The 72,089-nt window shown below is 37.5% G+C and overlaps 1 protein-coding gene and 1 non-coding gene across 18 annotated transcripts; one reads left to right on the plus strand and one right to left on the minus strand.

The window, feature by feature from the left end:
- Positions 1 to 12,788: 12,788 nt before the first annotated feature.
- Positions 12,789 to 57,580, plus strand: LOC18423321 (signal transducer, putative (DUF3550/UPF0682)). Of its 17 annotated transcripts, none has more exons than XR_016053285.1 (10): positions 12,816 to 13,688; positions 19,882 to 20,085; positions 20,316 to 20,555; positions 38,176 to 38,242; positions 38,332 to 38,565; positions 38,827 to 38,922; positions 50,735 to 52,294; positions 53,196 to 53,378; positions 53,510 to 53,649; positions 56,947 to 57,580. XR_016053285.1 is itself a non-coding variant. In XM_088863787.1 (10 exons), the coding sequence occupies exons 2-10, from the start codon at positions 15,925 to 15,927 to the stop codon at positions 57,203 to 57,205; spliced, it is 1,443 nt and encodes a 480-aa protein (XP_088719913.1). In that variant the 5' UTR covers positions 13,523 to 13,688; positions 15,810 to 15,924; the 3' UTR covers positions 57,206 to 57,580. The 17 variants fall into 17 exon arrangements, 10 of the variants coding, with proteins under 10 accessions (XP_020528592.1, XP_020528588.1, XP_088719919.1 ...); XR_016053284.1 differs by having other exon boundaries at positions 53,513 to 53,649; XR_016053291.1 differs by lacking the exon at positions 50,735 to 52,294 and adding an exon at positions 15,810 to 15,948 and having other exon boundaries at positions 13,523 to 13,688; positions 53,513 to 53,649.
- An 8,596-nt stretch (positions 57,581 to 66,176) lies between these two features.
- Positions 66,177 to 66,258, minus strand: LOC148782327 (small nucleolar RNA R38). The gene has a single exon (XR_016055188.1). It is a non-coding gene; the product is annotated as a small nucleolar RNA R38 (small nucleolar RNA).
- Between the last annotated feature and the right edge of the window lie 5,831 nt (positions 66,259 to 72,089).

The following is a 72,089-nucleotide window of genomic DNA, read 5'->3' on the forward strand; positions in this document are numbered from 1 at the left end:
GACCTTGACTCGTCTTTAGGGGAGGATCTGTAATCTACAAACTGATATTGCGACCCTTTGGCTTATCGGCTAGACTTTGGTGACCCGCTAATGAGTCCTTGCTTAGACTGTAGTCAATAATTGAAGGCGGAGTACCCCGTGATTGTTGATAGAATTCCTAAACCATATGGATTCACTTCCCATTATATTAATTTAATTGTGCTCATTTTATTATTAAATTATTTTAGATTTATAAGTCATTTGATATTTTATTTCCTATTTTTGGACTTATAAAAATGAAGTTATTAATTTACAAAGTTATAATGTTTAAAATTCATTTTGCTTAATTTTAAAATATTTATTAAAAAAATACATGGGGGCCCATAGTACACATGGGCCCACCATGAGGGTATTAAGTGGGGGCCCACATACCATACATGGGTGGCACGCCCCACCCTTGGATACCTTCTCTTGTTGCTTTGTCTTCAAGTTTATTAAATATGGTAATTATATCTTGTAGCACATGGTCAAATATTGATTAGAAAATATTGACCATATCTTATCTTGATTATTGAAGGAATATCTTGACTTGATATTTTTGAAATATTCTTATGGAAAATATGAGATGGAATATGCAATTTATGGTATGCAATATATCTTTAATGGATTTAATTTATTTAAATATATTGATGGGAAAATAGTTTAAAGAAAGGGGGATAATGGTTTATACACCTTCCATAATGTTGATGGCCCATCTGTGGAATGGATGTCTCAGATCTCTCTCCCGACAAATCACCTTGATCAACGGTCCATATTCAATCTCTAGAAAGAGGCAAACTATGGGAAACCCAAAGAAACCCTAGCTTAAATTTCACTATAAATAGGGGTGCTCTCCCCCATCTCTATATACCTCTCTCTCTCACACATAAACTCTCTCTCTCTCTCTTCCCTAAGGGCCACGCCCCTCTCTCTCTATTATATGATTTTCTCTCTTTACTCTCTCTCCTAAAAAGACCCTAGGGGCACGCCCCAATATAGAGACTCTCTCTCTCTCTCATGATTTAATCTAAAGGTCTATCTCATGATTTAATCTAAAGGAAGGGAAAATTAAGGCTTGAGCCTAATCATTTTGAAGTTTGTAGAGATTTAAGGGTGGTTACCTAGTTTGGCCAAAATTTACTTTCTCGGTTTGAGATTGAAGCTAGACTGCTGTTCCCGCGCCATTGGATGTGGTGGCTTGATGTGGAGTGTAAAAACCCCGGTTGAGGTAATCTCTGGTATCTTTTCCTTTATTTGTTTGTTCTTTTATTTTATATTCTCAAACACAGTACTAGGTTGTATGAATGATATCAAGTAGTAGAAATTTATTTTATTGATATGATATTTATTTTTAAAATTTTTATTGTTTGTGATAAGGCCATCTGTGAGTGATCTTGTTGCCAAAATTATAAGGGGTGATTATTATTAAAAAAGTATATATTTCCCTAACAAAAGATCACATAGGTCTTTCTTTCATGACATACAAATTTTTCCCTTCACCAATCACATTTTTATCTTTTTGGCCAAATTTTTCCCTTCATTAGTCACATTTTTATCTTTTTGGCCACAAACTTTGAAGTTTCTCGGAGCGTGGGTTAATAAGCTAGGGAAATAAAAGGTCGCAAGGTTCTCGAAGCGGAGAAACTTTTTATTTTTTTTGTTGATGGGTCCCCAAGAGAGGAAGCTTTGAGGACAAAAGCATCCAAAATATCACTTCTAGTCAACACTAACAGTTTCCTTTAAAAAAAAAAAAAGAAAAAATATCCTTTATGAAATTAGGGGTCCTTCCTACATTATCGATTTGAATTCCTTATCTTTTCCTTTTGACTCAAAACTAAGTGTCCTTCCTACATTATCGATTTGAATTCCTTATCTTTTCCTTTTGACTCAAAACTAAGTGTCCTTCCTACATTATCGATTTGAATTCCTTATCTTTTCCTTTTGACTCAAAACTAGGAGCCTTACAATATTCCTCTATTTTTGCTTTTTGGAAAGCGTTTATATAAGGGTGATGCTCTAAACAATCAAATTAAGGCGCATCTCAAAAATTCATTAAAACAAAGTGTTTCGATGCTAAAAAATCTTCAAATTGTTCATCTCAACCTCAAGATGTATAGACATGAGAAAAAATAGATTATTATTTTTAAAGCTTTAAATTTTATAATTAGAGATGAAAATTATTGGCAAGCCATCAGACTTCTAATATTGAAACAACATCTTTCAACATTATTTGAAAGTGCGTCCTATTTTGATTATTTACGGCCTTAGCTTTATACAAACCATACCCTTAAACTTTTAGTTTTTACACCGCCGAAAATCACAGGTTTTTTAAAATTAGTAGCAATAATTAGTATGGCCAATTTTATTATATTATTTAATACATTGCAGATTATATCAAATCGAGTTGATTTTGACGGTTGAGTTAATTCATTGTTTTTTCCTTTCTTCTTCTTCTTTTTTTTTTTTTTTTTTTTTTTTTTTTTTTTTTTGGTGCTTGCCCAAAGCCAAAAACAGGTCAAAAGTGTTTGTGGTTGAAAATTAGAGAACCAAAAAGCAGTCAGGTAAGCATGCTTTTTTTTCTTTTTCTCATTATATTCCAATTCCCATTCATGAGAAAATGACAACTACTATTTTAAAATCATGCACTTCTACATACGACATAATAATGCTTCTTCCTTTTAGAATTGCGAAACTTACGGCCCATACCTAGCAAGCGTTGAATTATTCGACATGCATTGCGTGTCCAAATATTGAATTTAGGTGGAAATTTGCATAGATTTTTGCTTTTGTAAGAGGGATAAATTAGTTAGGAAATTTTGAAAATATATATGATATTTATTAGTGATTTTGTGGTTTGTCTACACAAAAAGGGTTTTGGCTGAATTTCACACGAAATAAGACCAAAATGTGAGTCAACATAAAAAATCACATATTTGTACTTTGTTAAAAGTACAAATTTTGTTAGAAAATGGAAGTTTGGATTCGTTTACTTATTTTGTGGTTTCTTTATCAATGACATGATTTTAATTTAATTTCACTGGAATTTAACCGGATTTGATTTAAAAAAAAATTACAACCATTGTTTTTGGTACATGTGAAAATACTTCCTCGTGCAATTAGATGTACGAGTTTTTTCACACAAATTGGTCCCAACGCATTTTTCACATCATTTGGCCACACCTAATCACATGGGGAGATTTTTCATATCAAAACACTTTCACATAAATTTTTCATGCATACCAAACATGCCATAACTTTTGGTAATTCCACTAAAAATCATCATCATTATCGTCAAAAGGTTTTTCCCAACTAATTGGGATCTGCTATACCAATCATGTTTCGCCATTTTACTCTATTAAGGGCCATATCATCAGTGAAGCCATAAGTCCCCATTATTTTTTCACTACTTCCAACTGTACCTTTTTGGGCCTATTCCTTGTTCTTTTTTAGCCTTCCACTTGAACTAACTTGTACCTCCTAACAGGTATTGCACAGGGTCTGTGCCACAAATTCTCAGCCTATCTCAGTCAACTGTCTCTCTCACCATATCGCCTATTAGTGTCATACCTAAATTTTTTCGAATATATTCATTTTGAATTTAGGATGCTTTTTTTTACAAGGTACAACTAGAAATCCTTATTGATTGATCCGCTACAGAATCGACTATCGATCAATTTTTCTTTCATTTGGAAGTGTTGAATAGACCTAGAATTCTGAGCTTCATGTTACTTCTCTAAAGAGACATGTCAGAGCTGAAGGCATCCCAATTGGATTGAACGGGATGACAGTTTTTCAGCAGCACATGTGGGTTCCTCGGCATGAGCGTAAGAGAGACGTCGTGACGAACGGATGACTAGGACCCAGACTTGGGAAAACACGTAATCATGTGTAGAAGTACAAAAGAGTATCGAGGGGAAATCCGCTTTACTAAGAAAAAGAAAACCAACATCAATGAAACCAAATACAATACCAAATAATTTCTTTTTAACAATAAGAAATGGACTCGCATAACGCCATCGAGATCATGATAGCCCCCACCATTGTAGCCATAGAGACCACCCAACATGAGTGGATACTCAAAGGATCGAATGGGAAAGATGATCACTTCTTGTCTTGCCACTCATCCATCTCAACATCATTATCTCCGCTACACTCATTTTACGGGTATATTGTTTTTTGACTGCCCAATATTTCACCCTATAAAGCAAAGCTAGTCTCACAGCTGTCCTATAGAACTTGCCCTTCAACTGCATTGATATGCAGCAATCACATAAAATTCCAATTACACATCTCTGCTTCATCCATCCAACTTTAATTTTATGTGCAACATCTTTCTCAATCACTCAATTTTTATAAAATTCCACCAAAAACTACATTTGGTAAAAACAAAAAATTGTTGTGGCCTACTCTTTTATTCTATGAAAGAAAGAAAGAAAGACAAGTATGAAGAAGAAATGGGAACACTCCAAACAGGCAAACGAGTACTTTAACTAATAAAGCAAAAAAGGGAAAGGACTCCTTGGAAACCACCAAAGAGACAAGGGGTCAGCTAAAGGTGTACTTTACTTGCTTCCTTTCTTTAAAATTGATGGCCCAACTACTCCCATGCTGTCTCTATTCAAGTGCGTGAAATGCCCAAACGCGTGGACGTTTACGAAGAAGATGTGCACTCTAACGTCTTTAGCAAAGTCAGCTTGAGTGCACAAACATGATTTTGATAGGGAAGTGTGGTGCCTTCTTAACCATTATGCTTATGCCATTCATAATTTAATTTGCTTTGTGAATGTTTTCAATTTGCTTTTTGAATTAAATCAAATCAAAATCCATAACATACGTGTTAAATAAAGATTGCACAAATGAAATTAAATATTTGAATTAAAGCAGATCAATGTTTTTAATTTGCTGTTTGCATTATGTGCATGTTATGCTGATGCGGGAGCATTTTGTACCATTACTCCCTTGGGTGAATAAACTACTTAGGAGGATTTTTTCAATTTAAGATTTTGAGATCGGCCTGAGAATCTCTATGATTATTATTTTTAGGAAAAACAAAAGGGATATTGAATTCTTCAACACTTAGATATGACCCTCTAAATTTTGGATAGTCTATTCAATCTTGGAGTGCTATTTTTCTCAGGCATATATATATATATATATATATATATATATTAGTTTGCTAGGTTAGAGAGGTTAGAAAGCCCAAATTTTTCGGTCCTAAATTGGGGTGTACCCAATGGAGTAGATGCACAATATACTCCAGAGGGAGCATGTTGGCAAAGTAAAAAAATTGTGCAACACAATTTACACTTATGGTCTGTTTGGATATGTGGAAATCTATTAGGTGACAATAGATTATAAGGAAATATGACATTTATATTGTTTGAGTATACTTTAATAGTAAGGAAATGGAAAGAGATTACCTTAGATTTTCCTAAAAGTCATGAAATCCATTACGCGTAGTGAGTTAAAAATCTATTACGAAATTGATGGGTAATCTTGGAAAATACTAATTAATTATTTTATTGCTTATTATTCCATCACTAAGATCCATATAATCGAAATAACTAATAACTCTGAATTGAAATGATGATATTACTGTCATATGGAAATCCATTTGGTTCTAGTTCTTCTATTTCTTTGTTATGTTCCCGAACCGTTTTTTCAATTCTTCGCTCTTTCTCCTTTATATGCATATGATTTGATTGATTTTATCTGATCTGTTCATTCATTCAATCCACAGTTACAGGAAGAGCTTATATCGGAATCTATCTAATTTGGTTTGATGGGAAGTGGGAAATAGAAAATTACACTATATGGATAGTCTATAACAAATAGTCCATATATAACTAAAGACCAATGAGTATCTAATATCACATATACATGTGTCTCTTCCATAATGTAAACCATCCACATTTTAGTCTTATATAGAATTGGATTGGATTTTATAGAATTGGATTGTATTCGCGTGCGTCTCTCTGCCCTATCCCCACTTAAAAAACATTTCCGTTTCTCAAATACGTTGTATTATATAATTATTAAGATATATAGAACGTTAAAGTACGGGATATGAAAAGGGGAATCTAAATTGATTTGAATAGGTGTACAATGACAAATTTCTACTGCAATCATAATAAAAAATTTTTACATCCCTCTATCCCCAATTTGGGTTGTAGCCCTCATCTGACTTTCATATAAAAACAATTTTTTTAATAATTGGTAGGTGAAAGTAAGGGGAAATCTAAATTGATTTGAACAGTTGTAGAACTTGATGAGGGGCAATCATAATAAAAAATTTCTACATCACTCTATCCCTAATTTGGGTTGTAGTCTACAGTTGTAGAACTTGATGAGGGACAATTTTCTACTGCAATCATAATAAAAATTTTCTATATCACTCTATCCCTAATTTGGGTTGTAGTCTGGCATAAAATAAAAATAATAATTGGTAATTAATGAGAAATTACACAACACAATCATAATAAAAAATTTCACACAACATAATCCTCATAAGAGATTAGTAAAAGCTCAATTGAAATAAGACACCTAGTCTCTTCCAATGCTTCAAAATTTTCTACTGCAATTACCAAACCTTCTAGTTTACTAATCAATTTTCTTTCCATATTTTAACTTGTACCATAAATATTTTGATTTTGGTATCATAAATTTATTGCTTATTTGAAATTATATATGGAGAGATATTTGAAAGAATTCTATAAAAAATAAATAAAAATAAAGCTTATCACAATAAAATCATGTTATTCCAATCATATTATTTCAATGACTTATAATGTTGAAACCAAAGTCTAGTCATGTTAGCCAAACATAGCCATACTTTTCATATTTGTATGGCAATGCATTTATCATATTTCTTCCGGACATAGCCAAACAATAACAATGTATTTCTCAAGTTGCATCTAAATACTATCCAAACAGTGACAATCCATTTGCAGGTAATGTATTACGCCCATAATATATTTCACAGACAATATATTTTCAGGTATCCAAACGGCCCATTATTCTTTTGGGAAAAAAAGCTGCATAGGAGGATTTTTCTTTTTCACTTGAAATTTTGAAATCCACTTTCGGAACACAAAATATTACAAAAAAAAATAAAAATCTCGATTCCATCTCAACTGCAAATGAACTTCTATTTTTTTGAGGTTGGCAGCAAATTTGAGGTCTCATACCAAAATTTGAGGTCCTAAGACTAGGTTTACCAAAAGAGTCCACATCATTTAATATTTTGGTAAAAGAAAGAATACATGCTCTATTAATTAAGAAAGTGATTGGTGTGGGAGAAACAGCAAGTCAAATAAAGTACGGGCCCTACAGCTTGGCGACGCCCACTCATGACCACAAATAAATTCGACAACAAATCCTATCTTGCACTCTCTTACTGTAAAGGAAAAGGGCACAAGAGTATAGTGCTTGGAGAATCTTGATCGTCCATTTGTTTTACGCCAAAAGATTTTCTTCTTACGTGGGAGAGTATACTATGCATTCACTCAAATGTGCATAACACATGTTAGGAATATTTTTTTAGATTTCAAATTTTGGGATGTGATCTCTAGAACCTATAGAAAAAGCCATTTTAAAGTTGAATAGAGATCGTCGAATAGAGATCGTCCAATTTTTGAAGGGTTAGATCTAATAAGTGTCACAAAACTCAGAATTCAATTTTTTTACTTTGAAAATAATCATATTTTATATGGTTCTTAAAATTTTAGATTAAAATAATCTTCCTAAATCTCATAACTGTAATTTTTACCATATACTATACATAGGTTGTGTATGATATATGTTCTCATAAATAAATTTGCCCAAAGCACATTAAGCTAAGGGCCTCGCATGAGCCTCGCGTCTCCGATGCGAGTACATATCTGCACTTCGGAGGTCTGACTAATTGGTAGGCATTTATGGTTTGAAGAAATTGGAATCGCCTTTTACTTTCTCTATTTCTTTCTTTCTGTTTTGATATATTAAGAGTGAGAATAGAGGGTGAGACGATATGTTGAGGCATCAGCTTCCAACCACTGATGCCCCAGTCTAGGAATTATCTTTATTCTCTCAGTTTTTCTAAGTTATTTTTAGCTTTCATTTGTATCCATGCAATGATCCAATTTGAGAATCACCTAATCCGAATCAAGACAATTTAAAATGACTTAGCAATTTAAGGCAATCCTGTTTTAAATCACTGATTAGAAATTAAACATCAGGTAGAACTTAGAAGTCCTACAAAATTTTGTAAAAAGGAATTGACCTAAAGCTGATTGAATTTCATAAAGACCTCTAGGAGTCCAAATTCATCTCCATTGAGGAAACTGACGGGGTGAGGGGTGGTTTGGTTCTGTAGGGTTCGGGTCTAGCTGGAGTGCAATTAGAGGAAACTTACAGACTCTCGTTTGTTTGGTTTGAAAATGCTCTACAAGGTTTTGACAAATGTTTTAAATAAATGCTATTTTAGCCACTATCTATATTCTATTGACTGCTCATATGAGATAATATAGAGGAGTCTCTTTCGTGTGAGGTGATGGCAATAGACAGCGGGTCTATTGGCATTCACATGAGTCCAATGCAGCGTGGTCCCTTGTAACCAACCGTACTTCCAGGTTGGTCCAGCACAACCGATGCAAGTATGCTTATAGAGAGAAGAAAATTAAATAGTATTCTATAAAGAAAACTGTTTTATAGGAAACACCCCATCGTCATTTTCAAGGTTGAATAATACTGTACTATATTTCATTGGACCCGGTTTCTATACAACCAAACCCGCATATGTAGAAATGCAGGTCTCTTAATAAATCTATTCTTGAGATGGATTTTTAGGCTTAATTTTTAAGAATATGTAATCTCTAACATGGAGATCATGAAAAAATAAGTCAATTTTAAAAATTAGAAATAATAATTCTAATAAGAAAACATTTAGACCATTAGTTTCTATTATTTTTAGATGGAACACCCACTTGCATCCATCTTTAAGATGGATGCTTTACACCTTTTGGACTGCATATGTAGCCATGCGGTCCAGCCCTCATGAGTTAATTTTCCTATGTCATTTGGATAGTAAAAAAAAGTTCATTTGGTTATCGCAACTAGGGGTGGCAATGGACCCAAACCCAACTTAGGACCTGTCGGGTACACCCAAAACAGGTCCAGGTATAGGTCCAACATTTGGACCTGGCGGGTTGGATCCGGGTCTAGGTCTGGTTGGACCAAACCTGTACCTATAAAATGTTGGAGATAAAATTCTTCGAGCCCTATTCGTTTGGGTGTTTTACGAATCGTATACAATAAGAACTCATAGTCATATTTAGCTATTAAACGATAAATCAGATGGCTTGAAATCTAATAACGGGTATTTGTGACCTTGTTGCCAATAATATGGGTATATGCCGTTAAAAAGAGGGCAAAAAAAAAGCAGAAACTCATAGTGACGGGGCCAATAGACCCAACCAGACCCGGGACCCGATGGGTGCAGGTATGGGTCCAACTTTTGGACCCAACAGGTCGGGTCCGGGTCCAAAACTTGGACCCAAATATTATTCAAGTCTAGGTCCGGGTCCAACCGGATCCCACTCGTACTTGACCAATTGCCACACCTAATCGCAACCACTAAAAAGTCATCTTATGGTAAACTAATAGATGTGTGCTCCTCAAAAGTCATAATATCAAGCAAATAAAAAGGATAAGCTTTTTATATTTTTTCTATATACTTCCCCCCATCCAACCGTCCAATTTGAATGGACAGTTGGGATGGATCCAATCACCATGTCATGCCTCTATATTGTTTTATTTTTCATTTTTTTACAAAATATTTTGACACCAAATTTTGGACATCCACTCCTAAATATTTGAGAGGTATTTTGGTTAAAAACTTATTCCTAATAAAATAAAATGACCAAACTACCCTAAATATTTGAGAGGTATTTTGGTTATTTTAGTATATCAAAAATATTTTTTAAAATCTTTTTAGGTGCATCCCATTGACGTGATGGCACATACCAAATTTCACATTCATATGATTTGTAGAAAAACAATTAAAAATAAAATAGTTTGAGGCATTAGATATAGATTAGATGATCAATGGCTCACTTGATTGGATGGTTGGATTGGGCGGGGGCAGGGGGGGTATAACTTCCATTCCATAGGAGAAGTATAGAAAACTTTTCCAAATAAAAAAGATTGAGTTGAAAAAAAAAAAAGATTTATTATCAACAAGTCCTCCTAAATCTTGAAAGGAAAAATTTATATAAGGGTGATGCTCTAAACAACCAATTTTGGGTGCACCTAAAAAATCCACTAAAATTAGGGTGCACCTAAAAAATTCACTAAAATTAGGGTGCACTTCAAAAATTCACTAAAAGAGGTTGTTTTAAAGCCTAAAATTCCTCAAATTGATCATCTCGACCTCAAGATGATTGACATTAGAAAAGATGGATTCCAAGGCTCATAAATAGTGCATCTTGTAATATTTTTTCAGACCGTCAATTTTCAATATTTTCAAGTATTAAAAAATCAGCTCGATTAATACTACTTTTGAAGTTTTAAACTTTATAATTAGATATGAAAATAAATTTTCGGGCCATCACCAAGATTTTCAGCATTGAAACTAGCATCTTTCAACACTATTTGTTTAGAGCCTCGGTCATATACAAGCTACACCCAATGTTAAATGCCTACCAAACAAATATAGATCCAGTAAAGTTATGAACACCGAAATAGCTTGTGTAGTTGCAAACTGCAAAGCAAACTTTACTTGCAAAATGAGAAAATAAGTTTGAGTGAATGGTACAACTTTGCTTTAAAAAAATACATTAAAAAAGAAGGTTCATACTCCATTAAAGAGACTATCCGTTCAAAGAATTTCACCGTTTATATATCAATTCTTACTGCATTAGTAAGTAAAAATTAAGGAGTAGACACTACGAGAATAAAAAGTTTCATGCAACCGTCGTATAGTAATATCAATTCTTACTGCATTAGTAAGTAAAAATTAAGGAGTAGACACTGCGAGAATAAAAACTTTCATGCAACCGTTGTATAATAATATGATGCAACAATATTAAAAAACCATCTTATTGCCATTTGTTTGATTCAAATTTTGAAATATACATTCCTTTCATTCTAATGAACAATCACAGAAAAAATAAAAAATTGAAAACACAACCTAGAAAGTATTTTTTTATCCCAATTAACGTAGGCCGTTCATTTTGGTGAGATGCTTAAATCTAGGCCTTGGAAGGATTTTTTCATTTCCAATTTTTTTGGACAGCTTAATTATCATTAGATGAACAATGTTAAAAAAGGAAAAATTGATTTTGAGTTTATAAAGGCTAAGATCTTGAAATTCACAAAATGAATGGTCTAGATTCGTTTTTTGAGGGGACTCATTTTGATCATATCTAGGGTTCAAATTAAACTTTTTTTTTTTTGGAGGATTGATTATTAAGATGAAGAGAGTGTGTGTGAAAAGTTTGGGGTCACACAAAAACCGCAAACATGGTTTTCTAGAAGTGTCGTTCCATTATATTATAATATAACCTTTGCATTGGATCATTGCTCAAAAGAGACCATATCTTTAGATATAGAGTAACGATCCTATAAGACCCTCTCTCATCCATGTGTATAGGACCTTAAAGGATCATCATTAAAGTTGGTACGGATATCTTAAAACATTATTACATTTGTGTGAGATTTGACTTTTCTATAGATTTGTGCCAAGTTTAATGGTGATCCTTTAGAGGTCTTACACACATGGGTAGGAAAGGGTCCTATAGAATCATTTCTCTTAGATATATTATAAGGTTGATGAAGTGACTATTGGATGTTATTGTAGTTAATGGCGGTTAACTAGTTAAACCGTTCGAGCTACCCAACGAAGTGTTATTATACATCCTTGCTAATGTTCAATAGTTACTTCTCCACTTTATAAATAAAACACATTGATCTCAATTTAAAAATAAAATTTTTATTTAAACTTTTAGTAATAATTATATATTTTTAAAAATAATTTTTCAGCAATAACTACTGAATCTCTCTAGAAGTAAAAAGTAACTATGGTACATTGAATGCTTGCTATTTAGCACATTAAATATACGAGACCTATAATTTTTTAATGGAAAAGTATAGAATGAGATCATTTACCTTTTATATAAGGTAGTCACAATAATCTTTGACTATTAGATGTAAAGTTGGGTGGCTACAATTATTCCATTGACCAAGCTCAAACTTCAAAAGAAATTATTTTGAACTTTATGACACATCTAAATTATCAAATTTCACATCAAATGGTTGTAAGGACCTGTGACCACTTTATATAAAAAGTAAATCAATCTCTTTTTTAATTTAGATATTTAAAAAAATTGATTGAAGTCTAATTAAGAATTTGGAAAATTATTTCATGCGGGCTTGACCGTATTTCTACATATATGGTCCAGAAAGTGTAAAACATCCTGGATGTAAGTAGGTGTTCCATCTAAAAATAAAAGAAACTAACGGTCCAAATACTTTTTTTACTAACATTATTATTTTTATTTTTTAAAATTTATTTATTTTTTTATATTCATGATTTCCATGTTAGAGTTTACATGTCCTTAAAAATTAAAGCTTACCATTTATCTCAAAAATAGATTTATTAGGATGCCCGCATTTAGCTTAGCCGCACAAACCGGTCCAAGAATTTTTACCGTGGTAATATCTTTATTATTATCTTTTTATATTTGGAGGATGTGACATCATAGCACGAGCTTTTTTGTCTCTTTTAATTGAATTTGAATGGAGTTATAATATTAGTGCTCGCGCCTTTCTTTTTGTTCCTGTAAATAGCAGACGGCTTTAATTGCCAGCTTCTCGAAATGAACCGCCTTTAATTGCGAGCTGCTTATGAAAAACCCCACTTTTTTCGCCCTTGAAATTGACTACTTTTTAATTCTCACAAACTGCCCCTTGACACATACTCAACCACCACCGCCTGAAAGAAAAGACAGCCGCATTCGATTTCCACTTGGCCGTTTCCGGCGACAATTACTATTTCCGGCCAATAGAGAAGAGAAAGCTCCGCCTTGCGTCCCGATTTCCGGCTGCTGTAACTGAACCTCGCACCAACGCAGGAGCTAAGCCCTATTCTGCTTCTTTCTATGATCTCTGCAGCCTCTGTATTCCGGTGACTTGGCCGGAATTAGGGAGAAATGGAGGAGAGAGTGAGCGAGAAGTTCAGATCTCTTGTTGAGAGTGCAGAGAAGAAGTTTGCTAGGGTTAGGGACCTTCCGTATCATGGTAGGGACAGGTGTGGCCCTTATTTTCAGAAGGTTTTCAAGGCTTATATGAAGCTGTGGAAGTTTCAGCAGGAGAACAGACAGAAGCTTGTTGAGGCGGGGCTTAGAAGAGCCGAGATAGGTGAGATCGCTTCAAGAATTGGTCAGCTTTACTATACACAGTATCTGAGGACCAGTGAAATTAGGTTCTTGGTGGAGGCTTGTGTGTTCTATGAGGCAATTCTAGAGAGATATTACTTCAAGGGGAGCTCTCAGGACCTTGGGCTTGCATACAAGGAGCTTCGCTTCTTGGCTAGGTTCATGGTGGTTTGCTTGCTCTTGAACAGAGAGGAGATGGTGCAGAAGCTTGTTGAAAGACATAAGTCACTCCTGGATGAGTGCAAACGAACCTTGCAGGTGTGATTTCATTTCTCCCCCTGGTTCTTTTCATGTTTCTGATTTCTTTTATGGACCAGGGGATTTTAGAGAGGGAGTGTGTGTTAGTTGGTTGGTTAGTTAGTTTAGCCTCAATTTTGTTTGCAGTGAGTTTGAATGCTTAAGTGTTTCAATTGCTGGCGTTTTGTAATCGACTTTGTTAATTGAGTGGAAGTCATATGTGTGATAGATGCTTGAGAGAGTGTCAGTGGTCTGGGTGGCTTTGTTCAGTGGGTTGTTTCTCGCATTCTATTGAATTTGTTTAGTTGTTAGAAATACATATGAAACTGTAGATATCATTTAATTGTGCAGAAGAACAACCGTATGGAATCCTTTAATGCATCAAAGGATGACACATCTGTACTGCGCTGGGCAGAGTTATGTCGATAGTTGGTGGCAGGTACATAGGGCACAATCCTATGTTTCATGCCATTCCATGTGATGGTCTGAGCATTTTTGACTTAGCAACGTTTACTTCATCTTGAGGTATTAAAAGCATGCAATCTCTAACAGAAGGCTTGACCCCTACTTCTTTAGGTCCTCGTAATAGTGACTCTTAAACTAAGCGTTCAGCTATTTTCTTGTATTATTGGTCGTTGTGTGCCAATTGTTATGTTATGCCATCAGAGATGGTGACCAATTAACCCAATCTCTGTCCTCCCTTAAACTTTGGAAAAGATCAAACAATCAGAAAACATATTCTTTTGGGTGTTCCTCTTTTCTCTTATTCTCCCACCCTTTGGATCCTTCCAATTTTCATACTCAAAACATATTAGTATCTATTTTTGGCTGCAATGTAGGTAAACAAAGAACTGTTATGGAAAGTCGTCCATTTTGTCAGTCTGGAAAGCTTGCTAAGCCAACATTAAACTTTTTTCCACTTCTCCAAATTTAGAAAATGGTTCATACCATCTTGGGGTTTTGATACGTTGCTTGAACCCACATCAGTGAACTTTCATGGCAGTTTGAGGCTTCTTGAATGTACCGTATTAGGGGATTCACTTTCATGGGATTTCAATCTTAATAAATATATGGGATTATGGGAATAACTCCTCCCAGGAATGGTGGAGCTTTCCTTGGATGATTCGAGATATAGGTGAGCTCCACCATTCTTGGTTTTTAGGTTCTACTCAGTGTTTCGTGACTCGGCCATGTTACTGGGATTTGGTCCCTTGGCGAGCTGAGTTACCCCCAGTTACTCCGTACAACTCGGGGTATATCAAGAAAGAGAAAAAATCCTAAATAATCTAGAAAATATGGGATTGATGTATAAAATTTTTATATATATTTGAGTTGTTATTGGCATAGACTGGTGAGTTTTTTGTCTTATGCCCTTTTCTTATATTTTCTTTTTTTATTGGTTTTTTAGAAATGTCCCTAACTCTAAATCGTTTTTTTTATTATCCATCTTTTATATAATTTGTTGATACTTATTTGGACTTTTAACGTTGTTTTTGGTATTATTTTGACATATATCTTTATCTTATTTTAATATTTTCTTTTTTTTTTATATTTTTTTCTTGGGCTTTTGGCGTTATACATTACATGGGTGAGTGTACTTGGACTCACCCGAGTAATTCTCCTCGGGCTAGGGCTAGGTACCTGGTTTGAGGTGAGTTTCGAAACATTAGTCCTACATGTGCATGAAGCTGTTTTTCAAGTGGATGTCCATTTTTGCTTTGATTGTGCTATTTGTGGCCTCTGGTCCCTGTCCATATTTGCTATCTAAAAGCCGTATTGTGCAACATGGATGACTCCCCAATGGCCCTTGCTTTTCAGCCTTTTGCCCACGAAACTCTCTATATCTGTTTCTTTATTTTTTCTCTTTGAGTCTAATTGCCTATTTGGGTTTTTACCATCTTTGCACAAACTAAGTGGAACATATATTCATGGTATCTTAGAGTTTCAACTTGTTGTCCAATTATATCTATGGGACATGCTTGTCAAGGGGTGGCCTTTTTTTCTGAAGGATTGTAGGCACACATCCTCCTCTCATTTGTTTGCTTTGTTTATATCTTATAGCATGTTTTAAATTTTATGCAATTTGTGATTTTCTTGATCCAGCTACCATTTGTGATCCAAAATGTGCCATGATATGGATAGGTTGCCTCAGAATTTCTCAATGGATGGGCATTTCAATGATTTTGTCTGACTGATGTGAGGGATGAAGGGATGAACTGCTCTTTTCGCGTGAGAATTGGTTTTGTCTAATTTAAACATGGAGCACTTTGAATTAACCAAGGTAAACCCTCAGTATAGACTTCAATCCTAGACTATCAAATTTGACATGTGTAGTAAAAACATGTAAACTCTTAGTGCTTTTGTTGGTGGCGATCTTGTGAAAAGCAGGTTGTACTTGTGAGATACTGTAAAATTTTAGTACCTGGACAATTGATTGGCTTTATGGGTTGCTTGACCAAGTAACTTTTGGGGGAATCAGCATTGGCCGCCATCTCCTGAGCTCTTGCCACAAGGATGTGCAACTGGAAGAGCTAAGTGTATTTCCTTGTATTAAGGACGCCACATAATACAAGATTGTCAATATATTAATTTGTTTTATTCAATGAAACCTATTTTTTCTTCACAACCTTCACTCCACTAGAGTACTTTTGCCTTTTGCAGTAGTTTGTTTATCTCTACTAGGAGTAGAGATGTTCTCTTGGTGTCGTTTTCTGAAGCCAAATATCAAGATCTGTTAGACATGTCTAGGGCAGTGGTTTAGCAGCCTACTCTTATGACAATTTTAAGTTTTTAACAACATTCAGTTGCTCCAGTGCAATATAACCTGATAATATGAAGCATATTGAGGAGGAATGGAGGTGGTGCTAAGAGTGTATTAGTTACATGTTGATTAAATTATTCATTGTATAGTTTGCCTTAAAGGCAGTATGTCTCATGTTCTTACTATTTGTACAGTAAGCAGTTTTTTTTAGCAAATAAAATCCTAAAAGATTATGGAAATTAAGTTTTCTAGTTAGGGATATTCTGGCGATTTTTAGGTACAGATTAATGCCCTTATTCAATGTTTACAGTAGATGTTATTAATTGCTCTGCCTATGGGGAAATCAAATGTCAGTTAGTATGATACTGTGACCATTTTTGAAAGGACGGGATTTCACTGGCATGATATTCAATACTTGTCTAGATGGTGGAGGTCGAGCCCTTGCAATTTCACAATTCCTAATTGTTCTTGCTCAAAATCATCCATGCCTAGCTGTAATTTTGCAGAAATATTGTGATTAAACAAAGGTACAGTGTTTTAACTAGCTTTAGCAGATATTGGGCTTTTAACAGTGGAAAAGTATCCCGTCCACATCATGTAGACGCCCTTCCAATGGTTGAGATTTTATAAGGCCCGAGGTGACCAACTAATGGGTGGAAGGGTGCGCAAGCATACAAATAGTATGTGATAGAGGCTGAAGTAACCAACTCATGGGCGCCAAAAGGGGTCTAATGGTGACTGAGAATGTGGCCAAAGAATAGCTAGATTCAGTCACTATGGGTGGCGCTCTTACTATGGACTATGGTAGTACGAATCACTACTCTTTACTTGTTTCTATATGATACGATGCACCTTGGTTGCTGTGCTCACTGCAGGAAATAGCAAGAGAGTGAACAACAAACAATCCTTTACTTCGGAAAGAGTGATCGAGTCCGCAACAAGATTGAAGCAGAAGGCAAACCGAAGGCAGGAGTTCTTTTTTTTCAAGAGACAAACCTTGTAGAAGTGCCTGAGTCTGGGCTGGGCTTTGCAATAACCAGCAGCTTTGTAGATGGCTAGGCGAGAACTGTAACTATGATTATGATCTGCATTAGGTGTGCCAAAGAACTGTAAACAGAACCGAACTTGATGAGGGCCATGAAGTTTAGAGTTCGCTGTGTCTCAACTAGCTTGCATGTGTTTAAATCTCTTGGTGACACAAGTAATCAAGATTTCACTTCTCATGTTCAAAAGATCTTGTGACATGTCTCTTCCTTTGAACCCATTTAGAATTATGCCCAAACCCATTATTATAATTATACCCATTTCAAACTTCAACAATTTCAAACAAAGGAAAATTAACATATGAGAGGAGAGAGAAAATGGGGCCCTAATGACATAAAGTGTAGGGCCTGTGCTTGGAGCGTGGGTCCAAGATGGGCCACTGGGCCTCACATCTGCCTTGGATACACATGCTGTCTTTTTTGGTATTTTCTCAATTTGTTGATTTTCCCTATTTTTTTATAGGATTTAAAAAAAACCCAATAATATTCCAAAATCATTTTTTAATCCCGCTTAACATTATGAAGTGGTTTGGGCTCATTTAATACCATTAAAGGAGAATAGGAACTAAGGCAGTCCACCCAGTCTACCCTCCCAACCCATAGGCCATGCTCTCAAACCGTCCCAAATCCATGACTCACAGTCATATAAGCCTGGGTTCTTGCTTGGTTCATCAAAACCAACCAAAAGATGGTGGGATTACGGGGATAACCCTGTAGACTATAGGTTCTCACCCAAGTACAAAATTGTGCCCTTGGTCCTATGCACGATAACGTGGAGGTGCGGGGGATCTCTCTTCAGCACGTGCGCATATTCTCCTCGGGTCCTCCCTGAGGAGGAAGCTTCCCAAAATGCGGCTATCATATGAATATATGCCGTGTTGCGATAATGTTGAGGTTTTAGGCTCTCGTCCTCATGGGCTGCTAACCCCACACAAGTGTTTGTCTTCCTCTCGGCATTCCACATGCATATCTCCAACCTCAACTAAGGATGACCTAAAAAAAAAGTCCATTGCCTTGATGCCCGTGATAAAATATTTGTGTGTCTCTAGACACTATTCTAGGCCCTAGACTGCGCAGGCACAGTGAGCCACAATGGGTGAGCCTAACTAGCCCATGTCAAATGGGTCCAAGCCTCATCCCCGCGCCCCTCCTCAAGGACCATGCCCCACTAGAGCCAAAAAACCATTATCCAATAAGGCTCAAACTTCTTCATATGCGGAAAACATGGACCTCTAGTTTGGACGGTGATGTTCTTTTGCATTTTGTAGAGGTTCCTAGGAATTATATGTTATTGATTTCTGCTTGTCAAACTACATCTTGCTTTACTTGCAACATGAACCTTTGATTGTCTGGGAATCATGCTCTAATGTTTAAGAAATCTCTTCAGAAAATGTATTTTGCTTTTGTCATCTTCGCCTCTTGCAGTCTTCAAGTTTGCAATTTGGGCATGTAGATTTTCCGATGAAAGGGATTTTCCTTCTCATTGTTTTTACTTGTCTGAAACCAGTTTGTGGATGACTTGAGCTGTTTAACTTGCCTAAAAATTGCAAAAGCGTAGCTTGCCTATAACCCACGAGCCAGAATGTTGAAATAGTGGCCAATAAATATTAAGGTGTGATAGTATATGTAACTGTACTTTGTGAAGAATTGATGGTTTGTACAATTACATTTAAAATGACATTTATTTATTTGCCATTTTTCAATGTTCTAACTCATGGGTCACATGCAAGCTACTTTTCATAATTTTTAAGACAACTCAAGTTACCCTTGCACTGGTTTCAGATAGCACAACAATGAAAATGCAAATCCCTGTTTGGTAACAATTGCTTTGTGAAGATTTTATTTCTTAACATCTCAAGAACGTTTACTTCGTGAAGAATTCGTGGTTTATAATTTGTATTCAATAAATGTTCGTGAACATGTTATTTGACGAATAATTTGTGGTTTCTACCTGGGTTTTAAAACTTGACTTGGCCCTAGAACCAGGCAGGGCCCGCGCCCGGGTCCATGTCAGCAGTCAGACATTGCTGAGTCGTGCCCAAGTCGGTCACGGCAGAATCTCCAACTTAAAAAAAAAAAAAAAAAAAAAAAAAAAACCTTGGTAACAGGGGAGACTCGGTGAGTTGCCAAGGCCTTTCACTTGGACAAGATACCATGCCAAGTCTGAGTGGCTTGCCCTTGCCCAAGTCCAAGTTGTGGACTTGGTAATTAAACATTACTTTGTACTCAACATGGAAATCGTTGATGCTTAAATTGAGTTAGTGTCTTTTGCAAGCAGTTGCTTTTGTTTATTATGTTATACTTAATGGATGAAAACTGTGTCCTGGCTCATTGAAACTGTAACTTTGTGTTGAACATTTAGCAATCTTGCTCATATAATTGAACAATCTTTGGCCGCGTCCCTCACCAGGATGCAAGCTTTAAAGATTGGAAGCATGTGGTGCAAGAAATTGTCAGATTCGTAAAAGCAGATACAGAACTTGTGACTGTCAGGCCTTTGCGATATTGTGTTCCCTATGATTCTCATCCTGTTCTTCTGAATGTGGCCAATCTCAAGGCATGGAGGCCTTTAAAGCTACAAGATGCATTGCTGACCAGCTATCATCATAATGAGGTTAATTCTTTCATTGCTTTTTCTGAGCAATTTCTTTCATCACAGAGTTCTTATGTTATTCTTCATCTGGATTGCAATTTCCAATATTCGTGGAAATATCATTTTAGTTTGTTTTGATGCATTATGGAACATGGACACTTACTGAGTCTCTCTCTCTCTCTCTCTCTCTATCTTTCTGTCTCTGTATCTATCTATCTACCTGTCTACATATATATACATTATATTGGCAGGTCAAGTTTTCAGATATAACACTGGACACATTCAGAATGTTGCAATGTTTGGAGTGGGAGCCCAGTGGATCCTTCCACCAAATCCAATTGACTGATTCAAGTGCTGATGGTGTATGCAATCGGCCTGATGGCTTTGGAATTAATCATCTCAAAATTGCTGAGGCTATGGATGATGCAATGTTGCCTCCAAATCCAAGGAAGGCTATTCTTTATCGGCCATCTGTTACCCATTTGATTGCGGTGAGTCATAGCTACTAATATGATTGTTCTAGTTCTGAACATCAGATATCTCTTCAGTTTGGCATTAAATATAACTTGGACCTATTGAGGACATAGATTGGGCACATATTGTGTTATTCTTTCTCTACCCTCTGCTTTAGCGTCTCTTCAATAATTTAGGGACGCGGTATCTTTTGTGTTCGTCTTAACAGAGTTTTCTGTGTTGCAGATATAGAGAAATCTTAAATGACAGTTTGCTGTGTTTCAGATATAAAACAATCTTAAATGCCTTTCTGAAATTTTAAAAAAAGGTCCTTATTTTGATGTGAAGTTGCGTAAAGTAGTACCTAATTGAAATTACATAAACTTATAAATGCAATATCTGAAAATGCTCATAACATTGTCTGGTTCACCTGAATCTCTGTACCTCGACATACTGCTCACATGTTTACACAACTCTAGAAATTATTTCAATATATTAAAAATCTCTTGAACAGGTGATCTTATGGTGTGTCTTGACAGATATATGCTACATGTTCCATTCTTATATCTTGGGACTAAGATATACCTTGGAGGATCAACTTTCTCAGAACTGTAATAACTATCTTCTTCCTTGCAAACCTGTGAATAGCTAGTTGTCTGGCGTCATTTGATACTATATTTGCCTTGTTTTACAAATTGCCTGCTTATATTCTTGTTTATCATAATGGTTTTCTATTCTTCTAACAGGATAATGGCATTCTCACCCATATTCTACCAATCATTGTCCTTGCCTTTTCATCCTTTTGTAATTCAGATTGTTGCACTAGAGAGGGGGATTACTTAGCTAATCTTAGAACTGAGTTCCATCTTGAGTTCTTAACTAGTTCAGAGATGCAGACGTTGTTTCCTTCTGTATTCCATTGAATGATTTCTCACGTCAGAATATTTTTTAATTATTTTTGAAAAATAATGTATTCTTGGAACATCGTCACCTGTATTGTCTTGCCGGTTCCCTTGTTGCTTAATGGAGCTCAAACCAATTTATTTCAGATCTTCTCCTGAACTATATATTAAAGGAAGCAATGCAAGGATTTCCAGCTTGTAAGTTAAACAAAATCTCTTAACAATGGGAACTGTGATTATATCTGAATTCAAGGCCTACTAGGATGCAAATAAGTTTGATACTCTCAACCTTCAACTAGATGTTCTTTGGGCTACTTTTCAGTCTATCAAAATCAGAAAATGTTAAATAAAGAAAGGAGCAACAGGTTGATATACCTGGCTGATTATCACCATTACTTTCTTTTCTTTTCTTTTTTTCCCTTTTTTTTTTTCATTTGAAGACTAAACATAAATAGTATAGGGAAACAATCAAACAACCATTTTTATGCACATAATCTTCAAATCCAATGGTCAATTACTCGAGACTTTCTCTGGGACTCGCCTAGGGCGGGAGTGAGTCAACTTGACAAGTTCCGAGTGGACTTGCTGATTTTTGTCGAAGCTGGGTGGGTCGCTGTAAAGAATTCCCAAAAAATACAAAAATAGAAAAAGAGAAATTGCATTAAATCCATATACAAAATGGAAAATAAATTTTAAAAAAATCACATTAGGAAACATAAATATTACCTTTCTATACATGGAACTAAAACATCTCTCTGTATACATGAAAGTGAAAAGAAAAATTGAATCTTACTGATTTTTTGAGAGAATACAACAAAGATACGATGTTAACTAGAATATTACTAGACCTAATATATTAGTAAAAAAAAAAAGGTCAAATTGTGTTTCGAGTATGATCGTGGGTTCGAGTTTAGATCTAGTTGATCCCATCTCTTGAAAGTTTTTGTCAAATAGTGGTTCGGTGTTCAAAATCTTGCAAATTCCAGTTTCTGAGTGGTTTGTGTGAGAAATAGGTATATGATTGATAAAGATCTCAAAAATAGGCTTAGCTAACAAATTTCGACCAAGGTTTGCTTAGAGTTGCAAAGAAATCACAAGTTATTGAACTTCGGTCAAACCCTAAATAAAAAATGCTAGTATCTCAACTCTGAGATATTTGATGTGCTTCTTTCAAATCTAATTTATTCAATAGATAGAGGTTGTAAAATGATCCTAGAACTAGACTATAAAATTTCAATTTGATTGAATTCTTGATTGGAGAGAAATGAACAAAAATGGGGTTTTCTTTTTTCTCCCCTTTTAAACTGAAAAAATTGTTGGACTCAGCAAGGACTGACATAGGGCTGGTAGTAGGTTGAGCCAACCTTGCCCCCAGCCTAGCCCTTATCCCTATGGTCCGGCCCTGGCTCTATCAGGGGGGAGGCCGGTCCAAATGGAAAAAAATGAAAAAATAAAAGAGAAATATAAAAACAAAAGGGCCAAACCGGGGTGCCCCTGTTTTGGCCCTGGCTCAGGCTTGGCCCGGCCCACATTTTGTGGCCTATGCCCCAATTTGTAGGGTGGGGCCGACCGGGCTGGGCTGGGCGACCTGGCCCCTTGCCACCCCTAGCTTGATAGACCGGCAAGTCTATCAAAAACTCATAAAGTCTCTTAACAATTGCTTTGATTTACTATAGTGACTAGGGCAAGCCACGTTACAGTCCCCCCCCATCCCCCCAAGCGAGTAAGGGGGTTTCCCAGCTCAGAGGTGAGTTTGTCAAAGACTTGCTTGACTTACTCGCCAATTCTCTGACAACTCACTTGAGTTATTACTGTAACTTGGGCAAGCTATGCTACAGTATGCCCTATGAAAGTTGGGGATTTCCAGGCTTGACATGTTGTTGAGCTTGTGTGACTTGGGCAAGTTTGAGTGGGGTTCATTTAGCTTTTTCTTCAATACTTCAATCGTTAAGACTAAGAAGACTGAGTTATTATATCCGCTCTGTTCTACTTGCTAAACTGCATTATTTATGTTCTTCTGTTTTTAGTGTAGGCAAAGTAATTGAACAAAAAGTTTTTAGTTATGTTAGACATTTAATTATCGTACAATTCTATTGGGCAGCAAATTATGGTTGTATTTTTATTTTTTTGGATGCTAGGTGCATCAGGCAGGAGAATGAGCGAGCTATGAGAAGTTAGTTGTTTTGAGCTTTCTACATATTTACTTAGATTTCGTCTATGGAGATGCATTGGGAAATTGAAGTCATCGTTTGATTTATAGATTGCCATTTGGCATGTTTCAATTTGACCTCAAAGGGTGTTTGGTTCCTAATTGTAGTTGGTCCCCACATGGAGTAGTTTTACAAAATATCCTATGTGGTTATCTCTCTCTCTCTGTCTCTCTCACCACCACCACTACCTAGCCACCATTACTCTTTCCACTTGCTCCACCACCACCACCGCACCACCTTCACCATGATCATGACCACCATCGCTGCCAACACCAGCTAGCCACTAGAACCCCTCGCCACTATACCACCATCACTCGACTGCCATACTGCACCCACTCACTGGCATCATGATCAACATTGCGTGCTGCCACTGTTGGGTTTTTGTGTCCTTTAAAGGTCTAAAGAGCTTGTAAAAAAAATGATATATAGTGGAATATGCACTTCAGTGGAAGTGTGTTTTGACTGACCAAGGGTTGGGCGGTTTGTGGCCTTGGTCAAGTCTAAAACTCTTGGCCCTGGGCATGTGGCACATCCGAAAAGGGTTTGAAGTGGGTCATACCTTGTTGAGATCGGAGATATGCCCAGGGATCATGTTTGTAGGTCAGGAGAACTGTGTGGTCTCCTGTGTGCGGTTGTAGGCTTGTGAGAGCAAGGGCCAAATCCTCAACAAACTTCTGCACAGCATGTACATATGACAATTGCATGGGAAGCAATCCGTTTTTACAGGGACATGTGTCATAGTTTCAAAAAGCTCTAGGCAGGTACTAGGCGGCCTGGGGGGTCCAGGCCGCCCAGTGCCTAAGCGAGCGCCCAGAACCTATGCGACCCAGTTGAATCCGAAAAGTATTCTACAGTAATATATTGTATAAAACATAAGAATTAGGTATTTAGGGCATATCAAAATTCAAAAACCCCTCAATTGATTTAGATCTTGAAGAAGACATCTCAAAATAATACAACTAATACAAGCAATAAAAAATTACTTACTTTGATTGCTCAATCTACAAACTTCCACCTTATAGATGCTTCTAAGGAATCAAAATCTTCTAAAAACCCCCCCAATAGATTTGTAAAACATCAAAAATTAAATCTAATATCAATGGGTGATGTTTTGATCAATTTCTCATAACTTAGAAAAACCCTTTGATCCTAAAGAAATTACCAAAAACTAGGTTTTTGGTGGCTTTCTCTCTCTAAAATGGGCTCTAATGAGTTTTAGGTTTCAACTGAACTTAAAAACCCCGTTTTTGGCCCCTTAGTTTAAAACAAATGGATAAAAATAGCCCCCACTGAAACCTTTTTCCTTCTCTGGGAGGGGTGCTAGACTTGGGCGGCCGCCCAGTCGGTTTCCTGAGCGCTTAGGCGGGCGCTTAGGAACCTCCGCTTTTTTTGGGCGCCTGGGCTTGAGCGCTATGCGGTCCTCTTTTTGAAATGCTGACACATGTACATGTGCATTGAGAGAGCCCCCTTTGCACTATAGTGACAAGTGTAGATTTGCTCTTAAAAGAGGGACTGTAATCCACATTCCAGGATCATAGTCCCATTATTTTATTATCCGACTTTGACAAACCAATCATGAACCCCTGTAAAGAGATTATGGGTCATGGGACTTTTGTTGAGTTGAATAAGAGAACATTTGTGGATCATGGCTTATGGGGCGAGTAGTGTGCCCTTAGTGTCGCTTATTTTGACCCAATGGTACACTCCTAGTACATTTTATTTTGGTATTATAATGTTTCTTTGATTTTTAAATATTTTTTCAGAATATTAAAATATTGTTTCTGCTGTAAACTTTCATAAAAAGGTATTTCTGAAAAATTTCAGAACTTTAAAATAGCACATGTCGGACCAAGGATCCAACCCCACATGTGGCACTTCGTGCACCCTAGGGATCACACCCTATTTTTGTTCAGCAATATTTGGCACACCTTATTTTATTGCTGAAGGGGGTGTCACGCTACTTTTTTTTAACAAAAGGGGGCCACTTTTTTTTTATGAGAGAAAAGGGGGGGGGGGGGCACGCCACTTTTTGTGGCACAATCCCCCCACGCCTTTTTGTTGGGAAGAAAGGGGCACGCCCCCCTTATTTTAAAATCAAATTTAAATTTGATAAATCCAAAGATTTGAGATCTAATGAGAGATGGTTTTCCAAATATTATGGGAAATCTAAATTAGATTTATCTAGAAAATATTTTAAGTTTCATTTCAAATTTATGAGGATGAAGTTTAAATTTGATTGGTTTGATGCTAAGTAGTAAGTAGGAGTGGATTGGATCAAAGTATAAGGGGATAACGTTCTTAGTTTTTCCACCGGCTGAGTTTTGGGATGGATGGCTCTGATTAAATCTCTTACCCTACAGATTTCCTATTTATCCTAAGGTGTAGCGGAAATTAGATAAGACAAATTCTATTCAAACTAGAACAGAAGTTTTCTCTAGATCTCCTTCTATTTAAAGACGAGCCTATTTGAGATCCAATAACACGATTTTCTATTGCTCCCAAAAGATCGCTCTCCCTCACGTAGCAATTATTGGGATCTCTCTCTTCCTAACGCACCAAATTTGGGGGAGACCTCTCTCTTTCTCAAATTTGGGGATCTCTCTCTTCTCTTCATGTCAATAAAAAGTTCATCTCTGTCTTTTATTTTACCATGCCATCTCTCTCTTAACCTAAAGAGAGGCACACCATCTCTCTCTTAACCTAAAGGAGGCGCGACATCTTTCTAAGACACAGCTCCTCTCTCTCTCTCTCTCTCTTCTATATTTTCGTCTTGAAAGAAAAATTAGAGGTGGCCTATTTGAGGAGAAACCCCAAACTAGGGTTTGCTGTATTTTTCAAAGGAAGAAGAGAGAAGCTTAACTTAGAGAGATATCAACTCCAAGATCAGCTCGTTGTATAAATCGTAGGTTATTTTTTAGTTCTCTTAAACCCTTTAAGAAAGAAGGATAATCTACAAAGCTTCCCTATCTAAGAATTTCCAGCAACACCTTAAGGAGGAAAAGTGCGCTATTGGTATGGGAATCGTTTTGTTTCTTAGGGTTTGTATAAATCCTAGGTTATTTTTGAGCTCTTTTAAACCCTTTAAGAAAGAAGGATAGCCTACAAAGCTTCCTTATCTAATTTACAGCAACACTTTATGGAGCAAAAATGCGCGATTGGTCTGGGAATCGGGTGTGGCGCGTACCAAGTTCTGGTTGGGTAACTCTAGGTATCTTTTAGTAAGTCTTCTCATAAATTTTTATTAATTTTCAGTTTTATCTTCTATTTTTTTGTAATTTTTCAAGAACTTATATTGTGTTAAAAAATTGTTATAAAAGCTAGTTTAAAGTTCCTGAATGGTTTTTATTTCTCTTCGTAGTGAAATAAAGATCCTAGATTGTATTTAGGGCATTGTTTTTATTTTTCAGCAATATATTGTGGCACATATGCGTGGAATTCAGGTATTGAGAATAAAAGTAAAAAGAAAATTTTGAATTTAATACCTTGAGTTCCACGTAGCCACAACTTACATTGGTATCAGAGCTTCTATATGTTACTGCCATAGTTTAGGATTTTTTTTTGGTCCAAGAAACATAACTTCAAATGGCTGCTTGTCTCTCGCGTCCCTCCAGTCCCTTTTTCTGTCCACTTCTTTCCCTTTTCCTTGGTTACCACCGCTTACCACAGCTTTGCTAGCCCCTCCCTGCCTTTGGACTGTCATCCCACTCCTCTGGGTTTTGTCGTAGTCCATTCCATGGACCTTCCACCTCCACACCCTTTGTCCGTAGCCAACCTTCTGGCGCCCCACCTAACCTTCTCTCCTCATCTGGTTCAGGTTCATAGTGTGCACAACCTTCAGGTGGCCTGGCCCCCTTCCTCTCCAGTGGTGTGGTCTTCCTATTCCTCCATCCAGACCTACCACTACATAGCTTACCTCCCCTCTGTTTATTACGAGACCCTTTCCTTCACCCTCCCCTCTCCTCATGCCACACCGGCTCGCTTTGTTTCCCCTCTTCAACCGCAAACCTCCTCTAGTTTGAACCCTTACTTGATGCAACCTGCACCTTCTCTACTGCCCTCTCCCTCGCTTCCTCTTGACCTCTACCCATCTATCTTACCCCCAGCGAACCTGGATAACGAGGCTCGTGTGACTTCTGCAACTCCCATCTCCCTCCCTCTAGACTTCGATGCTATAGAGGAGGTCGGCGGGAATGGGACAAACAGAGTTGATGAGGCACCTCCCATCTCACCCCCTCTGGCACTCGAAGAGATAGAGGTGGTCGACGGGGATGGGACAAATAGGGACGACGTCGCAACTCCATCTCTCTCCCTCTGGCTTCCGTTGAAATAGAGGAAGTCGACGGGGGTGGGACAAACAGGGTCGCCGTCAGATGTATAGAGTAATGGGATTTGCCTACGATGGACTCGAAGAACCAGCCCAAAGGTTCTTAACAGCCGACGCTCAAAGTAGGATGCAGGTGAATTTCAGAGGACAGCGAGAACTGTGTAATCTTTTTTCCTCTATTCCCTTTGAGGGACAGCCCGCAGACAGTCTCCTCATGAACTCCAACCAAACTTCCTTGAGGAGGTCTCCCAGACTGGCCTCCTCCCCGTTACGCAGTCTTAATAAATGAAGGTGGTTTGGAATGTTAGAGGCTTGGGTAATCCTTCCAAGAAGGAAGCGGTCAAGGATCTCACTTCTAAACACACATCTGCTATTCTTGCTCTTATTGAAACCAAACAACCTGATCCTGATCTCCAACTCATTCGTCCGGTTTGGGGTAGAAGACCCAGCCAATGGGTCTCCCTAATGGTGAATGGGGCCTCAGGAGGCATTTGGATAGTTTCCCTCAGACCACATTCTCAATTCCTCGCACATCGAGGAATTCTCTGTCGTAGTTCTCTTAATCAGTATTTCTGATGGAGTACCATGGAAATTCACAGCTGTCTATGGTCCCAACTCTTCAACTATTAGAAATAGGCTCTAGACAGAATTGGATCTGGTTGCGTCTCTGCCTCATCCTATCTGGTGTCTGGGCGGTGACTTTAACGTCATCTGATGGTCCCATGAGAGAAACTCCTCTAAGTCTGTATCCCAGGGAATGAGGGATTTCTTTGATTTTATCAGTCGGAACGAGCTCTTGGATGTCCCTCTCCAAGGTAGCAAGTTTAAGTGGTCCAACCATGCTACCAATCCTACCCTCTTTAAACTCGATAGGTTTCTTATCTCTCTGAATTGGGAAGAACACTTCCCGAGATTCTTGGCTCTGGCTCAACCTAAACCCATGTCGGACCACTGTCCCATTCTTTTAGACACCCTGGCTGTTAAGAGGGGCTTGAGACCCTTCAGATTTGAACTTCTCTGGCTGCAAGAGGAGTCCTTACACTCCCTTATCGAAACTTGGTGAAATTCTTATTGCTCGCTCGTCTCAGGTAGAGCAGGCTACATTTTGCAGACTAAAATCCAACTTCTCAAAGTCTCGCTCAAGTCTTGGAGTAGGTCTATCCCTTGCAACTTCTCTCAAACAAACACCTCTCAGCTCAATACGATTCAAACTCTTGACCGCCTCGAGGAGGATAGACCACTGAATGATTCAGAGCTTGCTCTCAGAAACAAGACAAAACTGTAATATCTCTCTACTCTCAAGAAAGAAGAGATATATTGGTTTCAGAGATCAACAATCGAGTGGCTAAAAGCAGGGGATCTCAACACTGCTTTCTTTCATCGGATAGCCAATTGTCGTAGGGGAGACAATTCTATCTCGATGATCAGAAATAACAACTGCTTTTTTACCCTACCTGAAGAAATCGAACTAGCTATAGTAGATTTCTTTAAATCACTCTGCACTGCTCCCCCTGGGCCTAGACCCAAGATGTCTTCCCTGGATTTTTTGAGCCTCTCAGTTGATAGAGCTTTGTGGTTAGAGAGACCTTTCACCGAAGAAGAGATCCTGCTAGGTATTGATGCACTTGCCAAAGATAAAGCCCCATGCCTCGATGGCTTCTCGATAGCACCCTTTAAGGTTTTTTGGGACATTCTTGGTCCTGACTTTAAACTCTTCTTCGATGAATTCTTTCTCCGGGGAACACTGCATAAAGCTATTAACGCCACCTTCCTAGCTCTAGTTCCCAAAGTGGAAGGAGCAGAGGATATCAAGGATTCCGCCCCATCAGCCTTTTGAACTCTTCCTACAAAATTCTTGCCAAAGTCCTAGCTACCAGACTCCAATAGGTTCTTCCATCCGTTATCTCTTCTTCCCAACCCCCATTCATCAAAGGAAGACAGATTGTTGATGGAGCCTTAGTGGCTCATGAGTGCATCCACTCAAGACACCTCGACAAAAAACCTGGTCTTATCTTCAAAATTGATTGGGAAAAGGCTTATGACCATGTCGATTGGTCCATCTTAGAAGAGACTATGGTCAGAATGGCATTCCGAAACCGCTGGAGGAAGTGGATGAGAGGGTGCTACTTTCATCCACATTTCTCTGTCCTTATGAATGGGACCCCAAAAGGCTTTTTTTCTTCCTCGAGGGGCCTTTGCCAAGGAGACCCCCTCTCACCCTTCCTGTTTGCAATTGCTGCCGAAGTCTTCAATCGTTCTATCTCCCGGCTGTTTCAGGCTGGACTTCTCTCGGGCTTCAGGAGCAGTAGACACGACCCAACAGTGTCCCATTTGCAACATGCGGACGACACTCTGGTGTTCTTAGACACCTCCCCTATGGAGGTGGATACCCTGAACTCTTCCTCAAATGCTTCCAAGTAGCAACTGGCTTCAAAGTCAACATGGAAAAATAAAAAATGATGGGGGTAACAATTTCAAATGCTAAGATTAGAGGGCTCATTCCCAACTGGGAATGTAAATTGGGGGACCTCCCTACAACCTATCTAGGTCTCCCTCTCGGACAAAGCAAACCCAAAAAAGGTCAATGGTCCCATGTCATTGATAGGGTGGACAGACGCCTGACAGGATGGCAAGGTCGTCTCCTCTCTATGGCAGGCAGGTCGACCCTGATTAAAGCTACCTTATCTAACTCTCTAGTCTACCTAATGTCAAGTGGCTAATCGCTTGAACCAGCTCATCCGTAATTTCCTATGGTCAGGGCAGGCTCAGAAGACTAAATTCCATCTAATTGTTTGGGACAACATTTGCCTTCCAAAAAACCAGGGTGGTCTAGGTATCAGGGTTCTCAGAAAGCATAATCTCGCCCTTTTAGGCAAGTGGTGGTGGCGACTTGCAACCTAGTCTGATTCCCTTTGGGCTCAGGTCTTAAGAAACAAGTATAGGATACCCGACGGTGTTTGGGTGTCAGAGAAGTCCTACAGACATAATGCCTCAGGTGCATGGAAATCCTTCTCTTAGGCCTTGTCTCACTTCAAAAAACAAATTATATTTCATCCGAGAGAGGGTTCCCGTGTGAGATTCTGGTCAGATCTATGGCTAGGTTCTTCATCACTACGGGAGGCTTTCCCAGCTCTCTACTTGTTGGCTACCAATCAAGAAGCAACAGTGGCTGAGGAGTTGGTTCTTACAGGACAACGTAGAGCTTGAAACCCTTCTTTTCGGAGAAACCTAACCGAACAGGAGTTTGACCACTTTCAAGTGCTCTTAACAAGCCTTTACTCTCAATTTATTCCTAACCAAGGGAGAGATGTTTTGGTCTGGACACCCACTCCTTCGGGTGAGTTCTCGATGGCCTCCTTTAATAAAATCCCTTAACATCCTCCCACCTTTCCGGCCAACCCCACCTCGGTGGTTTCGAAAGTGTGGTCTACTTTTGCTCCACCTAAGGGTCCAAACATTCAACTGGCTAGCCTGCTCCCACAAAGCCCTCACTACTGACCACCTCCAAAAGAGAGGGATTCCTATCCCCAACATATGTGCTTTATGCCAAAATGATGAGGAGTCAAACCCCCACCTTTTCTTACACCGTGACTTCTCATTTGAACTTTGGGGGAAAATTTTGCAACTCTGTGGCATCGAATGGGTCACTCCACCTACGGTAAAAGCGCTCATCTCCTATGAGCTTCATACTCCATGGCCAAAGGTTGGCAGAGCTCTTTGGAAGGCTACCTTAGCGGCAACCCTGTGGGCCATTTGGATGGAAAGAAACAATCGAATCTTCCGAGGTTCAAAATTACAAGCTTCAACTCTCCTGTACAAGGCAATCTACATGGTAACCTTTTTTGCCTCGAACCACAAGGCCTACTCTGGTATACAAAGGACCCAGTTCCTCTGCCAATGGAAAATATTCTCTTCCACTGCCCACGACAACTACAAAGATCCAGCTTTTGGCAACCACCCCTAGAAGGAACCGTGAAGCTAAATTTTGATGGTTGTTCCTAAGGGAACCCTGGGCTGGGGGGTTTTTTAGCGACCACCAAGGCAATGTTTTTCTTACTCTCTCAGAGCACCTTGGCTTATTGGAAGCACAAATTGCAGAAGCCTTGGCCCTCTTTCAAGGCCTGAAAAAGTTTAATTGCTTTGGGGGATTACACCTCATCATAGAAGGACATTCAAAATATGTTTGTTTAATCGCTCTTGGGGATTACAGCTCATCATAGAAGGAGATTCAAAAATGTTCTCTCATGGGCTAGTAGGGCTTCACCTCGGCCATGGTACCTAACCAATACTTTTGATGAAATTGATCACCTTTGCAGTTATATGGACGTCTCTTGGCGGCATACTTGGACGACGTCCAACGACTTCGCGGATCGCTTGGCGAAAGAGGGAGCTAATATGCAATTACAAGATCAAGCCGGGGTCGTCTCCTTTTTTGCACAAGACCTCTGGCTCAGCTCGCCTCCATAGCACATCACCTGGCTTTTCTAGGCCTTTTCATTTTTTGTATTTTTTGGAAGTTTCATGTAAAACATTTACATCAAGTGGTTTTATAAGCCTTTTTGTATATGATAAGCTCACTGTATTTTTCCAGTCCACCCGTAGTGGGTGAATTTGGCCTGTTCTCGCTTGTATACTTCATTTCCAGTAATACAATGTTAACCTTTTCTCAAAAAAAAAAAGGCTTCTTGGGTGAATTTATTAAAGACTGAAAAATTTGATGGGAAAAACTATCTTAGTTGGAAAAGAAAGATTGGCTATGTCCTCTTTGAAGAAGGACTTAGCCTAATGCTTACTGAAGCACCCTCACCTGTCCCAAGAGGTAATGTTTATGAGAGACAAGCTATTAGAGATGCTCATGCTCAGTAGGAGTGCAAAAAGAGTCTAGCAAAACATGTGCTACTTATGGCCATGGATGACTCTCATGCTCTTGAGTATGAGCTCCTAAAGATTGTAGAGGAAATTCATGAACAACTTGAGACTGATTATGCCTCACCTTCCCTCACAAGAAAGACAATGGCTATGAATCAGTATTCAGATTTGAAGATGAAGGAAGGAAGCAAGTTAACCGAGCATATACAGCAGTTCGGAGCCTTAGTTCGTGAACTCGCGGCTGCACAAGTGAAGCCAGATGAAAATATGCAGATCTGCCAATTGCTGAATTCTATACTGAGCTCCTGGGAGAACTTCATTTCAGGCCTTACGGCAAGGAAGAGCATGCCAAAGTTGAATGAGATCATCACCAAACTTAAAGCCGAAGAAGAAAGGAGATTTTCTTGCAATTCTTCAGCCTTGAATGACTCCGTAAATGTGGTAAACCTTAAACCGAACTCTGGTTCATTCAAGAAGAAGAAAGGCATGGAAAAGAATAAGAACAAAACGAATGCGGATCAAGTGGGGAATAATGGGCCAAAAGAGAAAGAAGGATTTTAAGAATACCCAATGCTATAATTGCAAGAAATTTGGGCACATTGCTAAGTATTGCAAAGCACCCAAGAATGCAAATCTCGAGGCCGATAGGGAGCATGCTTGTGTAGTCCTAGAGACTATGCTAGCTAACACTAAAGTAGGGTCATGGTGTTTTGATTCAGGGTCCACTACCCATGTATTAAACACCAATGGAGGATATAGAAATTTTCAGCCTGTTGCCCCTGGGGATCAGTATAGGGATCAGTATATCTATATGGGTGGAAATCAAAAGACTGAAATTCTTGGTATTGGAGATTTCATCCTTCAACTTGAGAATGGCAAAAGCGTGGTCCTAAAGCAAACTCTTTATACTCTTGAGATGATGAAGAGTTGGTTTCGGTCGCTAAATTGGCTAAGACAGGTTACTCCACCATTTTTACTGGTAATAAGGTGGAGGTGAAATATGAAGATGAATTAATCATGAAAGAAGGTTTCTTTTCACTTGCAATAAAAGAATTCCATTTCTTAAGTTCGAGTTATAATGATAACTATGTTGTATGTATATGGCACATGAGACTAGGGCACATAAACCCTACAAGGATGGAGAGATTAAAGAAGAGTGATTATTGAGTAATCTAAATAAAGACTTAACCAAAGTGATTATTATACGAGGAAAAAGTTGTTTTAGAAATCCTTTCTGAAAAGCTCAGAGAGCTATGGGCATTTGTTTGGAGGTTGTTCGTAGTGATATTTGTGTACATATGAATGTGGCCGCCAAGGGCTGCAAGTGGTACTTTATCACATTAAAAAGATGATCACTCCCATTTAGGCAATGTCTATTTGTTAAGATAAGAGAATAAATAAATAAAAAAAAATCTGAAGCCCTAGATTAGTTCAAAGTGTATAAAACCGAGATGGAACCCCAAATCAAGAGGACTATTGTATATATGTTAAGATCAATGGGAGTGACGTGGTTTTTCATCTTTTTATATGTGGATGACATGTTAATTGTCAGTATTTTGATTGGAGACGAGCTTTCTTGTCACATAATTTTGATATGAAGGACCATGGAGAAGCCATGCAGAAAATTCCATATAGAGGTGCAATTGGGTCACTAATGTATGGTATGTCAAGGACAAGACCAGTTTTATCTTCTACCATGAGTTACGATTAGCAGGTTCCAAAATAATCTGGGCATGAATCACTGGAAGGCCATCAAATGAGTACTGCGACATTTGAAGGGAATCGTTAATTACGCACTCACTTATGGAGGAGGCTCGGACATACAGATACAAGGATATTCAGATGCGGATTATCAGGGCGATTCAGATGATATCTAGTCCACATCCGGATATATCTTCACGCTTGCAAGTGGAGTTGTTTCTTGGTGCTCAAAGAAACAGGATATAATTGCATTCTTGACTATGGAGTTAGAGCATGTGGCAAGTTGTTTTGTGGCTAAAAGTAGTCTGGTTAAAGAAGTTCCTAAATCAACTCAAATTTGATCCAGTGAAGTGCTTGTGCATTAAAATCTTCTGTGAAAACTAGGCAGCTATTTGCGTGTCAAAAGAGCCGAGGTTACTACCACATTCGCAACGAGATCCAAGCAGGAGAGATTCTGATTACATATCTCCCGATTGAGACCATGTTAGCGGATCCTTTGATAAAAGGATTGGTGGCAAACGTTTTTTCTGCCAAACATGTACATGGGATGGGCTTGAGAGAAATTGAAAGGGAATGATTGTATGGCCTTCAAAGGCCAAGTGGGAGATGTTGGGTTTTTGTGGCCTTTAAAGGCTTAGAGAGCTTGTAAAAAAAATATATATATATAATAGAATATGCACTTCAGTGGGAGTGTGAGTTGACTGACCAAGGGTTGGGCGGTTTATGGCCTTGGTCATGTCTAAAACCCTCAGCCTTGCGCATGTGGCACATCCGAAAAGGGTTTGACGTGGGTCATCCCTTGTTGAGGTCGGAGAGATGCCCAGGGATCATGTTTGTAGGCCAGAAGATCTGTGTGGTCTCCTGTGTATGGTTGTAGGCTTGTGAGAGCAAGGGCCAAATCCTCAATAGACTTCCGCACAGCATATACATATGACAGCCGCATGGTAAGCCGCCCTTTTTTACAGGGACACGTGTATATGTGCATTGAGAGAGCCCCCTTTGCACTGTAGTGACAAGTGCTAGACTTGCTCTTAAAAAGGGGGACTGTAATCCATATTCCAGGATCATAGTCCCACTGTTTTATTATCCAACTTTGACAAGCGAATCATGAGCCCCTGCAAAGTGACTATGGATCATGAGATTTTTGTTGGGTTGGATAAGAGAACATTTGTGGATCATGGTTTATGGGGCGAGTGGAGCGCCCTTAGTGTCACTTATTTTGACCCAATGGTACACTCCTAGTATATTTTATTTCGGTATTGTAATTGTTTCTTTGATTTTTAAATATTTTTCAGAATATTAAACTATTGTTACTGCTGTAAATTTTCATAAAGAGGTATTTTTGAAAGTTTTTAGAACTTTAAAATAACACATATGGGACCAAGGATCCAGCCCCACATGTGGCACTCCGTGCACCCTAGGGATCGCACCCTATTTTTGTTCAGTAATATTTGGCACATCTTATTTTATTGCTAAATGGGGTGTCATGCCAATTTTTTTTAACTAAAAGGGGCCACGTTTTTTTATGAGAGAAAAGAGGGGGCATTCCACTTTTTGTGGCACAATCCCCCCATGCCTTTTTGTTCGGAAGAAAGTGGCATGCCCCTTTTATTTTAAAATCAAATTTAAATATGATAAATCCAAAGATTTGATAATTAATGAGATATGGTTTTCCCAAATATTGTGGGAAATTAGATTTATCTAGAAAATATTTTTAAGTTTGATTTCAAATTTATAAGGATAAAGTTTAAATTTGATTGGTTTGATTTTAAGTAGTAAGTAGGAGCGGATTGAATCAAAGTTTAAGGGGATAAGGTTCTTAATTTTTCCACCTAAAATCTAGCTGATTTTTGGGATGGATAGCTTTTGATTAAATCTCTCACCCCACAGATTTCCTATTTATCGTAATATGGTGTGGCTGTAAATGAGATAAGGCAAATCCTATTCAAACTTGAAGATAAGTTTTCTCAATATCTCCTTCTATTTAAAGATGAGCCTATTTGAGATCCAATAATAATAATTTCTATTGCTCCCAAGATATCTCTCTCCCTCACATAGCAATTATTGGGATGTCTCTCTCTTCTTCACTCACCAAATTTGGAGGAGACCTCTCTCTCTCTTCTTCAAATTTGGGGATCTCTCTTTCCTCTCCATACCAATAAAATGTTTATCTCTCTTTTTTATTTTCCATGCCATCTCTCTCTTAACCTAAATAGAGGCAGGCCATGCATCTCTCTCTTAACCTAAAGTGAGGCATGCCATCTCTCTAAGACATACCACCTCTTTCTCTCCTCTATATTTTTCTCTTGAAAGAAAAATTAGAGGTGGCCTATTGGAGGAGAAATGCTAAACTAGGGTTTGCTGTATTTTTCAAAGGAAGAGAGAAGCTTAACTTAGAGAGATATCAATTCCGAGATCAACCCTATTTTGTTCCCATAGGGTCTAGGTTATTTTTTAGCTCTCTTAAACTCTAGAGTAAGAAGGATAGCCTACAAAACTTCCTTATGAATTTCTAGCAACACCTTAAGGAGGAAAAGTGTGTCATTGGTCTGGGAATCGGGTCTGGGGTGTACCAAGTCCTGGTTGGGTAACTCCAAGCATCTTTCAGTATGTCTTCCCATTAATTTTTATTTATTTTCAATTTTATTTTCTATTTTTCTATAATTTTTTAGGAACTTATATTATGTTAAAAAATTGTTATAAAAGCTAGTTTAAAGTTCCTGGATGATTTCTATTTCTCTTAGCAGTAAAATAAAAATCTTAGATTGTATTTAGGACATTGTTTTCATTTTCCAGAAATATATTGTAGCACATGTAGGTGGAATTCAGGTATTGGGAATAAAAGTAAAAATAAAATTTTGAATTTAATATCTTGAGTTCCACGTAGCCACAACTTACAGCCCCCACCACTGCCCCCATTATCACATTGTCAGCACCACTACCAGCATTGGACCACATAATAAACAAATTACAATTCAAATTAAAACAATGAAACACCTATGTATCACAAATTATAACTGACCAAATTGCCATTTGGTCAAATTACAATTTGAAAAAGAACGCCGTTTTACGAAATTGGATATCAAATACTGAATTAATTGCTGTTTTTCAGTGAATAGAATTTTTCTTTTTTATTTTTCATTTACTAAGGTGGGATATGGCATGCACCCCTATCAACTTATTTAATGTAGCAGCTCTGACTTAGTGATTGCAATCTAAACTATGAGTTTCCTAGGTTTCTGAAAAGCTGGTTCGTATAAAAAATATGAATTTGCAATGCAACTATGAACTTGGATGAAACATCAGTGTCGGAGCTAAAATGCTTTTAGGTGCACTAGCTGTTTTTTGGCTGATTGACTTGCCCATATTTGTCATTTCAGTCCATATTTATTGTGTAAACTTTGAAGAATAGAAAACTGTATTCTGGGAGCATAGTAGATATCTCTCTTATGTCTCCAAAAATCTTGAATATATACTTAATCAACAGCAAGCAGAATAATCTTCTTCCCAGTCATCCTCCTGGCACATATTCCCAAATTTAAGGTTCCCTATTATGGTCTGTTTGAAAATAAATGGTGGTGATGTCTGAAACTTATTCTTCTTGGAATTTTTACTGAGATGTTATATGAAGTGTTTTGTTCTGGATGGGCAGGTAATTGCTACAATATGTGAAGAGCTCTCTCCAGAAAGCATTATGCTAATCTACATATCAGCATCAGGTGATGTTAGGTTCTTTACCCCAATTCATTCCCTACTGCCTTTCAAAATAATAATTGTTTTCTTGACACGGATGAACTGTTGTTTGCAGGGAAGGCTGAGCGGAATGTCACTTCTCTGCCAACAGCTTCTGGAGCTCTGATGAACTCTTCACAACCAATTTTGCGCGTTCCACATGCTCATGATTTATTATCAAAAGAGAGCTCAGTTACCACAGATAATCATCGGAAATATGGTTCAGAATCTCATGCTTCAGTGGATGATAAAGGCGACTCTGTTGATTCTTCAGGGACATGCTTGTGGTTGGGTTCTCGTGGAAATGGAGGTTTAATATTTTTCACTATTAACACACATACCCATTAGAAAGAAATAGAAAAAGAAATTCTTGTGTTACTTTCAGGAAATCTATACCTAGAACCGTTCATTTGATTTTAGCATCTTCCTAAAGTTACATAACTTACAAAATTTTGTAAAATTATCTAATAGGGAATGCTTTGAGTTAGCCGCGGCTTGTTTTTTCTATCAATGAGGATGGAGTATAATATTATGCTTTGTTTTTTGACTATCAATGTGTCCTTATGATCAGGTGTGAACAAGCTTTATCCTGCTGATATACTTCCTTTTACAAGGAGGCCACTTTTTCTTATTATTGACAGTGACAATAGTTGTGCATTCAAGGCAGGTTTGTCAGAACTCATTTTTTTTTTTTTTTGGGGTATTTTTTCCTTCATCTTAAGCACCATCTCTTTTGGTATAATAGCTCAAAATCATCACAATGGCCATCCGTTTCTTACTTTCCAGAAATCTGAATTTTAGACGGATATTGACAATCCATACATGCTAAAACTATATGTTCTGCACATGCTTCCTACTGTATCTAATTGCCAAATTATGCCATTGATAAATTTATTTTATAGATGTTAATGCATTGCACATCATTTTTTTCTCCAATGAATACTAGAATAGGGTTTTCTCCATTGTTAAACTTTCTGTTTATCTACAATATGATATGCACAGAATATATTGTCGAAATGCATGAGATAATTTTGGGGGATATCCAAGATAGTGGGTTATGCATCAAACACCATGGTACTTGACTCCTCAACAAATGGGCTAATAAACTGGAAATGCTCTCTCTCTGTCTCCCCCTTCCCCCCCTGCCTGTGAGTTATCATAGTTTTTTATCGTATGTTTCTTACCAGAAAAATTATGATAGATTAGATTAATATTAAGGATGAAAAGTTTTCTTCTCTTGGTTATTATTCTTCCCAGAAAGTGTACGAGTGCCATGCCTGAGATAATGGCACTGTGCTTCACCATATTTTGGATTGCCCATGAAGCATTCTGTAATCCATTTCATGGGAAGATACATGATAATACTGAATCTGACCATCATGTCTTATTTTATATTGCACCTGCCCATCCGAATCGAAGCAATGAATGCCAAAGTTTTCCTTTTCTTGCTGACGAAACAGTGATGTTGAAAGATTAAATTCCAACTCCATTCAAACATCCCCACTCACCTCCAGACAACACCAGGACTCAGGTTCAGACTTTGGATTGAATTCATTTATGACTTTTTTTTCCTCATTGCCCACTGCAGTTAATAAAGAGGAGTCCTTCACCCTTTCAAATTTTGTGTTTCATATCATGCTATCTATAACTCGTAATGTTCTTTCCTTTGTTTCATGCATGCCTTTAGGAATCACAAAGTTTGTCAATGCAATTGCACATCAAGAGTGGAAGTAACCATTGGCAGAAGACACTTGATCCTGGGAGAAAATAAAATCTGGAATCTTGTTCCATTTCCTAAAGGAAAGAAGGCATTGGCATTGGGAGTGCAAGCTAAAGTTTGAGCCAGACTAGAGCATTGAGAGGAACGAGACATGAGTTGTAACTGAGGATTTTACAGAGGATAGACTCAGAACCATGAGGCTCGTAATATTGATAGCTTCCAATTATTCAGAGCCACTATATCTATGCAACTTGTATGTCTCTCTCTGAGAATGTCTCTCTCTGAGAATCTTGAATTAGGATGCATGGTACCTTACTACCTCTTTGAATTCCTTCAAGGAGATCCACAAATGGCATACATTTTTGTGTATGAAAAGCCATCTAGTTGCTCGACGCAATTATCTTAGAGCTAGTTCAATAGGTTCACACTCCATGTTAATCAGCTTAATTATTGCATGCATGTGGAGTGTAGGCCTCAATGCACCCTGCTCTTCTCCTATATATAGAATATATTGTATTTATGGACATTATGATAGTTAATAGATCTGTCTCTAAAGTTTTCTATCAAAGAGATGGGTGCATTTTAGTACTTCTTGCATCCACTAAAGGGATTATTATATCATCAAGGAAGTCTACGATTGACATATCCAAAGAAATTTTTAGACTAGCTGCTGTGTGTGTTAGTCTCTCATGGCAGTCTCCCTTTTCCCCGCTCCTGTGGCAGTGATTCTTTGAAAGGTGTGGAATTAAGGCACACACTGCACTTTTTCCCAAACTCTTTCTTCTCTCCTATTCTACCTCTTTATTTGATGATTTCTAGAGATGAGCTCTATCATTTATTGATCGAGAGAATTCAACAGTTGTGACTAAACTAGCCTTGGTTCTCATTCGAGAAGTTGAACAATTAGCTAATAATCTCCTTCCCAATTAAATGAATTTCTTATTTTAACCTGTGTTAATGGAGTCTTAAGATGTCATTTTTTTTCCCCACCTTCCTCATTGTGATTTATAACTTAAGAGTGGCTGGCCTCTTTTGTCATATATGCCGGTTTATTAATTGCAATATTCATGTTGGAGCCATACCCTAAGTCATAATATATTATGATCGGTCTTCCTAGAGCTTCCTTGCTGTGGGGAGGCCTAGTGTTTGGACTGCTCAAGAGTGCTTACAAGTGCCCATGAACTTTTGATGGTTTTCTTTGTGCTGAAACTTTATTACCCAACTTGGGCTTTCCTCCTAGCATTAGATTTGATGAAAGATTTTGGATGGACAATTAGGTAGGATTATTCTTGTACATGCTTTACATGCTTTCTCTTAATTGGGATGCGGACCATATCCATATCGCTCAAGTCAGTTGCCTTTTTGAAGGCCTCTAGGTGCTTGAATTGGTCGTCAATGTCTTTACCAAAAATCAAAACATCATTAATATAGGCAATAGCAAAGTTGTCGAATGGCCTAATAATTTCATCCATAATCCATGTCGAATGGATTTACCAAAAATCCAAAGAGCATGGTGCACCATTCATATTGGCCCATTGGTACTGCAATGTAGTTTTGTAGCGATCCTCGTATGCAATCTTCACATGTCAGAAGCCTAATCTGAGGTTGAATTTGCTGAAGTGCCGGGCACTTGTAATTTAGGAGATCAGGATTTACCTGTTTGGAACGTTAGGGGGCCTATAATTAATTACGAGCTGCAGAACTCCTCTTTCCTATTCACTATGATTATTGACATAAAAAGCAGCTCATGACCAAGACCTCTTGCTTGGTCAGATAAAAGCTTTGCTCAACAGGTCTAAGATCTCCTGGTGGTTGAGTTTGCGTATCTCTTTGGGCATTTGAACAGCCCGTGATTTTGATGGGACTTTCTTTTAGGAGAAATCCTCTTAGTAAGGGAGCTTTACCTCCCATGTGTGTCTTTACTGAAAGGCCTTTATGTTTAGGGAAAGTGTCTTCGCATGGCTTCAATTCATGAGTGGTTCTATGGTTTTGCTAATTGTCACGAAATATGGGCATGAGGAATTTGGTCCTTGATGTCAGGAATGACCTTCTGAAGGCATTCCTTTACTCAAGATTGTCTTTTGATAGCAGAAGAAGTAGGAGGTACAGAGAATCGAAAGAAAACTTCCTTCCCTTTTAGGTTCCCCCTCCCAATTTTCTATGATGAAAGACTGGAGTTTTGAGAGAAGAGAGTTACCGTCCCATCAAGGATTAGGAAGTCTAATATTCACAGGCCTCCCCTTTGCAGATATGGACGTCTCAAACCATGTATATTGTTTCCAGCTTGGCCCTGTCTACAACTTGTGGCTTCTCATTACGTCTCTTCCAATATTCTACTGGAACTATGTCAACCCGAATACAGTTGAAGTTGGATCTTGAGTCAGGTCTTTGTATATGTTCCCTCAGATCTTAGCCATTAATATGGAAATCCATCATTGGAAATCATGCACCATTCTATTGATGATCATCTTTCCTCGAACTGCCTAATCAAAGTATTTCTCTAAATCCGGGTTAGCAGGCGCATCGAATGGTTTGCTACTCTCTCCAAGGAGGATGTTCTGTTGTTCCTTCGGTGCTTGGATTGGAGTTTTAAGGGATTTAGTATGAATGTTTAGCTGCCTGCGCTTCCCCTGAAAATCCTTAAGTTTTGGTCAGGATACTTCAACTTTCTTGGCGAGTTCATCTCCATTTTTATGGAGACAAAGTGTTCTTCAGGAAGAACAGTTTTATGTCATCTCCTCCTAGAAGTAGAGGCTCCAGAAGATATTGTCCCGACAGTTCCCCATCACAAAGGTATTATTGGAACTTGTGAGTAATTGGGAAATTTGTGTTGTACTTGAATTTTGTGAGTTCTTTTTCCTCCATCCCACAGTTGTAGTTCTCCATTTGCATCTTCTCATGGAACTTTGGGCTCATGTTGATATAGAAGGGTATCACACCCAACTATTTTATCAATAGAGTCAATGATGACCTCGACGGGGTTTACAGCTCCGAACTGCAAATCTAGGCTTTGGAGGGAGTCTGAATTTGCCGGAACAAATCGATAGTTCCTGTGGTTTTGGAGTCACCGCTACTACTGTATTGGAGGTGTTGACCTGACAAATGCATTCTTTAGTGTCAAAGTCGCTTTCTAATGAATAGAAGTTGCTTCCTCTGGTAGCGGCACTGACTTTCTTCTTATCTTTGCAGTCCTTCCAAAAATCTCCTTTTCCATAGTTGTAATATTTTGATTTCCACCTCTCACCTTCTTCTTATGAGAATGCCTCCTCCCCTTTTATCGGTTCAGTGCATCTTTTTCCTAGGAGACATATCTCTTCTCTTCTCATGGTGGCGACGCTTGTACCGTTCTCTGCTCCTACTCCTTTTGTGGCAATGAGGACTGCCTTTTATCCCGGTCAACTTTAGCTATCTACAGACGTCTTTCTTGACTTTGTAACTGCGGGCCTTGGCATTGGCTTGGAGCTTTTCAGTGCATCTCTCCATAATTACTATTTTTGTTTTAGTAAAATACGCCCCCAAGCAACAATATTTAGGTCATAATCTTTGAAATGATTTTGACATTCTCCCTTAATTTGCTCGGAAGCCTAGCGAAGAATTTTTGTTTGTAGGCAGCACTTTCACAGTCAAGAAGCTTACTTACTCCTTCCTGGAAGGCATACATACCTATACCGGCTATAATCACCAAGGGGCCGTTTGGATACTTGGAAATATATTGTCTGTAAAATATATTACAGCCGTAATACATTACTGCGTAATACATTACCTGCAAATGGATTGTCACTGTTTGGGTAGTATTTAGGTGCAACTTGGGAAATACATTGCTACTATTTGGCTATGTCCGGAAGAAATATGAGAAATGCATTACCATCCAAATATGAAAAATATGGCTATGTTTGGCTAACATGATTAGACTTTGGTTTCAACATGATAAGTCATTGGAATACCATGATTTTATTGTGATAAGCCTTATTTTTATTTATTTATTATAGAAGTCTTTCAAATATCTCTCTATATATAATTTCAAATAAACAATAAATTTATGATAACAAAATCAAAATTTTTATGGTACAAGTTAAAAAATGTGAATAAGTTTGATTAGTAAACTAGAAGGTTTGGTAATTGCTGTAGAAAATTTTGAAGCATTGGAGGAGACTAAAGAGGTATCTTATTTCAATTGAGCTTTTACTTATCTTTTACGAGGATTATGTTGTGTTAAATTTTTTATTATGATTGTGTTGTGTAATTTCTCATTGATTACCAATTATTATTTTTATTATTTTTGTTTTTATACGAGAGCTGATGGTGGGCTACAACCCAAATTGGGGATAGAGGGAAGAAGAAATTTTTTTATTATGATTGCAGTAGAAAATTGTCCCTCATCAAGGTCTACAACTGTTCAAATCAATTTAGATTTCCCCTTACTTTCACTTACCAATTATTAAAAATTTTTGTTTTCCCTTACTTTCACTTACCAATTATTAAAATTTTTTGTTTTTATATGAGAGTCAGATCAGGGCTACAACCCAAATTGGGGATAGAGGGATGTAGAAATTTTTTATTATGATTGCAGTAGAAAATTTTCCTTGTACACTTGTTCAAATCAATTTAGATTCCCCTTTTCATACCTCTACTTTAACTTTCTACTTACCTTAATAATTATACAATACAACGTATATTGAGAGAGAGGAAATTTTTTTTTTAAGTGGGGATAGGGCAGAGAGACGCACGAGAAAGATTCCAAAGATTACCCGTCAACTTCGTAATAGATTTTTCACCCCTCACCGCGCGTAATGGATTTCATGATTTTTTGGGAAATCTCAAGTAATCTGGCGTAATGTCTTTTCATTTCCTTACTATTAAAGCGTACGCAAACAATGTAAATATCATATTTCTTTGTAATCTATTGTCACGTAATAGATTTTCATGTACCCAAAAGGCCCCTAAGGGAGGAGATAGACATCACCATTACGGCCTGTCTATGTTTCCTTTCTTGGTGCTCCCGAGGTCCACATAAATGAATCCTAGTGGTAGCTAGGAGGCTTTCTATAAGATTAGGAAGGAGTCTCTTTATCATAGGCATCAGTTTAAAGAGTTCCATCATCTTTAACTTTTATTGAAACTTTTATTTCGTCTTTACCTTCTAGGTCGAATTGGCCCCACCAGTTTCTAAAAGGACGATGATGTGATCTTTTCAAGTATACATAGTTAAAAAAAAATTCTTTCTTTTTTTCATACCGGCTAGAACATAACATTACAATTCTTACATTCGAACATAACACAATTCTTACAATTCTTACATTCGAACATAACACAATTCTTACAATTCTTACATTCGAACATAACACAATTCTTACAATTCTTACATTTGAACATAACACAATACATGATATTGAATCAAGAAACATGGATCCATCAGAATACCAAATTACCTTGCCAAGGATTACTCCCAAGGACTTGACACACCCCATTCTAGGTCTCACCGTTGGCGCACAAGATGGAGGTCCCCAAGTTGTCTCACGATGTGGGAAGCCTAGGCAACCTAATCTATATGAGAGAATCAAAACAATCTTTGACTAATCTTTAGGTTTAGGCTAGCTAGGGAGTGTCACCCTTTTTCCTATGGCCCTAGGGCGTGGCACCCCTCCTTTTTCTTTTCTTAGAGGGAGGTGAGATGAGAGAGAGATAATTTGGAGAGAAGGGGTGTGCAACCTTAATGGAGAGAGAAGGAGAGGTCTAGAGAGAAGTGTCTTTGCCTCTACTCACAAGGTTTAGGGTTCTGGGGTGTAGGGTTTGCTATCTTAGTGAGAATTAATCTTGACCACCTATGTTAAGAGACCTGTGAAGTGAAGAGATCTTAGCCACTCCATGTCCTAGATCAACCATCATGATTAATGGGAAGGTACTAGAACCATTATCCCTTAATTTCCTAAACCCATTCTCATCAAATATTTAATCCTTGGGAAATATAACAATATATCATGTTAATTTCAATCAATCCAAAATCTTTCCCATTCTACAATGAATCAAACCCTTCTCTAAATCACACCAAAAACAAAACACATTCTAAAAGACTTGTTGAACAAGTTAAAGAAAGAAAAAGAGAAGGAAGTGGGGTGTGCCACCCATATGGTTCCTTGTGGACCCCACATCCCCACCTAGTTGGGCACCATATGATGGGCCGCCATCATAAATGGGCCTCCACACCTTTGTGAAAATTTACAAATTAATAATATAATTTTTAGAGCGCATTTAATATTTTAAATTTATCTAAATATATAAAATCTAAAAAATTCAATTTTGGCTATTTTAAAATTCCTTTTGAACAAAATAAAATATATAGAGGGCTTTAAAATTTCATTTTAATATTCAAATTCAAATAAAATATACATAATAAAATTAATTTGATGGGAATTGGATCCATAATGTCAAGGATAATACAAATATATTGGGGCACTTCTTCTTTTCTGAAAACCGTACTGTCATCTTCTCAAATTGACCCAGCAAAACCCATGACCCAGATCCCATTGCAGGGGTTCATGATTGGTCCATCAAATCCAACCAATACATGAAGGGAGCACGATTCTAGTCTATGGATTTCAGGTTCCTCCCTGAGGACAAGTTGATGTCCCATTTAGCACATTATCTCATAGGATCTTCCAACATAATCCAGTGTTGCATGGATACATCTCTTTTGCACAAGGCTATCTAGTGTACATGCCGTGCGATGGCAGTATTGAGGACTTTGGCCATTGTCCTCCTCGGCCAACCACTGCACACAAGGGTCACACGGGCCCCTAGCCATCTCTTCGACCTCATCAAGGTATAAACCCTCACCCTTATCAATTGTGCCTTATGCCCAAGGCTACGGGTTTTTAGACATCACCTCAGGCCTAGCGCGTCAAAACCCGCTAAATCGTAGTATAAAAAATGCTTCCTCTGATCCCTCTACACCATAATCCTTTGGTCCCACTAGACCCCACTCCTATTAGAATTATCACATCACTATAGTCATAATTTCACATGCTCTCATAAGGCCTTTAAATGGTCACATAACCCCAACAGTCTCTAAGTGTTCCGATGAACCCTTGGGTAAGCATATGTTGAAGGCCTCGAGTTGGGATTTTGGCGGAGAGATACACATTGGCTGTTCCAACTGTAAAGTAGTTTTGTTAATTTGCTTTGCATTTGGCCATCTGCTGACCAAGGGTAAATAGAAAATGGATTTTCATATGTAAGGTTGATGGCCATAAACCTATCCTTTGGGGATTTTCTCTGAAAGGCCTGAATAAAGCGGACTGCGATCAGAAATGGTTGCTTTCTGACTGATAGCTGGAGGGTTCTCTATAAGAAGCATCGAGATCTCCTCCGTACATAGCCCCCACTCCCATGAAAAAGTAAAAGGGCTTTCTGGTGACCACCTCGAACTTACCCCTGATTTTGCTAGCATCAGCTATATTCATACCTCCTTTCTTAGGGATTGAGCCGCTGCTTGTACCTGCAAGAAGTCTGGTGTCTGCGGGGGGTGAGTTGCCTTGGGCCTTTTGTGGTACAAAGGAGATAAAGTTCTACACTTTGAATTGTTTGCCGTTCTAGGGAAACAGAGGCATTACTTCTTTGGAAATTTTTCATAGAATGTACTCGCCTTTGGACATGTTCGCCCAATTCATGACCAATTTTTTGTTTGCTTTTCATTCAGGGCAGTATTGGTTCAGTTTTGTTGTTGGAGGAGTGTCTGCTCTAAATTTGTTTTGGTCAAGAATATTGGAGCTGCAACGTTCTCTTCATCTCCCCCTAGCTATAGAGGTTCAAAGGGTGGAAAGGAGGATATTTCTAGTTCACTTCTTTGGGTTGAGATCATGGTGGATTTTCGGGCTGCTGCTACCCTCCTTCCAAAGATAGAGTCTAGTAGGGATATGCCACTCTTGTTTCTCGGGCCATCATCCAATTTTTCTACAACCTTGATCTCTCATGTATTTTGAAAATGAGAGAGCCAGGTCTTCCTTCTATTGTCATTCAAGTAATTTTTATACAGGCTTTCTACTTCTCTAGAGTTTGTAAAAGCTTCTCTTACCCTTAGCCTCCTGTAGACATGGTCGAGGACAGTGACCTCATTGCCTCTTAAGGGTTTCAATCCAGCGGGCTCAGAGTTGTTTTCTGTGGAACTCAGAGAATTCTCTAAGCCATCTTTCTCTGCTAGGATCCTGGAGATAGTTCTCTTAGAGGGCTGCTAAAACTTCAACGTGGTCTTTCCACGGCTTGGCCAGGCATGGGAAGGTGACGAAGATTCATGAGGTGCAATAGTATGGACTGTCTCCTCCTCTCGTCGTCACACCACTACTCCTAGGGAAATATGGAGAGGCATGGGGATTGCCACGTTCCCTAAAGTCTATGGTTATGTGACTGGGCCCATTGGAATTCTTCCTCCAGGAGGTTCTTGGGCTTTGGCAAATCGTTGCTCCAAAGTCCAGACTTTGGGGATTCGGATCTCTGATGGTTTTATCCTTTGAGGGACCATTACTTTTCCCTCAATATCTTCTTCCATATATGTACCTTCGAATCTGATGGCCATCATGGGTGCTGGGGTACAAGTGTTGATAGCTCGATACCTTATTTTCCAAGTATATCGAACCCCTATGTTTTAGTCTGCAGTCGGAGTACCTGGTTTTAGTGCTGGTTGATGAGGGAAATGGTAAAGTTTGGGTAGATGAAGAAAAATATCCTGCCTCTGGCTAAGGAGGCCTTGACTGCATCAAAGTGAGTATGCTTGCCATTGAGCACATACACATGGATGAAGGTGTTGAGGTTTTCTCGGTTGAGTGGGGTGACACCACCTCGAGGCTGCCAATATGAAGGAATCTCATACTTCTCTCCATAAATTGTCTCAACTTATGGGGTTTTAAGAAAGAGATGGAGAAGGATTGTTCTGAGTTTTGGGATACCTATAGACACCTTCTACTTCCACGTTATCAATGGATTTGAAGCCAAGGGCTAGGAGCAGCCCTTTAGGTTTATAGATGTCTGATGTTTTCATCTTTCCAGGTTGTTTACATTTTGTCCCTCAATTATTCATTCTTAGAGGCTAAACCCCTTGCCACGAGGTGCTGGGTTCCCCCCCTTCTTCTAGATCCCAACTGTAGTGCCTAATTGCAGAGAAAGAGAAGGGAACAAATTTCAACTTTTTTTCACTCATTCTGGAATAGGCAGGACAACAATACTAGAGCTGAATGCTTATTTTTTGCTGGTAGCTGTGCCACTTTTTTTTGCAAGATGCTTCTAAAGAGTTCGCAAGATATTTTTAAAGTAGCGAAGTTCTAGTGTTGGGACAATGGAATATGAAATGTACAGAGTTATCTTTATATACCACAGTCTATCTATGTACACAATCCTATGTACTTGTCATGGGATAGGAAATGCTTAAGCCCATAAATAACCCCCTAAAAATGGGAAAATCCTACCTAAAAAGAGCCCTAAACGCTCTGATACCAAGTGAAGTCCAGAAAAATGAGAACCCAACTCTAAACCTTGAAAATACCATGGGTGTTGGAGGCAGTTCGAGTTGCCTGAATCGCCCAAACAACAATATTATTAAGTGCTTTAAGTGTTTTGGAATCGGTCACATATCATCTCAGTGCCCAAATAGAAAAACAATTTTGTGAGCCACTGTGAAAGAAGAGCCTATAGTAACACTTGGTGACCATGGGGTGGCTTTGGTGATCCAACACAAGATGATTACATCCTGCATAGTAGACGAGGCATACTGGTTGTGAACTAATACTCTTCACATGCGATGCATTGCCTCTGGGAAGGTTTTGTAATCTTATCATTGATGGGAGGGAGTTGCGAAAATATTTTTTCTCAGGAGATGGTGGGCTATCTGAAATTGAAGACGGAAAGCCTGCCAAAGCCATAAAAGACAGCTTGGCTTAAGAAAGGAAATGAGGTAATAGTTCCTAAATGGTGGCTGGTTTCTTTTTTTATTGGAAAGCACTACAAATGTGAGTTATGGGGCGATTTCATGCCTATGGATGTATGTCATTTATTATTGGGCAGACCATGGCAATATGACCGGCGCACCGTACATGATGGGTTTAATAACACTTATTCCTTTGTTGTGGGTGGGGGGGGGGGGTGTTTGTAGTAAATGTGGTTTTTAGGTCCATCTAAGAAGGAAAGTACCTCCAAATCAGACAAGGGGTGTACTAACCTTCTTTCTTTGGCCGAGCTTATGGAGGGATTGGAGGAGTCCAGTATATTGTATGCAGTGGTTTGAGTGGAGAGAGCAGCCTGTTAGTTCCAAGGGCATTAAAGTTGACCAAAAGAATGTAGCAGCCATTAGGGATTGACCTACTCCTACTAATTGCATGACATTCGCAGTTTCATGGGTTGGCTCTTCTACAAGGGGTTTAGCAAGGACTTCAGTTCGATGATAGCACGTCACAGATTGCATAAAGAAGGATGCATTTATGTGGATTGATGAGGCCGATTTTCCAGTTAGTGAAGCAGAAGATGACTGAGACGCTTGTTTTGGCTCTTCCAACCTTTGATAGAGTCTTCGAGCTAGATTGTGATGCTTAGAATGTCAGAATTGGTGCAATGTTTAAGTCAAAAGGGGTGTCCTATTTCCTATTTCCATCTTTGGTAGAAGTTAACTGGCACCCTGCGGCGATATTCTACATATGACATGGAGTTTTATGCTATTATTCAAGCCAAAGGCCTTGGCACCATTATCTAACCCAAAAGGAGTTTATTTTGTTTTCAGATCGTGAAGCGCTGAAATATAAATTCATGGGCAACATACACTATAAATCAGCGACGTGCTTGGTGGCTAGCCTATTTGCAGAAGTTTACTTTTCTCATTCGGCATATGGCAGGCAATCAAAACAGAGGGGCAAATGCTTTGAGTAGATGACAACTTTGTTGACTACCATAACACCTACTGATGTCGACTTTAAGGAAATATGGGTTCAATGTCATTATAGAGTTAGTGGGAATTGCCTTATGTAAGTTGAATTTCTCTTCAAACGAAACCATCTTTGTATACCCATAGGTTCCCTGAGAGAGATTGTTCTAGCAGGTCGTCATGGAGGACGTCTTGGCAGATATTTTGGTCGAGGCAAAACCATGGCATGGGTGGAATTAGGTATTACTAGCCAAAATTGAAGATAGATGTTACGCGGTTTGTAAAGAGATGCCGTACTTGTCAGCTGGTTAAAGGACAACGACAAAATATGGGCTTTGTTCTCCACTTCCTACTCCTAATGCAATTTGGGAGGATGTTAGTCATGTTGTGAATTCCACAGACTCAACCATGTATAGATTCGATACTTGTGGTAGTGAATAGGTTCTTGAAAATGGCTCATTTTATAGCCTGCAAGAAGACCTTGGATGCCATGCATGTTGCTAATCTATGCTTCAGAGAGGTAGTGAGGTGCATTGTGTTCTGAAGACGTTAACTTAAGATCGGAATACTCAGTTTCTCAGTTGTTTTTTGGGAACTTTGTAGAAGAAATTGGGTACTTGATTACAAGGCAATAGTGCCTATCACCCACAGACAGATGGGCAAACTAAAGTGGTAAGTCGTGCTCTTGAAAATCTGCTGAGAAGTATGCGAGGAAAAAGAAGAAACAGTTGGATCTAGCGCTTCCTCAAGCCGAGTTTGCCTATAACAGTGCTCATTGCAGGTCAACTAGTACGAGTCTATTCGAAGTGGTATATGTGAAGAACCCTACCCATTCGCCTGACTTGGTTCTTATCCAGAGTAAGTGCAAGGCTCACACTACTGTTGAGTAGTTGGTTGAGCATATGAAAGGAGTTCATGAGCAGGTGCGTGCTAACTTAGAGGCCAACACAATTACATATATCTCAAGGAGTTTAATGTGGGAGATTGGGTGGTGAACCTCTGGAAGGAAAGGCATCCAGCAGGCAAATACAACAAGTTGAATGACGATGGGCAATAGTGCTTACAAGGCAAATACAACGAGTTGAATGACAATGGGCAATAGTGCTTACAAGGAAAGGACCATTTAAGATTTTGAAGAAGATGGACAATAGTGCTTACAAGGTTGTTTTGCTTTCACATATGGGGATTTCAGATGTCTTTAACATTGTTGACCTGTCCCAGTGTGTTGGGCCAGAGATTGATGAAGATAAAGGTTCTAACTCGAGAGTGAGTTTCCTCAACTTGGGGAGAATGACGATGCGAAAGTGCATCAAGTGGACAGAATGACGAGTATCTTATATGGGAGTGGCAGATTCCTGCTTCCTCTCGCATATATTTGGAGCATGTGAAACCTTGGATGCCCACTAAGAATTGCAAGGAGTAAGTGTTGCTTGGGATGACGTTCTAGTTATATTGAGTGTTGTTTTCAGTTATTTTTTTGTTAGTCTGAATTGCTTTTATTTTCTAGACCAGTTGGGGACTTACAATGCATAGAAGTATACAATGAGACCATTTACCTTTGATGCAAGGTGGTCACAGTTAATCTTGACTATTGGATGTGAAATTGAGTGGTTGCATTTGTTCCATTGACCAATCTCAAAGTTCAAACGAAATTTTCTTGAAATTTGTAACACACCCAAGCTATCAAATTTCATATTGGATGATCATAAGTAATTGTAACCTCCTTGTACCATAGGTAAATGGTCTTATTGTATACAATCCCGTTATTTATAGTCAAGGTCATTTACATCTGAAGTCCCTTAAGTTAGGACTTTTGAGTCATTTTATTTATTATATGGGCAGTTAATGTCTTTGAACATTAAATAATAATATTTAAGAGGTGCATGGGGTTATGAGCAACCATTCACGTTTTAAGAGGTGCATGGGGTTATGAGCAACCATTCACGTGACTTTTCAAGTAGAAAAAGAGAGAGAAAGCTTAGGCTCTTGGGAGCCATAGTTGGGCTTGAAGGAGAAATCCTAGGGTTGTTCTATTTGTTGCTTATGCTTGGCCTGAAATTTACTGATTTTACCATTCTGTATCAATTTTCCTACATCACACACGCACATACATGCACATGCACAGAACTTGTTTGTCTATTTCCCACATCTTTTCTATTACTTGATTCGCATTTTTAATGATTTGTAGATAATCAAGGTTTGTCTTGTCAACTTTTGGCTCTAATTTCTGTTTCTATTTTTTTTTATCACTTCACTCTGAGCATGTTCTATGTCTTTGTCTTGATTTAATATACTGGTACTAATATTGAAAGTTCTCCAGATTGTACATGGTTCAGAAAGGGGAGAGTCTGCTGCATTGCTTTTGTCCCCAAGTGGACCTACATTTTCAGGTTTATCTTCTTTTGATCCGACTCGAAATGGCAGCCTGTTCACCTTTTTTCTCACTGCACCTATACAGGCATTCTGCAAATTGGTTGGTCTCTCCAACTCCAATCTTGAGATGGTAAGTCATGCAATAAAGAATTTCCTTTTACCCTTTATTCTTTAAAAGTGATAAACTTCATTAAATGAAACAAGATTACACTTGACCAAATTATCTTCTTTGCTTTGTTTGATATATTATTTGTGCTTTAGCAGGATGTGTACAGAAAGGCAGAAGGCATACTTTCTTCTGCTTTCTCTGTGTGGGAAGTGATTCTCAGCAAATCAGACAATCTAGAGATTGTTTGGGCTCGAGTTTTACCTGACCCATTTCTGAGGCGACTAATTATCAGGTATATCCCCAACTTGGTAGTAACAGTGATCCCTGAGTTCTTGCGTGAGTCCTTGTGCTGCTGTTTTCATTAATAGTACAGCAGCAGATTATAGTTGATTAGAAAAAGAAAAAAAAAAAAAAAAAAAAACAGAGAATGAATCATTTTATGTGATGATGTTATTCACTTTAGAACAGAGGAAAAGTTTGATGAATGCTCTCCTTTGCAAGATTTTTGCTTTAACAACTTATCGCACTTTTGGCCACAAGTTATCAGCTTCATTTTACTTTGCCAAACAGACTGAAATCTTTGGCTTCAACCATCAGTGAACCCAAAAAGTCTGGAGACGGACAAGGTTTTACTTGTCCTATGTACCAACCATGGCTCCTTTTCCTTTTCAATACAGCATAGTGCAAAACGATCTGGACAAGAAAAGGTGTTTTTTGTTGCATGTAAATCTTAATCTTGAGTTCCAAGTACAGGGGTCAATGGTGCAGGGCATTAGGAGAAGGATGTGAGATTTGTGCTATGGCCTACTCATTTTATGCATGGGCTTCCAGTTCATTTATGGGCAACCTCTCCTTTATTATTCTCCTTCATGGATGTCGGATTAAATCCTATAGTAGACTGTGCACATAGTGTATGGATTAGAAAGGAAAAAGATATGGGATTATATACAATGAGATCATTTACCTTTGGTATAGGGAGGTTACAATTATTTGTAACCATCCGATGTGAAATTTGATAGCTTGGACGTGTCACAAAGTTCAAGAAAATTTCTTTTGAACTTTGAGCTTGGTCAATAAAATAAATGCAGCCACCCAATTTCACATCCAATGGTTAATATTATTTGTGATCACCTTGTACCAAAGGTAAATGGTCTCATTATATACTTTCCTAAAAGAAATAACTATTTCTGCTGGTTTTGGCATCGTTACTCTTGTTGCATTCACTTCATAAAATATTTTGTGCATCCATCTCTCATTATTCCTTGATCTACAAGTTGTCTTTGATCATCATCATCATCAATATAGCCTTTTGCCAATTAATTGGGATCGGCTACACGAATCCTGGTCCGTCATTCTGCTCTATTAAAGGCCATACCCTCAGTGACGTCATAAGTCTCCATATATTTTCGGACTACTTGCAACCACATCCTTTTGGGCCTACCCCTTGCCCTCTTCAATCCTTCCACTTGAAATAACTCGCACCTCCTAACAGGTGTTGTACTTGGCTGGCACCACACATGGTTAGCCCACCCAAGTCTATTCTCTTTTATCTTATCACCTATTAGTATGGTCACCTAAATTTTCCCAAATGGATTCATTTTGAATTCCATCCCTTCTTGTCTTGTCACTCATCCATCTCAGCATCCTCATCTCTGCTACACTCATTCTACAGACATATTGTTTTTTGTCTACTCAACATTCCGTCCCTTGTAGCAAAGTTGGTCTCACAGCTATCCTATAGAACTTGCCCTTCAACTTCATTGGTATGCAACAATCACATAGAATTCCAGTTGCACATCTCTAATTCACCCACCTAACTCTAATTTTGTGCGTGACAACTTCTTCAATCTCTCCATTTTCCTGGATTATCAACCCAAGATATCGAAAATGCAGTTTTTTTTGTACTTCACGGCCATCAATCTTAACTACTTCCTTGTCTACTTCTATTATTACTAAACTTGCATTCCATATACCCTCTCTTAGTACGGTTAATTTTAAAACCTTTGGATTCTAGGGCATCCCTCCAAAGTTCTGACTTTGTGTTGATGTTGTTTTGGGTCTCATTAATCAAAACTGTCATCTGTGAACAACATGCACTACGTTACCTCATCCTGTAAGTACCAAGTCGTCGATAATTAGGACAAACTGTATGGGCTCAATGCTGACCCTTGATGTAGACCTATTGTCAGTAAAAACTCACTTGTCTCTCCACTAGTTGTTCGTATATTAGTTAGTGCTCCATCGTACATATCTATCACCAAGTCGATGTAGTGTTTGGAGACTCATTACTTTTCCAACACCAGCCAAATCACATATCAAGGTACTCTATTATAAGCTTTCTCTATATTAATAAAGACCATGTGGAGGTCTTTTCTCTTCGCCCTGAACTTCTCAATCAGTTGTCTAAGTAGGCAAATAGCCTCAGTTGTCGACCTTCCTAGTATAAAACCAAATTGGTTTTCAAATACATTCGTTTCATGCCTTAGTCATTGCTTAATCAGTCTCTCTCAAAGCTTCATAGTGTTGCTCTTAAGCTTGATCCCCTCGATAGTTCGCACAATTCTATATGTCTCCTTTGTTCTTGTAAATAGGTATTAGGTACCACAATACATTTCCTCCATTCACTTCGCCATTTTTTTTGTTCTCAACACCTTGTTGAACAGTTTCGTCAGTCAGTCAATGTCAATCTCCCTCATGCACTTCCAAACCTCTATCGGGATACCATCTGGTCCTAAAACATTTCCTATCTTCATCCTTTTCAAAGCTTCTTTCACTTCTGGCATCCTAATCTTTTGAATGTATCTAATCTCCACCTTCATTTGTAGCAACAGTTCCTTCTGCCGCTATGTTCCTATTGAGTTTGTCGTTTAGTAATTTTTGAAAATAAACTCGCCATGTTTCGTTGACCTCGTCATCTTTCACCAAAACCTTTTGATCCTCTCTCTTAATGCATTTAATATGGTTTAGATCCCTATATATTTTTTCTTTTATTTTTACTAATTTAAAGATATCTTTTTCACCTTCTCTTGTTCCCAGTTTATTATATAGATTATTATATGCCTTAAGTTTAGCTTTACTTACTATTTGTTTAGTGTTTTTCTTAGCATTTTTATACTTTTTTAAGTTTTGTTCGTTTCTATTGCACTGCCAAGTTTTGTAACATGATTGTTTTTCGCTAATAGCCTTCTGAACCTCATCACTCCGCCATCAAGTTTCCTTATTGGACTTTTTTTTCCCTTCTAGATTCTCCTAAAACTTCTTTTGCCACTTTCTTGATCCAGTCAACCATCTCATTACAAGTTGTCTTAGATATTGTATTTAATTTGTTTTAAATTATAGTATTTTTCATCCTAGGGGTTAGAGGGACATGTCAACTGGGTAGGAATGGATCCCTTGATGTCATGTTGTGGATTTGCTACTTTGACCAACCAAGCCAAGGGACCCATCCCTCAACTAGTGAATTTAAATTTGATCTTGAAATTTTTATGAGACCACTATTTGATTTATTTTAGGATAATTTGTGGATTCATTATTGTACTGGAAGAGCTACTGTTCCGAAATAGCCTAATCATATGGCTCCTCATCTCAGGTTCATATTTTGTCGGACTGTTTTAGCTCTCTATGCACCATGTGGAAAGAATCGTTATTTACCAGAATGCCAGCCTAATCTTCCTGCTTCTGTATCTCCCACTTGTGCTACTTCGCAATCTACCCTCCACCGGTTAGCAAGCTGCCTTGGTGTGGTTGACCAATTTTCATTCACATGTTCGTTAAAAGGCACTGCTCAAATCACAAAAGCGATTTCTGAGATCGAAGAAGTGTGTCGTGAGAAGGGTACAGTTTGTTAATATATGGCATCGTTGCATTTGATGGGCTAAAAGCTATTTATCTACTGATCATCAGTGTCAATGATTTGGGGTTGCAAGTCGGTTTGCATAGCAGTTGAGATTTTTTTAATGTTCCAACTGCTGTACAGCATCCAACGGTGAGCTCTTCAAGTTTCTGTTGGCCCCTTCTGGGTAAAATGGCTGGTTTGATTGATGAAAAGTTGTGAAATAAGTGATCTTCTTTTGGTTTTTATTCTTTATGTTTTATTATTTTCATCATGTAGTCTGCGCTACATTTTTGTGTATAAGATGAAAAGATTAGCCGCATGTGTAAATGAATAAGAGTTAGGGTATTTTGAGGTGTCGTTTCGATACCTGGAAATACATTTCGAGAAATGTTGTTTTTGTGGAGATGGCTGGCGTTTGGATTGAAATTTTGGGACAGAAAAGTATTTCTATTTTCCTCATTTCCAGCCTTTTACCTTCAGAATTTGATTTCCTACCTAATTTCCCTGTTACGGATACGTCCACTTTATAAAATACAATTAATTTTGCCAAAACACCCCCACGAATTAGAGAGAGAAACTATATCAAATTTTAAGTTTTAGAGAGTCTAAAATTATTTTAGGAATGAATTTATCAAAGAGAGTATCTCAGAACTTGAATTTTTTTTTTAAGTTTTGGAGAGTATATCAAAATTTTTGAAAGAGTCCAATTTTGAGAATATGACCACTTTAATGCCCTAAGATTACAGAAAGAGTCCAATTTCGGACTCAATCTATTTCTTAAGAAAATATCCCGGTGGTTCCAGAGTCGAGCACAAAATTATGGATTGAAAAAAACATTCAGAATACTTTTTAAGTTATTTCCGAATACAGAGCATGTCTTTTAATGGTACCGAGGTGTTTGTGTTTCCTTTTTATGGGTCTGCTCAATGAATTTCTCGTGGATGATCATCACCTTACAGCTTAGTATAACTACACATACAAGCATATATACTTGTTTTTCTTTGTTTGGGCTCGTTAGACTTTTATTTCTTGTTATCATGCAAAAATGATGTGCAAGTATGTATGGTTCCGGACAAAATTAATGAGTCTGTCTATAGTAGACAGGCTACAAATATCAGAAACAAATAACAGAGTGTTTTGAGACTCCTTGGCCAGTGAATCAGCTTCTGCAATCTGCATTCATTTCTCTTCAGAAATCATGAATACAGCTTGGAACGAATTCATCAAAACGCCAACAAGATGTATGGGCAGTCACCTTGAACACAAGCCCATCGAAAAATGTTGCTTGAATCTCCCTAAAAAACCAGAACAATATATATCGCGATTTCTGGAACAACTACCTAAGAGCACGCTAATCTTTCCAAAGTACAAACCATGCCTTCAAAAACATGATTTACCTGAGCAGATCGTTAAGAAAAACGTAGGTTTTTGAACGGTTGGTGCGTTGGCATCTCATTGTTAACCGCAGTATAGATCCAACATGACCTTATCATCAACCTCTTCAAATGATGAAGATATTGTTGCTACATAAGCATGGCAAGGGCTTATAAAGGTCAGGAAAGTCGTTCAATTAGGACAGAGTTCTTCTAATATTTGGGTTCATCGATAACTGAATAATGGAGTAAAGTGAGCCTCAAGCGCATGACAGAACAGGCAGGTGCTATCGAACAAAAGGTATGTGTTTTTTTCTCCTCTTCCTATGACAAATCAAGCTTATTAATAGCCAAAAATCTGAGTATTTTTAACAGGGTATGATGCCATTGAGCTCGGAGGTTCGATTTATGAATGAAGCCTGCTGAAATTTTCGCATTGGTTGAACTTCCTGCAGTTTTGATGTTCATTTTATGAGTGAGGATAGCATCTGTGTGATTCTTTTCACAATTGGTTGAGATGTCCTCCAATTTCTAAGCATTTTGCTTGCCAAGACTCTTGAGCATGAACTCTTATCGTGGTCTGAAGTATACATTTCAAGTAAGTGATTTGTCAATGGTTCCATAGAGACTTGGTTCAGTATTTCGCAAAGGCAAAGTTTGTTTCACTTTCAGTGAATTCTCAGTAACAGCAGCTCTCTGATGTAAACATAAAAGTATTTTAAGTTGTCTTAGGTAAGAAATATGGAAATTGGAAGTTGTGGTTGAAAACTTAATTGATAGGGAAAGGTCTATTGGATGTGGATAATATAGAACATACCCTATACCAACTGCTTAAGAAATGCTCGTATACAGAGCTGTGAGCATATAAGCAAGGCAATGGCTCCGTTGTTGAGCTTTCTCTAAGAGTGAAAAATCTGCGATCACTTACAAGGATAGGCATTAAGATAGAGAAGCACTTGTTGAAAGAAAAAAATTATAGTCTATTAGTGATTCAAAAAAGCGGAAGACCATAATGAGGCATTGTTTACTAACTCTCAAGGAGGTCTTGCGTTAGAGGGAGATATTGTATTTCGGGTAGGCCCCAAAATAACAAAGAATCCCCAGATACTACTTAACAATAATGAGCAGAAGTAAACCTCGTAGAACAAAGAAAGAACCACGTTGTACTTGTTGGGAAATTGGACATTGTTATCACAACCTAGGAAATGCAGCTGCAAGAAAAATAATAGGAAGGCACTGTATATCAATGACACGTATGAGAGCAAAGACCAACCGTTCATAGATTCAACATGTTTGACACTAGGAGTCAATCTCTTCACCACCAAAGAACCGTTGTCTGACATGCTAGAGTCATGATATGGGATAAAACCAGTTTAGAAGTGGAAGACGGAGGAAATGTTACATGTTTTCCTCAATTGTGTCAATATCAAAAGCGATTTTGACTCCTATGTATGAGAATGGAAAGAGAAAACTAACATAGATGAAGAACGAAAATTCGACCTTAATTTTATAACAGCTAAAGGCCGTAGTATTGATCAATGGGTGAGAGAGGAGTTTCATTAGCATAAACTACTTGTTTCATTTACATCAGACCTATATACGGTATCGAACACCCTTGATTTTTGGGTCTCAAAGCTTATAAAGACCTTATTGATTTTTCCAAAATGCCACTAGAAATGGGACACTTGGAATTTGAATTTAAAATACCATTTGAATTTTTAATTGGCCTCCAATATACTTTTCTTTTTCCAGGAACCACCTTTGATGTGTTACGATAATGAATACTCATTGGCCGATCACCATCAATTATAGAGTGCTTTCGCGGTATCCTTTTTGGGTAACTCACAGGGAGGTGGGATGTGAGAGTGGTTTGATTGGATTTGCACACAACTAGATGTTTTTAGACAAAGAAAGGTATAGGGCTTTTCAATACATGGGGACATTGCAAGCCAAAGTGAAAGGATGCAGCCGATTGCAGAACCACCAAAACCAGATGGAGTTTGAGGAAAGATGAGGCTTTTTTTTAGTCCATGCAAACGAGCGCGCGACACATTTTCGAAAATGACTGATGACAATCATCATGAAGCTTAAACCTAAATTTTCAAATCTTTCTATAGTGATGTTTCATTTTTTTGGAAAAAGTATACGAAAAAGTATACCAGTAAGTGATCCTCAAAAGTCTGTGGGAAAAAGTTGTTCTAACGCTAAAAAATCTTTCAACTGATTATTTCAACCTCAATTGCATGAATATTAAAAAGATGATGATTTCAAGTCTAAAAACGGTTCATCTTGTAACTTGTACATCTTGTAACATATTATCCACACCGTTCACTTTTTAAATCTTCAAGTGTTTACAAATCCATTTGATCTTATCTCAACCTCAATTGCATGAATATTTAAAAGATGATGATTTCAAGTCAAAAAACGGTTATCTTGTCACTTGTTCATCTTGTAACATATTATCCACACCGTTCACTTTTTAAATCTTCAAGTGTTTACAAATCCATTTGATCTGTACCAATCTTTAGAGCTTTAAAATCATAACAAGAAGTGGAGATAGTTGTCACGCAATAATAGGAAGTACCAATCTTTAGAGCTTTAAAATAATAAAGATAGTTTCCAGAATATCAGGAATTCCCAACACCAAAACTAGATCTTGGAGCCCAACATTATCGAGTCAAAGTTCATCAAATTCCCATGGCTTTTCGCCAATTGTAAATGAAATCATTTGAAATTCAAAAATTTATATTGCCTTTCGCGGAAATAAAGAAGAACGAAACAAGTAATGAATTCTTATTTATACCTAACTGCTACTTTTGGGTCAATTTCTTGGCCTTCATTTAATGTAAGGGATGATTGTATTCTTGAAATAGCAATTGTAATACCAACATACAGTGAGTGATAGGGTACTCGTAGTTTCCTTTCTGACATTGACGGGATGTTAAATCCACCTTCAAATTAATCATAGTTCTTGGCCTGCCAAGGGATAGTAAGGGCCAAGAAATATCTTGTTCTAATCATTAACAGTAAATTTTCACTAAAGAAGTAGATCCAAAGTCACAATAGCAAATCTGGGGCTTCTTTAAGGTAGAATAGCATTTTGTTTGTTCATCTAAGATTCAATTCTTACTCATTTTCTTGTTTTTTAAGCCCAATTTTCAAAGGATTCAAGCTTTGTATTCCACATGGAGGTTTTTAAAGATTTAAATCTCATGCTCGCCTACCAACATAGCCCTATAGGATTACAATAAGATACGCATTATATATACAAAATATACATATGATACATTCTATTATATATTGAGCACCAATACTACACTCCCACAAGAGCACACTGGGATCTACCCCATCACTCAAAAAACCTATTATAAAAAAAAATTAGTCTAAAATTTTGACCACCATATAAGAATTACTAAATGATTCTAGCTCCTAAAAAATTAGACGGCCTCTATTCAATCTTGAGCCATTAATTCTTTTAGTACGTAGAGAGCCAATTCCTCGATTTCTTTTTTTAATGAGACTAGTACATAGGAGGTAGAAATAACATTCTCAAAATTCAAGATCCAAACAGTATCCCTATTATGTGTTTGGCATGCAAGTTTTTTGTCCCCGTATCTTCACACATTGTCGAAGAAGTACAAGCTTTTCATCCTACTGCGTACTTAACACTTTGATATATACTAACCACGCAACACTGGTGTGAACACAACTCTGCCAACCTGACTTCCCAAAAATATGTAACATAAAAACAAGCACAGAATTGTGCATAAAAGGGTACAACTAAAAGAAATATTACACTTAATACACAAATTTTTGAGTAGCATAATTGTGATAAATTTTAATTATCATCCAAACATGCATTTACTGTGGCACACTCGGTATTTATTCCAAGGTACAACAATGAATGCACTTTGCCAACAATACTGGGCTGCAGCTGGGCCGCAGCCCAAAATCTTTTTCAGACCAGGTTGAGCCTAGAGCCTGGCTCAAATGCCTTCATTGTCATCTGAACTCGTTCATCAATCTTGTAATAGTAAATGAAGAAGTTAGATTTTATGAAGAAATTAAAGGTAGAAAAGTTGCTAATTTAGTATGATTATTAATCCTCCATTAGTCCTCAAAATCTACATTGAAATGTCTATATGGCAAACTGGTAAAGTCATAATCGAAGGTTTTTAATATACAATGGCATTAGATACATCACCAGAAACATTTTCCCAAATAAAGCCCCAAAGTTTTTCACAACTTTCCTCCATATCTTACTGACGCTCGTGGCAGAAAATCTCAGGTTTGCTGGAACCCATAGAGGCCCTTCTATAGAATGGTTTGATTGCCAACACTTGCATCATCCATTTCTAGGAGTCTAGTAATGAATGGCTCGGATTTAGTTAACAATAGCCTGTACTATTTGTAGAATACAATTTCAGGCTACCCTGAGAGTGACCAGGGTCTGGTCCAAAACAAAAATGGGCCGATATGGCCTTACCCAGGCTGGGCATGCAGGTGAAGCGAACGCAGCACAAAAAGCCCACAGACTAGCCAAGGAGTTAGGCAGCTCTTACTATACAGACAAATAGATACAGACAAATAGCACATCCAACAATAATAAAGGAATCAGATAGCAGTGACGAACCATAATGGTTTGTATGTCAAACCATGACCAAGACATGTTCATACATCCATGCATCTCGCATGTTAGTTGTCAGAACAAAAGATAGCTACCTATCTTAACATCAATCAACCCCCCACAAAGACCAAACACAAGCATATGTAAAATCAGCAAGATAAAAACATGATAAACAACAGTTTCTTGACTTCTTTTGTACATAATTGTAAAGGATGAGCTTCACAACATCTAGAGCCATTGACAAAACTCAAAACACTGTAACTGGCCTCAAGACTCCTCTAGTTTAGACAGTCTACAGACTTCTCTCTTGGTTACCCGAATTTCAGGGATCACTGCCTTGAATGGGATTCTTAGGACCAAATTGATGGATTCCCATCCATGTGCAAACACTATTGCACACCCAACAAATGGAGAAGAAAGCTCCATATTTCACCAAATTCTACTACTGAGACAAACAGGTTGAGAGAAATCAAGGTTCAAACTTTGAAGCTATACTCAGCTAAGCTGGGCTGTGCAAAAGAAAGACTAGCACTAGTGAATGGCTCATATATTAGGCAACAAGGAAAAGAGCTTAATCATCATGAAATTTATAAGTGTGGCCCAATTCTCAGAAACACTCAATTTTACAAAATTCTATGAGTGACAAAGAGCAATAGACAAAAACACCATCCAAGATTTATATTTCTGTTACATATCAAGTATTTTTCATAGAGGGCTAAACCAGGGGAGCACATAGTAACTGTCACCATAAAAACAAGGGCTAAACCAGGGGCCCACATAGTAACTGTCACCATAAAAACCCTAATCAATACTTGAGATGGAAAAGCACTAAGGCATTTAAACCGCTATTAAGGTTATTTCAATAAAAACAGAACATTTTGTAATGGAGCACAACAAATACTTTCACACTACGAGCACAAAAGTAACCCCATACACAAAAATGAAAAGCAAGATCTATTCATGGCCACAGACCATCCTAGTAAAATCCAGCTCAACGTGAAAAAGAGAATTGAACTTGTATTCAGCCATTGAATTTGAAATTGGCCAACATGGCAAATGTAATTTACAAAAACAGGTACTATAAGGATCTGAAGCAATGACCAATGCATTTGACATTCACTTGCATGGTAAATAACAAGGTTTTGCAAAATAGACATAATCAAGATATGATATCGCTTTGATTAGAAATGAAACTTCAAGACAATTAGGAAAATATAGTCTTTGTCTTTCGTATGCATAAGATCAATGGCAAATGGCGTATGCATAAGATAAGCAGCAAATAGCAGAATAGCCCATACATCTTCAACAACAAGAAATATAATTCAATTCTCAAAGACTACCATATGCATAATGCAATTGCTTAAAAAAATGTCAAAAGAGTAACATAACCAAATCCATAAACAAATATAGCTCCAAACCCCAAATGAACATGATCACAGAGTTTATGAATCACACAAGTAGATGATGAGGTTGCCAAAAGCATTTGAAAGCATACAAAGTCCAAGCAAACAATTGTCATGAAGACCTTAAAATGTGAAAGACACATTGCAAGAACAAGCAGAAAGACCAATTAATGACAAAAAGGGCCAAAAAGAATAGACACTCAGGTATTTGCACTAAATTGAGGTTATTCATTGGACAGTCCAATGAATATCTTGTAACCCAGTGTAGTGAAGACAACCATACCAGAACCACAACAATGGGATTATAAGAAAATTGAAAAGCAAGAGTTCAGAATGACTGCATGGCCTCAGACCGTCCTAGTAAAATGCACTTCAACATGGCAAAGAAAAGTATTCTTATTCAGCCACTAGACTTGGCATCATTGGCCCGCAGAGCACATTATACTAAACAGGGCAAAATCAAAGTCCGCCACAATTGCAATAGCGCACCTTCCCATCATACAAATTCCTGAAAGACCCATAACAGTCACCAACTTCGAACCAAGTGTACACAGCTTTTAAAAAAAAAACAAAGGATAAAGCAGCAAGCATATTCATACCTGAAATGGCCTCAAAAGTGGAAATCAACCACAAAGACCCAACAATTGGAATTCGATGCAAAACCAAGATAAGAGTGACAAGAAAGAAGGAGGACTACTATTTAATGTTAAGGGGATCCAGTGCATTTAGTGCTGGTATAACCTCAGATGTAGGAAATTAGATTGAAAACAACATGAAACAACTAATAACATCCCCAAAGAGAATTTTCTCGCAAAACACCCGAAAATAGAAACTAATTGTAGAGTACACCTATAGTAGCAGAAAAACCCATGGGAAATACGAAAGGTAAGAGTAGGTATTTGTGATAGAGCACGCATCAAAATCCAACAAGACAATGCATGCAGACAAGAAAGCAAAGCTTGGGGAAATAAGTTTGAAAGCAAACAGCACAAAAGGCAAACTCTTAGAAGTTTCAATTATTAGCTTCACATATTCACGTCTCAGTTTCCAACGTTGGAATTTCATTAACTCTAAGATCACAATGTGCAAATGTCAATCATAGTAATTAAACAAAAAAAAAAGAAGCACACTCCCTAGAGAATCTAAACAAACAACCTATGGATGGAAAAGATAATATTCTTTTGACAATAAAGAACCAAGTAAATACTTCTTAGATCACAAAGATCTGTAGATTGTGCTGAAAAGAGAAACCAAAAAATATCAAAACAGAACAATAACAAATGTAGCACAGAAATAAAGCCCAACACAATCTACCAACTTTAACATTCCATGAAGGACGACTACTAGTTGGATTGCAATAACAGAAATTAGGAATGACGTTCACAGTAGGAGGTTCGAGATAAATTTAAATGGAGAGGACACAATTCAATATTTTTAAAGAAAAAATTTCATAAAAAGTTGAGGTTTATACCTTTTGAAAAGGAAAAAATATCATATACCTTCAAATGCATAAAAAAGAAAAACATGTGTATGCCAGCTTTTGAAGCAATAATATCCAATGCAGACATGAGATTTACAACAACATGTGTCAGATTTGAAAAGATCAGCATTTAAGCATCAGACAGGGATAACTGTTCTCTTCATGTTCTCATCATCCACAAAGCTGAAGGGGGGAAGACCTCATCTTCAAAAATGAATTAAGAAAAAAAAAATGCTTGAAATACAAAATAAATAATTTTCAAGACAAAGCTTTAAGGAGAAACATATTCCTTGAAAGAAATAATTTACAAGACTAAAATGAAAGCAAAGAACACAAAAGGAAGTTCACTAAGATGGACATAAAGGTACACAATATGACAAACATTCAAAGATGAAAGTAATAAATAAGAACAAATAAGTTGCTACCTAGATAAAAAAGATCAATATATAAAAAAGGCAGGCCCTGTCGAGTCAATCCCCCAGAAATCACTGGCCTCAACAAGGGCCCTCGACTAAAAGTCAAAGTAGTTTGATTAGCTGAAGGCGATCAACTTAGCAGAAGAACTCACCCAGTTGATTTGACATAAGATAAATAGCACCATGTGTCAATTTGAAAAGGTCAGCATTCAAAAATCAGACAGGGATAAGTGTTCTCTTCATGTTCACATCATCCACAACACCTATGGGAGACAGAATTATACCTTTGAAAATGATCTGTGTGCATGAGCCAGATGAAACATATGGAATAGAATGAAATCCTGTATAAAATCCAGTATAAGAAAATAACACGCAAGAAAGTTCACCGAATCAATATAAACCAATATACAGAAGATCCATACACAAAATTAATTCTTGAAGAATGTGGTGTTCCCACATAAACCCGGGATCAAATGTAAGGTCCAATGTTGTACGGACACATATACTTGTGTAAGTGTCAGACATAGGTACAAGGTGTCAAATTCCCTATGTCAAGAAGCACAAGATTCAGGGACATGGCTATATTTTAAAGAGATGACAAAATCCAACACTTACTGATATTCCATTTCATAATAAGTAACCAAACAATCAACTATGCCTTCGCTGGCTGAATTCTTACAGATTTTTGAGGTACACATTTCTATCCAATAAGAAGAAGATCAAAATCTATATCAAGATGCAATCAAATGTAGTGACCAAGATAAAAGAATCCAGAAGAAATTGTGTTGCTGTGTGCTGATGCATGCCTAACACAGGTACAGCACCCAAACCAAAGAATCCATCCAACCATACACCAAACCCAACCAAAACCAACTCCTCCAACATCAACTCAGCTCAAGGAGTGAGTCCAGTAAGTCAAAAAGGATTTGACTTGTAGAGTTTCTATCCAATTTTTTCAAACACTGAAAACTCAAAAACTAACCCTCTTAAATACATTGTGGTTGTTACATGCATGCATATGCCAGAGGATCCATTCAAAACATAAAATCAATTGGTTGTCAGTTAGAATCAAATTGGGCCTGTTCAGGTGAGATGATATGTTATGAACAGAATCAAATCAAAACAATTTCTACCTGAAATGAGACAGATAACTTTCAAATCTAAATAAAAATAAATGTATGACCACATTTTCATTGACTGCAATATGCTTCAGATTCAAAATGGGTCCTCGATCAAAGCATCAGATGGGGATAATTCTAATATTTATGTTCTCTAAACCTGCAATGCTTACATGTAAAAAGAGCCATATCTGCAAAGCATGTTTGAAAATCAAAACTGAGATAATCTGCAAAGAATGTTTGAAAATCAAAACTGAGATAAGGGGTAACATTATTGCAAGGGGAAGGTAAACAATATTGCATGTGACGCACAGTTTGGGTATTGAACGTAGGTCTCAACCATCCATTCTTGAGGACCAACAGTGGAGCTGATACATTCCTCCACCACTGTTCTCTTGAGCAGATGGAGGTTCAGCGCAACCAGCTGTTATTGAAAACAGACAGTGGAGACAACATGTAGTATGCAAACAGTATACGACATGTAGTTTGGCATAGGAGTCTCATAATCTCCAGAGAAGACATGGATTTCAATGCTAGCAAAAGAAGAATCAAAGACTTATAATCATTAGGGAACTTTGAGTAAAGAAAAGGGAACACCAAATTAGTAACAGTGAAGTCAACCCAAAATGTAACACCAAATTAAACCATTTAAAACAAATAGAACCAAGTAGATGCCAAAACAAGCAATCAAGACAGGAAAGAGGAGTAAAATGAAGTAACAATACATGCAAGGCATCAGATCTTCCTATTCAATCAATTGAACAACATGACATCCAGAGATTTCCAGATGTGTTCTATTCAATGAAGTTCATCATTCACCTGCATTTTGTAAACTAAAGGATCATTGCCTAGGTTCTAGAGAAGGACACATTAATGTTTCATAGCATATTTCAAAGAAGATTTGGAAATGACCAGTAAATAATGAGAAAGTAGAAAAGCACAAATAAAATTACTACAAAAACCGTTGCCACATTTAAAATCAAGAAAAGTGAGGTGGGAGGAGCACAAACCTACGGTTTGATGAACACAAAAGATAATGCACATAGAATGAGTCATACAGGAGAAGACAAAAATAACAACAGAGATGAACAAAATACAACATGGAAATGAATATTGCTATCATCAAGAACCCAATATAAAGTAAGGAGGACATCAGATCTTCCTATTCAGTTGAACCTCATAGTGTCAATAGTCTACTCATGCTTGTCAACTATATTCATCATTTGCCCCATTAAACTCAAACCGATGAACATAAGACCATGAAAAAATCGAAAAAGTACCATGTACCAGATAACATCAATGGCCACTATCGACCACAACTTTGAGAAAACGATAGCAGAAAAAAAATAGATACGAAACTTTAAACAAATTAAACAGAAGGTAAAGGTTTGAAGAACCGCAAAGTATTCAACGAGCAAGAAAAACAATCAATGAAAATAGCATAAAATGAAATACGATTCTTGCATTAGTTAATCGAGAAAAGATTCATTTAGTACATAAGGTATAAAAAATAGAACCTGCAAAACAAATCACAACAATATAAAAGTACTTATTTCTGAGAAAAATCCAGGAAAACGCTTAAAGTGAAAAGAAAACTTGTGTTTCCATCGTATCTAACCACAATTTCAATACTAAGCAAGCCAGAAATGTGCATTTCCTCCATGTTGTCCCAAACATTCGGTCTCAGGCTTAGAATGAAATGGTCAGAATGAACTTTTTCTCACAGGGAATCGGTGAGAATGTAAAGCATGGAGGAAGGGGACGGGTGACAAACACCCAGGGCTCGTTTGGTTGTACTCTCAAATAGTAGCCATGAAAACCCTAAATGGACGATGTATTGCTATATGGTTGTTTCCTGAAATTAGGGTTTTGCGCTGCTTTCAAATGGCCGTAGGTACCTTTACCATTTCATGATTTGGGCCGGATAGGGTTAGCATGCGACCATGCCCGCACATGTAGAAATATAATTCGATCCTAATTTTTAAAGAATAAACATATTTTTGAAATATAATTCGATCCTAATTTTTAAAGAATATATAATCCTTAATATGGAGATCGTGAATAATGAAAATAAATAAATTATGAAAAATAAAAATAATAATTGTATCAAAAAAAACATTTGAACTGTGAGTTACAATTGTTTTTAGATGGATCACCTATTTGTATCCATGTTTAAGATAGATGCTTTATACATCTTGACCGCATATTGTACAAATGCGGTCCAACCCACATGAAACAATTGTTCTTTGAGCCAATGATAGTTCCAAGAAAACACTCATAAATACTCACAAGTAAAATTTTACATTTTTTCTCTTATAATTTTATCACCATCTAAAGTCTATCAAAATATAAGCATTTAAAATGCTTATAAGTAAATATTAATATTTTTAAATAATATATAAAGCTCACTTATAGAAACTTTAATTGTTAATCAAGAAAAGAATGTTTTAGCAATCCTAAATCGAGATACCACTAAAAAGGTAGTAGGATTGAACAAAAAAAATTAGGAAAACGTTTCTATACCTCATCTACAACATGGAAGTTCTATCCTTCCCTTACCATCCAGCCGTCCAATTTTGATCAAGATAGTTACTCACCGTTTGATCTTCGATCCGACGACTTAAAGTATTTTATTTTTAGTTTTTTTATACAAATTGTATGAATATGAAATTTAGTACATGCCATCTTCTCATTGGGCCGTACTTATAAAAAATATTGAAAATAATTTTTTGATAAAATATAATGACCAAAATACCCCTTAAAGCTTTCAAGGGTATTTTAGTCATTTTATTTTATTGAAAATACTTTTTTTATATTTTTCGCTAGTGCGAGTTTAATAAAGGAATGGACGTACAAAATTTGGTATCAAAATAGTTTATAGAAAAAAATTAAAAATAAAATAGTGTAGAGACGTGACATTGTGATTGGGCAATCTTAGCCCTCCATTCAGAATGGACGATTGGATAAGGGGAAGTATATAAGTTTTGTTCTATAGGGAAATTATATAGAGCTTGCCTATAAAATTATACTAACATTTATTGGGAAAGTTTTCTATATTTCCCCTACAATATAGAAGATCTATGCTTCCCCTACAGCATAGAAGATCTATGCTTCCTACCATCCTGCTGTCACTTTTCTATCCGACGTCTCAAAGTATTTTATTTTTAGTTTCTTTTATACAAATTATATGGATATGAAATTTGGTATGTGCGATATTTTCATTGGGGCGCACTTATAAAAAATATTAAAAATACTTTTTCTATAAAATATAATGACCAAAATACCCCTTGAAATTTTCAGGGGTATTTTGATCATTTTATTTTATTGGAAATATTTTTTTATATTTTCGCTAGTGCGCGTTTAATAGAGGATTGGACGTACACAATTTGGCGTCAAAATAGTTTATATAAAAACTTTTTTAAAAAAAAATAGTGTAGAGACGTGACATTGTGATTGGGGCAATCTTAGCCCTTCATTCACAATGGATGGTTGGATAAGGGGAAGTATGTAAGTTTTATGATGTAGAGGAAGCATAGAAAGCTTCCCATATTTATTTAGAAACGTTAGGCTCTCAAACTGATAGATTAGAAATTGTCTTGAATAATTTGAAAGAAGAAAACTAATAGACACAAAATTAAAACAAGATAAGAAAGTGACTTACTATTTCATTTTGAGAGGAGAATGTAACAATATAGGAAAGTGGATATTGCATGTAACAAAAAAGAAAAATATATATTACATTATTGTATTACTTTTATATATACAATGAAAAAACCTCCACACGAATGGTGTGGGGCACAATTATTTTTATCAAAGAGTTCCTCTCTCTCTCTCTCTCAAATTTCTTCATGGTATCATAGAAAAGCATTGATCCAAATTTCAATTTTTCATATTATAAGTTGTTCGTCAAGCCAAAGTAAGTCTCCCACTCTCCTTTCGTTACATGTTTCATTTTGGACTGTTCATAGAAATTTCGTGTCTTTTTTTTTTCTCTCTACGGCTAGATTTTCTTCTTGCATAGTTATTTGCATCCATCGTTTTGGCACCCATCTTGCATTCATCGTTTTGCATAAATTGGAATCCATCGTTTTGCATAACTTGGAATTCATCGTCTTGCATACTTATTTGATTCCATCGTTTTGCATCATCCTTCTTGCATCATCCTTCTTGCATACTTCCTTTCATCCATCTTGCGTTTTGTATACCTTTTAATCCATCGTTTTGCATACCTTTGTATACCTTTGAATCCAACGTTTTGCATACCTTTGCATCCAGCTTGCATCAATCATTTTGCACCATTCCAAATTGAGCATATTGAAGGCGGTCTTCCATAACTAATCACAAACTCTATCATTATTTTGTCTTCACGTCCCAAATAAAAGACTCATCTATACCATCAAAACCATCCATATCATTTATATCATATAAAGCCTACACTCTCTTTTACACACCAAAAAGCTCTAAAACCCTCACTCACCTT

This window comes from Amborella trichopoda, chromosome 4 (assembly GCF_054954075.1).
Source record: "Amborella trichopoda isolate Santa Cruz 75 chromosome 4, AtrichopodaSantaCruz75HAP2 v2.0, whole genome shotgun sequence".
Classification (NCBI taxonomy): Eukaryota; Viridiplantae; Streptophyta; class Magnoliopsida; order Amborellales; family Amborellaceae; genus Amborella; species Amborella trichopoda.

Coding starts and splice junctions, on each gene's coding strand:
- LOC18423321 (XM_020672929.2), top strand. CDS start 13,206: ATGGAGGAGAGAGTGAGCGAGAAGTTCAGATCTCTTGTTGAGAGTGCA. Junction 20,086..20,315: donor CCAGCTATCATCATAATGAG/GTTAATTCTTTC, acceptor TTATATTGGCAG/GTCAAGTTTTCAGATATAAC. Junction 38,919..53,195: donor ACAATAGTTGTGCATTCAAG/GCAGGTTTGTCA, acceptor AAAGTTCTCCAG/ATTGTACATGGTTCAGAAAG.